At 40.4% G+C, this 69,611-nt stretch overlaps 1 protein-coding gene across 1 annotated transcript; it reads left to right on the top strand.

Moving 5' to 3' along the window:
- Positions 1 to 15,995: 15,995 nt before the first annotated feature.
- Positions 15,996 to 57,033, top strand: LOC124547051. Its single transcript, XM_047125081.1, has 4 exons — positions 15,996 to 16,227; positions 22,154 to 22,310; positions 40,277 to 40,455; positions 56,403 to 57,033. The coding sequence occupies exons 2-4, from the start codon at positions 22,199 to 22,201 to the stop codon at positions 56,670 to 56,672; spliced, it is 561 nt and encodes a 186-aa protein (XP_046981037.1). The 5' UTR covers positions 15,996 to 16,227; positions 22,154 to 22,198; the 3' UTR covers positions 56,673 to 57,033.
- The last annotated feature ends 12,578 nt before the right edge of the window (positions 57,034 to 69,611 follow it).

The raw sequence follows: 69,611 nt of genomic DNA, 5'->3' as shown, positions 1-69,611 counted from the left end.
TCTTTTACTTGCAGTTTCTCCTGTATGCGAAACATATTCTTCGCCTAAATTACTCCTCTTCTGTTTAATTTTGCGCTGAGAATCGAACCTCAGCCTTTTCTGAGATTACCTCTTCTCTTAGAGCGCCCCTTCCTGACTTGTTAGTGCAGCAGCAATACACTGTTCATTGTTTTTTGGGAATACGATATGATTCGCTATTAACCTGTATAACAACAAAAATTACTATTATTGTTATCATTAATATTATTACAAGTAATAATGTACATGAGAAGTATGTATACACACATCACTTAATCAAAAGAATTAATGATTCATTTGCTTCAGGAACATAATGGTATGTATTAAACGCACAAGCAAAGTTGACACTCGGCGCGTTGGCTGATGGGAGCGACTGTAAATGGAAAATGCCTTTACGGACGCTCCCATCAGCCAACGCGCCGAGTGTCAACTCTGCGCGTGTCACACATGCACTTACCATTATGTTGGTTAAACGTACTAAATACAATGTATTTACAAATTAACATACCTCTGAGTCATCTGAGTCGTAATGTACTCTGGATCCTTCTCGGAAATATCAATATCACTGGAAGTGTACTCGTCATCTTCTGTTATGTTCAATCTTGCCATAATCTCAGAAGAAGTACACGAGTTGTTTTTACTAGACGCCAGTTTTTCTGTCGTTTACCATTATGTTTCCTCAACAGACGGATACTGGTGCTTACCAATAAGTTCGCCCTGTCATCTCTTGAGTGAATTTAGAACTACTAATAAGTGTATTGCATTGAGCACCTAACAGGTGGCATCAGTAGCCGTTTATCGCAAAATACACGGCGATGGCGCGTACTATTGTGCTCCCCCGAGCCGCTCAATTCATAGTGGTCAAATTAAAGAGAATATGAAATTCAGACTGGCATTAGCTACACTGAAGCGCCAAAGGAACTGGTATAGGTACGCGTATTCAAATAGAGAAACATGTAAACAGGCAGAACACGGTGCTGTGCCCGGCAACGCCTATGTATGACAACAAGTGTTTGACGCAATTGTTATATCCGTTACTTTAGCTAAAATGGTAGGTTATCAAGATTTAAGTGAGTTTGAACGTAGTGTCATAGTCGGCGAACGAGCGATGGGGCACAGTGATGAAGTGGGGATATTCCCGTAGGACCATTTCACGAGTGTACCGTGAGTATCAGGAATCCGGTAAAACATCAAATCTCCGACAATGCTGCGGCCGGAAAAAGAACTTGCAAGAACGGGAGCAACGAAAACTTAAGAGAATCGTTCAACGTGACCGAAGTGCAACCCTTTCGCAAATTCCTGTAGATTTCAATGCTGGACCATCAACAAGTGTCATCGTGCGAACCATTCAACGAAACATCATCGACATGGGCTTTCGGAGCCGAACGCCAACTCCTATACCATTGATTACTACACGACACATAGCTTTAGGCCTCGCCTGGGCCCGTGAACAGCAACATGTTGCCTGGTCGGACGAGTCTCGTTTCAAATTGTATCGAGTGAATGGACGTGTACGGGTATGGAAACAACCTCATGAATCCATGGACTCTACATGTCAGCAGGGGACTGTCCAAGCTGGTGGAGGGTGTGTGCAGTTGGAGTGATATGGGGCCCCTGATACATCTACTCTGACAGGTGACTCGTACGTAATCGTCCTGTCTGATCACCTGCATCCATTCATGTCCATTGTGCATTCCGACGGACTTGGTCTATTCCAGCACGACAATGCGACACTCCACACGTCCAGAATTGGTACAGAGTGGCTCTAGGAACACTCTTCCGAGTTTAAACACTCCCGCTGGCCACCCAGCTCCCCAGACACGAACATTATTGAGCATGTCTGGGATGCCTTGCAACGTACTGTTCAGATGAGATCTCCACCCCCTTGTACTCTTATCGATTTATGGGCAGCCTAACAGGATTCATGGTGTCTGTTCGCTCCAGCACTACTTCAGACATTAGTCAAGTCCATGCCACGTCGGCGTTGTGGCACTTCTGCATGCTCGCGGAAGCCCTACACGATATTAGGCAGGTGTTCCAGTTTCTTTGCTCTTCAGTGTATAAAAACGTTTCTCAAAAAGAAAAGACCTGGTAACATGGAATATAAACTTAAATGTTAGAAAGTCTTTTCTGGTGATATTTATCTGGAGTGGGATTGTAGCCTTTTATGGGAGTGAAACGTGACAACAAACAGTTCAGATCAGAAGAAGATAGACGCTTTTGCAATGTGGTGTTACAGAAGACTGCTGAAGATCAGATAGATAGAAGGAGTAATTAATGAAGAGTTACTAAATCGAAAAGTTGGTTAAAATAAGGGATCTGCTGATAGAAAACATCTTAAGCATCAAGGAACGGACGGAAGCGTGGTGCGTAAAAACAGTAGAGGGAGACCGAGGGACGTACGTTCCACGGACGCGCCGCACTCTTAACTTTGAAGAGAGCGTGGGAGAGAAACCGATGACGAGTGCTCGAAACAGTGTCCATGCCATGGGGTGCTGTAGGGCATATGCAAAAGACTATTCCTGTCGAGCGCACAGGGTGGAGTGCACCGTCTTCGCCGTGTGCGTACCGTGACGCGGGATATGGAATCATCCGATCTTCCAACGTGTTTTGCATCCAACCAGTACATTTCTGGACACGGGCTCCTTACCAAAACTATTTACTAAGTCTCCTCGACAAGCCCTAGAAGCCTTTAATACGAATTTTCAAACGCCCTGTATAACATGTAAGTTTTCCGGGTACACCACCGTGTCATATTCTGAGATAACTTATCACTGAAAAAAACAGACGTTTCGGTCATAGTTGCAGTGGCCTTAGTTTGGGTCTAGGTTCATTGTCGTCAAACTGCGACCCGCGGGCCGCACGCAGCCGTAATCAAATGTTCGTTCGACCCCCGGTTGTCAGCCGTATTTTACAATTTGTGCCTCTAGAAACTAACAGCCGAATCCAAAAATTCCAGCTAACGTTAAGAGCTAGTTAAGAGTGTCGTTTTCTTGCCAGTATCAAACAAAAACACTCGTAGTGGCAGTAATATCTTAATATTTGTTCGATTTTAAATGACTTTCATAAATTCGTCCGTGAGCTATATTAAGTTCACTGCTAATCTCAGGGGCAGAGGGGTAAGTGACGCCCCCAGTATGGAATGAGCGGTCGTGATATGGCGAACCTTTTAGTTTGAATGAAGAGGTCCGCACTGCCTGTAAAGCATTTTCATAAAAAGTCACGATTGGTTTCGCGGCAATTGAAGACGCTTCCTCAGATGACCTGTGCAAAAATTCATAAAGATCTTTTTACAAAGATTTGTCAGCAATGGTGTGAAGGATAAACGGTTACTGACGAGTAGTGTAATACAGCAGTACCTGCAGAGTACGCACGGAGATACTTTTTAACGACTCGTAGCGGAAAGGTAAGTGCCTTTGAGCCACTCCCCACTCTTCACATCAAATTACAAACACACAGCGCGCTAAAAGCGGTAGTCCATAGTTAAAATGATGGGGATAGCAAAACATATACGAGGGTTGGAACTTAAATAGTGGCAACTATTTATTCACAACTGATACAAAAGGGTTACGTGTTTGCACCTGTGTCTGTGCTTCAAAGTAGTCACCAGCGTTGTGAAGATCCCGTTGCCAGCGATGTGGAAGGCGTAGTATACCGTTAGCAGAGCCTGTTCTGTTAATGGTGCGAATGGAGCGGTCTACTGCCTGTCGAATCTCTGGAACAGTTCTGCTTCATCTTCGGAATCAAATCAAAGTCACACGGACTCAAATCCGGGGAGTATAGTGGATGGTACAATACTTCCCAATCCCATCGACCGAACAGAGCAGCCACAGCTTGCGCTGTATGCGCCCGCACATTGTCGTGCAAAATAATGGGTGAATTGCGCATAAAGTGTCGCCGCTTCTTTTGCAAAGCTGGTCGCAGGTGATGCTCCAAAACCGAACGATAATACTGTGCATTGACAGTCTACCTGGAGGAACGTAATTTGTTAGGAAAACACCATTACAGTCGTACACGGGAATCACCATAACTTTGGACTGCTCCATTCGCACCATCAACAGAACAGGCTCTGCTAACGGTAGACTACGCTTTCCTTATCGCTGCCAAGGGATTCTACATAACGCTAATGGCTACTTTGAAGGACAGTAACAGGTGAAAATATGTAACTCTTTTGTATCGGTTGTGAATAAATAGTTGCCACTATTTAAGTTCAAACACTCGTAGAAATAAAACTTGGATATGAACCAAAAATAACATGCTGAAGAATAGTTCATTGCTTACCTCCCAGCGCTGGCAACTCAGAGGCATATGTGCCTTGTTCCGATCAACGGGGATTATATAAATTTCAGACGGTAGTAACATGGATTCGTGATTGTACTTATAAGCACCAAATCTTCAAATTCGGTACATATTTGTGGCAAGCAATTTTAAATTAAATTAAGTCTATTTTAATACAATGCAAGGAGTAGAAGAAAAATTACATTCGGAACTTTTGGTTAACGTTTGTCATAGTGCCTCATATTGCATAACGTATTTTAATATAAGTACAGTTAATATTACTAATCAATTACTCATCCGCTCACACAGACACAAAAACACTTCTTCAGGTAATTACAGTGTCACAGCTCTGGAGTCGCTGAGGGAGGCAGCAATCTGAAATAGAGAACAGTCGCCACGATGTGTTCTGAATGGTGCGCACGCTTAACGGTCAGTACTTGGTCGGTGGGGGCCAACTTTTGCACCCTTACATACTAGTTTATGTAGGGTGTCATTCAATAATAAAATCGGTACCTATGCTCCACGACATGCCTCCCTACACTGATGTAGTATGTGCTACTTTGTCGAGGATCCACTTGTATTCCGTCATGATTCATCTACCAGCCACGACTTCTGGCACAATTTTCAAAACATTTGATATCGTTGGTTTGCAACACTATGGGTGGGAAATTTTGTTACACTGTCTTGCTTTGATGGAAGCAGTGGTCGAAACAGCGTTTTTATTCGGTGAAAATTATTTTACGATATTTACACCCAGGAAACTTTTATGATAAATGACTACCAGAGGAATTCTACGCACTTGTATCCTGTAAATATTTATTTAAGGAAGTCAGTAATGGTTAAGCGTTCCTTGCTCCACAAAGATGAATATGGTTGCTGTTATGATAAAAAGAATTCTGATGGATACTATTCGTTTAGTGAAATAACTTCTTCAATGAACTCCTTAACAAGTAAATAACCCCCGCCACATCATACTCCCTAACATGCAAAGAAAAAAAATGGAGAAAAATAGTTATGTTTGATACTTGAACTTCATTCTGTTTGTTGAACGTTTACGCCACATATTATCATGTAGAACTTGCCTGATGAACCACGCAGCTTGGTCGCCCTCGACTTTCGTGAACTATTCCAGGCAGCGATGGAAAGTTTGCGGCAAATGATAGTCTACAAAAGAGCTGGTAAATTTTTCTGTTAGTAACATTTGTATCTTCATTTATTCATCCACCGAGGTACTGAACCAAGTTATTTCTTTCTTTTTTTGTAATGGAACGGGATACTACTTTCAACGGCATTCGGAACCTTTGGAAAGAAGAGTTCAGTGCTCAAGCGTTTGTTAAGGCTTCCAGCGAAATTTTCAAGACAAAGCTAGGTAGTTTCTACATACAAGTGCAGAGGAACTTTCTTACTTTAATTCTTCTATAAAAACATCTCTAAAACCTGCTTAATAGGTTAGAAAAGTAAGCTTAGCACTTAACTGGAGAATACCAATTACGATTTCGAAAAACGAGATCACGTGCAGACTAGATTCTGAACTTAAAAGCCATCCTGCAGTTTTGCTAAAGTGTACAAATAGAAATCATATTTGGTCATTTTGAAAAATCTATATGATTCTGTGGGTAGACGGACACTGTTTAACGTACTAGAGAATTCTAGAGAATTCTAAATCAACAAACGAAGGAACTAAGCAAACTAACGCTGGCGAACACAACATCAAAAATTAAATTTTTTAGAGAATTTTCTGAAATCAAACCAGGGGTCTGACAAGGGAGTGGATTATGCAGATTACTGTTCAACTTAGCTCTGGAAAAGTGATCAGAAAATGGAGAAATGAATCTTGAGATTCACATTTGACAGAAATCTCCGAAATAAAATTTGCCTTCATTGTCTAGTATTTGTTGATGCCATTTCGATATGCTACAGTAACAGACCAAAAGTAAGCCATTCTGTGGAGAAACTATGAAACATCGGCAAAAGCCGTTCTCCAAGTTCCATGCGTGACAACGCAATATACAGACAAAGATTTAATAATCAACCTTTAATCAACGCTTCAATAAAATTCTTCAGGGTATCAGACCGCATCGTCATAATTTAAAATGCGCCAACGTTTCGGCCAGCGTTGCAGCTAGCCTTCATCAGGGCCTTACGTTAACTGCTAAACGCTGACCGAAACGTTGGCGCATTTTAAATTATGACGATGCGGTCTGATACCCTGAAGAATTTTATTGAAGAAGACAACGGCCGCGGAAGCCTACGCTTACACTTTAATCAACGCATTTGGAAAACTCTCCCAAGTAGACAATGTCAAGCATTTAGAAGGAATTGAGAAACTAACAAAGAAAAAAGCAGACACAACAAAAACTCTGTAAAGGGAACATTGCGCCATTATAACATAATTGTTAAAACAGAACCTATTTATGCATCCGGAACCACGGTTGTTGGTGGCAGATCCCAAATAAAAATCATTGAAAAACAAGAAAGGAAAATTCGATGAAAAATCTTAGGAACAAAATACAAAAACTCGATTTGGATGAAAAATAACCAAGTAATGAATGAGAATATGTCGTCTGCATCAACGAAGATATAGATACAGTGGATCTTTTGTAACTCGTAAACGTTGAGTGGCGAAGAAGTTATTGGGTATATGCGTTGTGATTGGAAAACGGGAAGAAATGTGGAATATTCGACGTAATGAAAGAACTGAACGCATATCTCAAACGTTTCCATCATTTTTACAGAATGCTTCAAAAACGTTTCTCTGTTGCGTTACACAAAGTGAAGGAAAGCAATAAGAAAAAAAGCAATGAAACTGGAATGTTTTGATCACAATTCCTATTTTCCATATGATTTTCGTTTGAACGTAAGCCTAAACATTGCTGATTCTGTGATATTTATTAATAATATTACGACACTTTTCCAAAATCTGATCATCCGTAAATATTTCACTGCTGTAGACCAGAAATTCCTCGTTACAGGACATAGTTTCCTATCATATGAGAGCTTAAAAATTTTACCCTTGTGGAGAGGAACATAATGTCCTTTCACTCAGAACACCGGTTTCCATTCACTGCCAAAGCCATGGACAACGGACTCTTGTACAAGATGGAACCAGATGGTTTCAGGCATCTTAGTGCACTAGACCACAGGTTGCACAGAGCGTCATTCAAAAAAGCTAAGTATGTCTGGCTACATATTTCATCTGACGACCCTGCTACACTAAGGGAAAGAAAAAGTAGTAACGTCTAGCAACCGTGGATTTGTCAAAGCACTACAAAGAAGCCGAGACGTGCTGGGAAAAGAAATCTGCTGCTCGATAACATTACAGTCTTCCCTATCTTGAGTAATAAAATTGTGCCACTTGAAAGTGTCAAGAAGGAAGCCTTACTTGACATGTGCAATATAGTCCAGCTGAAGAAGAGATTTTCTATGGGCCAGTATTAAGTGAACTGTGGATCTGCACATATTCCTGGCAAAACCCATTGACTGTGCACAGGAAATGTTTAGTGTAATTGCAACAGAAATAGTGTTACATTTTTCCGTATCTTCTAGTGCTGCTTCTGAAGATCTGTATTGCAGTAAACATTATGTGTTTTGAACTGTGTTGTTGTACTACCTCAAAATAAGATTTATATTTCTGCAAAAACTAACTCAGAAAAACCAGTGTTTCATCAGTATAACGTTATAACTGTACAGGTTCGACGTTGTCCGTCCAGAAAAATAAAAATGATAGTTGTATTTTTTTTAAAATAAGTATTTGCGTAATAACTACACTACTGGCCATTAAAACTACTACACCAAGGAGAAATGCAGATGATAAACGGGTATTCATTGGACAAATATATTATACTAGAACTGACATGTGATTACATTTTGAAGCAATTTGAGTGCACAGATCCTGAGAAATCAGTACCCAGAACAACCACCTTTGGCCGTATTAACGGCCTTGATACGCCTGGGCATTGAGTCAAACAGAGCTTGGATGGCGTGTACAGGTACAGTTGCCCATGCAGCTTCAACACGATACCACAGTTCATCCATCAAGAGTAGTGACTGGCGTATTATGACGAGCCAGTTGCTCAGCCACCATTGGCCAGACGTTTTCAGTTGGTGAGAGATCTGGAGAATGTGCTGGCCAGGGCAGCAGTCGAACATTTTCTGTATGCAGAAAGGCCCGTACAGGACCTGCAACATGCGGTCGTGCATTATCCCGCTGAAATGTAGGGCTTCGCAGGGATCGAATGAAGGGTAGGGCCACGGGTCGTAACACATCTGAAATGTAACGTCCACTGTTCAAAGTGCCGTCAACGCGAGCAAGAGGTGACCGAGACGTGTAACCAATGGCACCTCATACCATCACGCCGGGTGATACGCCAGTATGGCGATGACGAATACACGCTTCCAATGTGCGTTCACCGCGATGTCGCCAAACACGGATGCGACCATCATGATGCTGTAAACAGAACCTGAATTCATCCGAAAAAATGACGTTTTGCCGTTCTTGCACCCAGGTTCGTAGTTGAGTAGACCATCGTAGGCGCTCCTGTCTGTGATGCAGCGTCAAGGGTAAGCGCAGCCATGGTCACCGAGCTGATAGTCCATGCTGCTGCAAACGTCGTCGAACTGTTCGTGCAGATGGTTGTTGTCTTGCAAAAGTCCCCATCTGTTGACTCAGGGATCGAGAAGTGACTGCACGATCCGTTACAGCCATGCGGATAAGATGCCTGTCATCTCGACTGTTAGTGATACGAGGCCGTTGGGATCCAGCACGGCAATCCGTATTACCCTCCTGAACCCACCGATTCCATATTCTGCTAACAGTCAGTGGATCTCGACCAACTCGAGCAGCAATGTCGCGATACGATAAACTGCAATCTCGATAGGCTACAATCCGACCTTCATCAAAGTCGGAAACGTGATGGTACGCATTTCTCCTCCTTTCACGAGGCATCACAACAACGTTTCACCAGGAAACGCCGGTCAACTGCTGTTTGTGTATGAGAAATCGGTTGTAAACTTTCCTCATGTCAGCACGTTGTAGGTGTCGCCACCGGCACCAACCTTGTGTGAATGCTCTGAAAAGCTGACCATTTGCATATCACAGCATCTTCTTCCTGTCGGTTAAATTTCGCGTCTATAGCACGTCATCTTCGTGGTATAGCAATTTTAATGGCCAGGAGTGTATTACAAAAATATACAAAACAGCATTTTACCTCATACCACTGAGGTCAAAGATGTCATGGGATGCCTCCTAATGTCGTGTTAGACCTTCTGCCTGGCGTAGTGCAGCAAATCTATTTGTCATGGACTCTTACAAGTCCCTGGAAGCGCCCTACAGAGAGATTGAGCCATGTTGCCTCCATAGCCGTCCGTAATTGCGAAAATGTTGCCAGTACAGGATTTCGTGCACGAACCGACCTCTCGATTATGTCCCATAAATGTTCGATGGGATTCATATCGAGCGAACATTTTGGCCCGGTGACATTGTGCTATGTCATCCATAATAATTCCCTCGTTGTTTGGAACATGAAATCCATTAATGGCTACAAATGATCTCCAAGTAGCCGAACATAACCGTTTCCAGTTAATGATCGGTTCAGTAGGACCTGAGGACCCAGTGCATTCCATGGAAACATCATGAAGACACCATCAGCTTGACGAGTTGGGTCCATGGCTTCATGGAGTCTGAGCCTCACTCGAACCCTACTCTCACCTCTGACCAACTGAAATCGGTACTCATCTGCCAGAGCACGGTTTTCCAGTCGCCTAGTGTCCAACCGATACTGTCACGAGCCCAGAAGAGGTGTTGCATGCCATGTGCTGTTAGCAGAGGCCTCGCGTCGGTCGTCTGTTGCCGTAGCCCATTACCGCCAGATTTCTGAGGAATGTCCTAACGGCTACGTTCGTCGTACGTCCCACATTGATTTTTGCGGTTATTTCACGCCATGTTGCTTATCTGTTACCACTGACAACACTACGCAAATGCCTCTGCTCTCCGTCGTTAAGTGATGGCCGTCGGCCACTGCGTTGTCCGCAGTGAGAGGTTGTTGTTGTTGTTGTTGTGGTCTTCAGTCCAGAGACTGGTTTGATGCAGCTCTCCATGCTACTCTATCCTGTGCAAGCTTCTTCATCTCCCAGTACCTATTGCAACCTACATCCTTCTGCATCTGCTTAGTGTATTCATCTCTTGGTCTCCCTCTACGATTTTTACCCTCCACGCTGCCCTCCAATACTAAATTGGTGATCCCTTGATGCCTCAGAATATGCCCGACCAACTGATCCCTTCTTTTAGTCAAGTTGTGCCACAAATTTCTCTTCTCCCCAACTCTATTCAATACCTCCTCATTAGTTATGTGATCTACCCATCTAATCTTCAGCATTCTTCTGTAGCACCACATTTCGAAAGCTTCTATTCTCTTCTTGTCTAAACTATTTATCGTCCACGCTTCACTTCCATACATGGCAACACTCCATACAAATTCTTTCAGAAACGACTTCCTGACACTTAAATCTGTACTCGGCGTTGACAAATTTCTCTTCTGCAGAAACGCTTTCCTTACCATTGCCAGTCTACATTTTATATCCTCTCTACTTCGACCATCATCAGTTATTTTGCTCCCCAAATAGCAAAACTCATTTAATGCCTGAAATTTGTTATTCTCGGCAAACTCTTGACACTGTGTATCACGGAATACTGGATTCCCTAACGATTTCCGAAATGGAATGCACCATATGCGTCTAGCTCCAGCTACCATTCTTCTTTCAAAGTCTGTTAACTGCCGTCGCGCGACCATAATGGGGACCTTTTCTCATAATTCATCTGAGTGCAAATGACAGTTCCACCAATACACCGTCCATGCTATTCTACCGCCAAATGTATATGAGCATATCGCTACCCCATGACATTTGTCACCTCAGTGTACACTCCCTGTATCAAGAAGCCCAAATACATAAACATAGAATAGGTAAGCAAACAGGTAAACATAAAACATCCAGAACACAGAATATATTAGTCACATCGATGGCAAAATTCCATTTCTCACGCGCTGCTTGCTCGAACACACACCAATTGTTCGACAATAAGTGAAAATAATAGTTATTGAATGTTCCGTGAATGGAGCTGTCAGTGTAGACAAGAAAAATTAAGGTATACAACAGATACAGTTAACTCTGCTGCTAGATATGCAGCTATGTACCTCTAGTTTCAAACTGAAAGTAACTCTTAATGCAACATTAAGTTAAAATGTGATTGTAAATGGCTTCACAATGTACATACGAAAGACAAACATGAGCCACAATTCAGCTTAGTGCGCTGCCATTATGACGAGTGTTGCGCGTCGCAGCTCGTCGTGGACAAACGTCCAAATATATCACTTTTTTACTCATGCCTGAAAAGAGGTATTGCTCTCCTTTCAATGTTAAAAACAACTTCAATATGTTAGCCATATTTTATGAGCAGAAAACTGTCCTAAAACCAGCCCAATGTTAACAGGCTAGAGGCTACCTTCTTTTCTGCAGACGTTTCGAAATACGTCCAGTGGTTTGCTTATTTGGGAAGTATCACGATAACTTTAGGCAGTAACGAAAATAAAACCATTTCACTATCAAGCTGTGATATCAGCCCATATAAGATGTCGAAAAATCATTTTTTTCTCCGAATAGTTTCCTCAAAATCGAATAAGAAAGACTACATTGCACACGCACGATTCCCAAAGAGTGGCTTTTAACTTTTTACGCGGAACGTAAAAGTTTTTCTGAGAAACCATCTACATAGACGGATGTAGCTCTGCTTCAACTACATAAAATATGTATAACATTTTAGGCACATCGGACGACTTCAAATTAATGAAAACACCAGAGCGGCAGTTGCGCGTCTCCGCCGAAACGTCCCTTTGCTGCCCCACTCGTGGCGACAAACTGACGTGGCGTGGACAACGAAGGAACGCGACCGCGCCACATCTGTGTGTGAACTGATCCTTTTGTTAACACTGCGGTGACGCGAAAACAGCGCCACGTCCACGACAAGTCATTTCTGCGTGAATTGGACCTGTGATGGAAAACCAAGCCGATGTATGGGGTGGTGGTTGTGGATTATTGTTGGCGTTCACATCTGGCATTATTTGACGTTTGTCGTTCTACCTAGTCTTCACTACTTGTGTGTTTTTCGTGCGAAATTATACTTGCTCTGACCTTTATATGTATTAAATAAAATTAAATACAGTGCATTAAAATTTCCAAATTTCATGCTTTGTTCACATAATATATGTATCTTAGAATGTTGCCTTTTAATTAGAGCTGTTTGTGTTAAAAATAAACCATCTTCATTTTCCGGACATTATTTGCTGGAACTCCCCCACGCGTGCATTCATTTAGAGTTATGCTTTCTAGCCCAGTTGTCGACCAAATGTCCTCTGTATTATAAGAGTCTCTTTCAGTGATGCAATTGTGTAAAACACCACAAGCCTTAGCAATATTAATCCCAAAGTCGGGATCCAACTTTATTTCTCTGTGGAAAAACCTCCATTTATTGCTCATTATTCCAACTGTACATTCTACATACCTTCGAGTGGCCATTGTTATAAATCCTCTTTGCAATCGTCAGCTGACGTCCAGGAGCCGGTCGGAGAGGATGCCCGAACACTTCAGCAGCAACAAAAAAAAAATGTTCAAATGTGTGTGAAATCTTATGGGACTTAACTGCTAAGGTCATCAGTCCCTAAGCTTACACACTACTTAACCTAAATTATCCGATGGACAAACACACACACCCATGCCCGAGGGAAGACTCGAACCTCTGCCGGGACCAGCCGCACAGTCCATGACTGCAGCGCCCTAGACCGCTCGCCTAATCCCGCGCGGCAACAACAAAAAACTTCGGTACCTTGTTACTTTTTGCGCTAGGATTAATAATTCAGGCGGAAATCCCTTGCAGTTCTGACAGGTACAATGAACTATTCGGATAGACAATGCGAAGATGTTTTCCTTGGCAGCTAGTACGCAGTGAGGGAAATCGGCTCTTTGTTCAAATTTTTCAGAAATTTCCTTCCGGTGATCTGATTTGGGAACCGAGAGACACTTGTGCCGTACAGACAAGACCACTTGATATACGGTACATCTGTGACTTTTTTTTATACCTGGTATTCACAGTCATGTAGAACTTTATAAAAGACATGGTATTTACGCCAGTGACTGTAACACTTTCTTTATTTCACTATTGCAATTTCGGCCTTAGGCCATTATCAGCTCATTTTAGGTTGACATGGCCTAATAGCCATAACATCTTCACTTGATAATGGCCTAAGGCCGAAATTGCAATCGTGAAATAAAGAAAGTGTTACAGACACTGGAGTAAATATGATGTCTTTTATAAACAACTGTGACAGTTTTGCTGAAAGTGGAATTGTCGAGTCTGTAGCTGTGTTGAAGATCTTTCACTGTAGAACCGCTGGCCATACATCTGAAACAAACGCTCCAAATCCATGAGAGAAGATTTTTTTCTAACTTTGTCACTCATGTAACGTACAGTTCCTGTGTAGTAATATTATTGCAAATTACCTTTGAATTAAAAAAGTTATTATCGCCACTGTCACGAGGATGCCTAATAACGAGTAACTTTTTCACAGGATAAGCTGTCATGAAGAAGTAGGTGAATATTCGCAACTCACTTCAAAAGAGTGAAAGGTAGCAAAGGACTGCAAACAGATAGAATTTTCGGAAAAGAATAAAAAGAAACTATTGACCACCGTCCTACTGAAGACATACCCCAGATGATTCTCCGCTACCTACCGCACATTCTGAAAAAGATAGCGAAGAAATACACCATCCTACTTCAAGCAAGAAGTTGAAACATTTAGAAAATCGACACTACTTGAACAAATAAAGGAAACCAAACCCATATGAACAAATTAGTACCTTGAAACAAAAGCAAGATCGGCATAAGCCATTTTTCAATGGGATAATTGCGTCTTTAGTGGAAATCCTGCTGAGAGCGTTACAAAACGTTTCTGAAATTAAAAACAACAAAAAAGTATCAGTAAACGCTATAAATGCTAGTGTAGCGCTTGATCGTAGCACGCACCATGGATATCATTCGGCACAGTGTAACTAGTACGGTACTGTACAGTCCCATTGGCAAGACTTCACAGGAACGTCTTGCACATCCACCGCTATCTCAGACCACTCCGAAACCGCATCAGTCGGTTCATTCAATTTATAAATTAAATATTTAAAGTTTTTTTCTTAAATATCGTTTTTCATTTGAGATTTTTCTATTACAAGTTTTTTTTTTTTTTACTATATATGTCTTTCGTTTTTAACTCTCTCTCAGATACATAATATTACTGAAGTCCTTTGAAACAGGAATAAAAATTTAACACGTTTCTTTTTTTCATTTGCCTGATGATGACTGCCAACATGTGCACATGTTGGAAACATTCTCTGAAGGATATGTTGCAGCGTTGGATTGAATCCTTTATTCCTACATGAAGATCGCCAAACGTTTGCATACTCATCTACTCATCCTAAAATAAGACTTCACAGGAACGTTTTGCACATCCACGTCTATCTCATACCTCTCCGAAACTGCATCACTCGATTCATTCAATTTATAAATTAAATATTTAAATTTTTTTCTTAAATGTTGTTTTGCATTTGAGATCGTAAAAAGTTTGTATGCTCATCCTAAAATAACTGAAAATTTTATCACCATCATTTCTCAAGTCCTCAAAGACTATAAAAAGTGCCCCAACATCGTGTCTTCTCATGTTGATTGTATGAAACCATTCAATCCTGTTTCTTCTTATTTTCTTCGGGCGTCTATTGCGATTCATTCGCTTAATTCCATGTCAAGCTGTGGAAATTGCCGCGCATGGTATCCACGCTGTCTTGGGCGCCTTGTCACGGTCCGCGCGGCTCTCCCCGTTGGAGGTTCGAGTCCTTCTTCGGGTATGGGTGTGTGTGTGTGTCGTCCTTAGCGTCAGTTAGTTTAAATTGGATTAAGTAGTGTGTAAGCTTAAGGACCGATGACCTCAGCAGTTTGGTCCCATAAGACCTTACCACAAATTTCCTAATTTTCTTTTGGAAATTTGTGGTAAGTTCCTGTGGGACCAAACAGCTGAGGTCTTCGGTCCCTAGGCTTATACTCTACTTTAATGTGACTTTAATGTGACTTTCTTGTGCTAAGGACAACACACACACACCTATGTCCGAGGGAGGACTCGAATCTCCGACGGGTAGAGCCGTGCTGACCGTGTCTAGGCGCCAAAGACCGATCGGCTACCCCGCGCGGCTGTCAAACTTTACTAATATATGTACAAGTACGAATATCTGACACGCTACCGTCGCTACAGCCCGTCAGATACTGTCGCCACAAGTTACAGCGCTGTTTACACGGTAGCTGGACAAGTGTGAAACGATGCTCATTTAATTCTTACTGTGTTTCTGTTATGTGCAGGAAAATAAAATGTTGAAACTTCGTTACCGACATGAACTTGCTGTCCGTCTCTGGTATAAGCAAACCGACTTCTCAGGTTAACGATTTCTGTATTCTGTTTCGTGTGACCTACGGCGCTGCTGTGTCGTTGTAACGAGAGTGTTGTACATACTATGTGTGCCTCGATTATTGGCCACGTTACTCACTTGTAACACACGGTAATACGGCAGCGCTGTTCAGCGGATGCCTGCTACAATAGCGTCAGAGAAACAAGAGCGGCGCGCCAGCTGCCGAGCGATCAATAATGTCAGACCATGTGAGTGAAGGGATGTTTGTCTTCGACGCACGGTATCAAACCACGTCTGCAATCGTGAAAGGCATTCAGTTTTGATTTTGAACACGCATTTAAGTCGTTTTAGTTCCAACTAGAATCAGTGCAAGCAGAGTGCCGATTGTCGTACCGGTATACATGTCGCATTGCTGACGTAAAGTCTAGGTGTACCAAGGTAGGTGCCTGGTGCAGATCAGACGAGAACAATATTTAACACGGCAGGTACATTGTTTGTGTTTAATGACTTGCTTTTCTCGACGTTGGCAGAAATCCAAGGAGCAAAAGTCAGTTTAGTTTTAAGTGTTGTTGGCAAAGAACCGTAAGCCTATCCGTAGCACATAACCTTTTGCCGTTACTTCGTTTTAAGTCTGGCGTCAGTATTTACTGTTCGCCCATCAAAGAAATTCCTTACGAAATGCAATTAAACTTCGTATGTAAACCAGAACTATCTCCCATTCCTGTTTTCCTTTGTCGCAAATTCACATAAACTGGAAATTCTATATCTTCATAATAAAACCGCTAGACAGTTCTGTATTGGTAACACGTTTATTGTAGCAAAAGAGAGAAAAAATTCAACAGTATAAATATGCTAAAACCCTATACGTACACACTACTTTTAATAAGTGACTACAAAGGTTTATACAGCTACACTTCCACTGCAAACTGATCTCATTTAAGTGGCATTGGAATAATATGTAAGTTGTATCAAACTTACTGTAATGAAGAACTTTTTATTTATTTATATTGTTCATGAATTTGTACATTGTTCAAAACACAGCTATCCACATAGGCCTATTATAAATAAACGGCATGGAGCACTTTAAACAGATGGATTGGCAGCACTGATTATAAACCTGTTTGCAATTAAGTACTAGAAAATAATTGAGATTAAGAACGATTCACTCATTGAATTGTTATTTTTGAAATGAACCATGTTCTTGAGAAAATAGAAATTAATCTTACTTAATTTTCGTGGTCATTGTAATGCATTGAGCACTGCAGAACAGTCTATTACCACATCAAAGATTTACCGGGGCAAACTGCCACATTCTAACTGGGGTTCACACATCACAATAATTTCATCAAAAAAAAAAAAAAATATATATATATATATATTAATGCAGCATTCATTTATGGCAGCACCGTCCATTTTCTGCTGTCATAATATGTGATCCATATTCATCATTGGAAAAAGTGAGTCCATTGGACAAATGTGGTGGTTTGGTGTGTTAAGTCTGAGGATTTATCACAGTTGGCATTTGGAACATTTTCCTCTGTTGATGTGAATGATATTACAAGGTTTGCAATTAACTGTGATCAGTCTTCAGTACAATGGTGTCACTGTTGGAGATGAAAGAGTGAAGGTACTTTATTGCATTATGCTAATTTTCAAGGTTGCAGGGAAAGGGAAATTCACTCATCATTTTGTTGCTGCTGTTTTCATGTCAGAAGTCTAGTGTAATGCTGCTCTTTCCTGTTCAAGCCTCTACATCTAATAACTACTGCAATTTACATGCTGTTGAACCTGCTTACTGTATTCATCTCTTGGGCTACCTCTATGATTTTTACACCCTGTACTTCCCTCCAGTACTAAATAGTTTCCTCTTTGATGTCTAATAATGTGTCCCATCAACCAATCGCTTCTTTTAGTCAGGTTGCCACAAATTTCTTTTCTCACCAGTTCTATACAGTACGTCCTCATGGTTACGTTTCCAATCTTCAGCATTTTTATGTAGCACCACATTTCAGAAGCTTCTATTCTCTTCGTGTCCGAACCATTTACTGTCCATGTTTCGCCTCCGTACAAGGCCACACACGAGGCAAATACCTTCAGAAAAAACTTCCTAACACTTAAATCTAAATTGAGTCTTAACAAATTTCTCTTCTTCAAAAACGTTTTCCTTGCCACTGCCAGTCTGCATTTTATATCCTTTCTACTTCGGCCTCAAATAATAAAACTTATCTGTTGCTCTTAGTGTCTTGTTTCCTAATTCCCTCAGCAGTGCCTAATTTAATTTGACTTCATTCCATTACCCTTGTTTTGCTTTTGCTAATGTTCAACTTAAAGTTCATTTCATTCCATTTGTCTTTCAAGCACTTTGCTGTTTCTGATAGAATTACAGCAAGGAATTTATGGTATTTTTTCATTAGGCATGTGATAGTTAAAAGTTAAACTTACCATTGCTCCTGCTGCTTAATAGTTGTCATGTAGGCCTATCTTTTGATCTGAAGAAACATGATAACAACCAGCACAGTTAGAATAACCATAAATTACAAGTTAGAATTTAATTTTTGTGTGTAAAGTAAATTAGTTTACATCTTCTAGGCATGTGTCAGAATAGACATGGAGAAAAATCATTTTGGTGATATGAGAGAATATTCTGAAGATTTGTTACAAATTTGATGTTTAACATTTTACTCGTAGCTATAACCTTTCACTATGATTCCATAGTAATGTAACTTTATTTCTATCACTTGTTGTACATTACTATACGTCCTAATGTATGTTAGGTGTGTAACACTTTGCCCATAGGAAATTTAATTCCCGTAGATATTAAAAATTATTAAAATATACCACAAGAACACTATAGAACAAGAGTGAAGCTTATTTATTCTATGAATTCATTTTATCCACCCTTCACAAAAAGATGCCAAAGTGAGGTCCACAATTACTCTATAAAGCTACATTCATAAACACACATTAAATACCAAACAAGGCAACAATGTACTTAAGGCTGTGTTCATAAACAGACAATAAATATCAACCAAAGCTTCAGTATACTTATATCAACTACTTAACACATTGTATTCAGAAAAAACAACAGCAAGAATCTGTTCGTCCCTGTTGTCAGGTGCTGGTTCAGACAAAAGAAGGATCCTTTATTGTATGATTATATGATAGCGGAACAAACACTGGTAGCAGTTACTTCTGTAAAATATCTGGGAGTATGCGTGCGAAACGATTTGAAGTGGAATGATCATATAAAATTAATTGTTGGTAAGGCGGGTACCAGGTTGAGATTCATTGGGAGAGTCCTTAGAAAATGTAGTCCATCAACAAAGGAGGTGGCTTACAAAACACTCGTTCGACCTATACTTAAGTTTTGCTCATCAGTGTGGGATCCGTACCAGATCAGGTTGACGGAGGAGATAGAGAAGATCCAAAGAAGAGCGGCGCGTTTTGTCACAGGGTTATTTGGTTACCGTGATAGCATTACGGACATGTTTAACAAACTCAAGTGGCAGACTCTGCGAGAGAGGCGCTCTGCATTGCGGTGTAGCTTGCTTGCCAGGTTTCGAGAGGGTGCGTTTCTGGATGAGGTATCGAATACATTGCTTCCCCCTACTTATACCTCCCGAGGAGATCACGAATGTAAAATTAGAGAGATTAGAGTGCGCACGGAGGCTTTCAGACAGTCGTTCTTCCCGCGAACCATACGCGACTGGAACAGGAAAGGGAGGTAATGACGTAAAGTGCCCTCTGCCACATACCGTTGGGTGACTTGCGGAGTATAAATGTAGAATGTAGATGTAGAAGAGATACTATGTCGATATCATCAATCACATCTTGATCATTGTTCGTCATCTGGCCACACAAAGACGACCTTGTTAGTGTCTACAGAATCAGTCTCCTCAATCTCTTCATGTACCATAAAGTGGGGTGACCTTAAACATTTTAAATTCATTTTTGTAAATTAAACAGAAACTCCTGAAGACATTGACATTGACGATATTGACATGAAACTTTTTGGAAAGTTGCAAGAGGTGTTGCTGAATACGATAAAGCAGATTATACATTTTTATCCCCCACACCTAGGTTTTTTTTTTTTTTTTTTTTTTCGCCCCATGGGTCGGGGTCACTTTGAACATGGAAACATTTGCCTATTCTGTGAGAGTCATGTCAATTACTGTTAAATGGCACCCCTATCATATGAAACAGCATGATATTTTGTATATAAATATAGTTTTGAAAGTAACTTATTTAGAAAAATTTTAGTATTTTTTATGAGTTCATATGATTATGGCATAATTTTGCTAATAATGTAAATGGGTGCTGAGCTAGTTATGAAATACGAAAATTATTTAAAAACAGAACTTTTCAAAACAGTCTGTATGACTTTAATAAAAGAAATGAAAAAAAAGTTATCAAATTTTAAAGAATTACATCTGTAAACACTCTACAGGAAAGGAAGTTGCCACGAAAGAATGTCCACTCTAGCAGATGTCATAGACATCAAATTTAAACTCAAAATAAAGCCTTCCCTGTCTGTCTACTGTAGAATCAGATAGAATCCTAAAAATGCCATCTTTCTCAAATCAGACACATTGGGAACATTAGGCCACACAAAAAAGTCATGTGATTCCATCTTGGAATGCCATTTCCTCAGAAGTGAAATTTCATCATCAGTGATAACGTGTCCAACACTATTTCACACTTTTCTTTGAAGGAAACTTCACTAAAACATGTTTTCCATGGAGCTGATGTGTCAAATAATATGGAAGGCGCTGTTCAGAGTCACCCCTTGAAAGACAAGCCTTCATATTTTACTTTTATTACACCACCAAAGAATAAATTTAACATTTTATGCTTTCTGTAAATGTTCATTCAAGTGTTAACATTGCTCATAAAAACTCGTTTCAAATTCTAAACTCAAAAATGCTTCTAATAATAGGCAAATGTTTTTGCAGTTGTGAAGGAACTTACATTTCCAGAAAATTATTTTATTGTCTGACATTGGTATACAATGTTATTTCACATTGACTGTCATATCATCTGAAAGAATCAATTATTGGCAATATTTAACAACTTTGTTCTTAGTTCCATATTTACACACTAGAGTGCAACATTTATTTTAAAAAGACACTAAACTGCTGTTCAAAGTCGCCTCACCATTCAAAGTCACCCTGCTTTATGGTACATTTGGAATAACAACTGAGTTGTCATGTAGGCCTATATCACACAGAATTGATAATTACTGATGTGCTGTACATTGAAAGCCTTAATCACATTACAGATATTGTGTACAATATACAGTCTATCCTTACATGATACGTCACCAACAACTATTCATTCTCTTTTTTTTTTGTGACAGTTTGCAGTAAATTTGCTGTAGTATTGTTGCCTGTTTATTAGGTGACTACATTGCCCAGTGCTTGAGGAGAAATTTTATGAACATCTGTGTCCTGTTGCTGCTTTTTTTGTACTTGCTTTTGCTGACAATGCTTGCTTTCTCTAGTCCTTTTGCACTGCTCTTCATTTTCTGCCAGTGTTGCACTACTTCTCTTCTTTTGGTGATATTCTCTCTCTCTCTCTCTCTCTCTCTCTCTCTCTCTCTCTCTCTCTCTCTCTCTCTTACTTCTTAATTTTTCAATGTGTTTCTTCTTCACCTGCTAGCTTCATACTCCAGTTTTGCCAAATTACTCTCCCAGGTGTATCAGACATGGCCACTAGATTTAGTGGTTTTTGGAGTAACAACAGACTGTCACGTGCCTAACAAAATGAAACTTACAAAATGCAACTCCTCATCTTTGTAAAACAAACATTAGTAGATGAAAATTGATTCTTTAAGTTGACTTACGTGATGATGAAATTAGAGCATAGAAGTTCTCTCTGCACAGAGAAATTAGCTTACATCATTACACATGTTGTGAGAACTGCATGTCTAAACCTATTGTTGGCAACCATTTTCAATAATTTTGGCAATATTGCTGGATAAGAGTCACAGATGCTAGGTGCAACTATCAATCATACCAACTTTGGAAAATACTTTCCTCTTACTCTGGAAATAAAAAAAGGTAATGTCACATGTCTAACAAGAATTTTAAAATTTTCATCTTTGACAAGAATTTTAAAATTTTCGTATTTGCTGTTACACCAGTCTTGGTAGTATATGAATTTCTGGTGGCTAATTTTGTTGTATGCGGCAAATACATATAATCATCTGCCATTTCTTATTTCACATTCATTAGCTTCTTGAATAGTGAAATACACATATCTTGTCCAGAATATTGTGAAATGCCCCTACAATGTCATTTACAAACTGCAAAGTTGTTGTTGTAACTACTATGCATTTTTTATAACTTGTTTCTTTCGGATGCAGGCATTGCTGGTACTTCAAGAACTGAGACTCTTGTAGAATGTTGTCATGGATACATCAACGATTCAAGAGTTCACTTACTGTCACAGATTTGGACCAATGTTTTGGATTGCATTGCATATTGCTCTCCTGTTACTGTTCAATAATGTGCTGACAAAAGGTAGGTTTGTTACAAACTGCAGTATGCATCATATATTCATTAATATGCTTATGAGAAACTGAATCAGACACACTTACCTATTGGTGTGTGGGAAGTCTTCAGACTCGTAATGGTGGCATTGTGTTATGATATGGTCTCAACAAGACAGTGACTAAAGCATTAGTGAGCAGTCCTGATTTACGACTACTCAGCTGCTGATCACAAGACATAATATTGATCATTACTGGGTGTCACCCAATACCCTCATATTTGTGGAGTGTTCCTCAAACTATTTTGACATAATGTGGGAGTGATGGGTTGGTAATGCATCTTGCCAAAGGTACAGATCACACATAGAGTATCACAAACAGGATCACACGACCAGACATTAATTTTCTACAAATCAATCGCCATTGTGAAATGATGGCAGGAGTATTAGGGACCTGTTTCATGCCACATAAATGCCCCCAAATAAGAATACATCCAGAACCTGCCTAATGTTGCTCTGTTGGGATACATCACCTCATGGTTTTCTGTGAAATCATACCTTACCTCTGGTTTCAGTAACATGTTTGGCAATTTGTCAGTACTGGTAATTTTTACTTATTCATTGAGTGCCCAATGCCAGTATGACACATGGTAATTGTATGAGGGTGTTATTTACTGTTGAATTAAGTGCATCATGTATTCATTGTTGCAATCTGCAGTTGTCATTACCAGCCACTACATCAACATGCTGTCATGTTTAGCACATTACACAGTGGTGCATAAAAAGCTCAGTTCTGTTACAGGCCTGGAGATATAGTATATCATGCACCGAACACCAGGGAACTGACTGTGGGAAAATGCACTGGCATTTTTCATCTTATTCTTCCCTGTACTATTTATGCTGATGACTATTATGATATCTGAAAACACCCCACTCGCTTGAGTGCCATAGTCTTTCATTTGTCATGATGTCTGGAAGCCACTCTTATGCAACCAGAGATCAACCTTTAGACCTTCAAATGGCCCTAATCTTATACTGTGGTCAAGAAACATGTTTCTTCTTCAAGATAGGCTAACTCAGCTGTCAAACTTTCAGGGTCTGAGATGACATGGGTCCTATGACCCAGTGTACAAATTACCCCTTGTTCCAGCAGCTCCATACTGAAATGAATGTTCAGATGGATTGGATATATATATATATATATATATATATATATAAAAACAAGACACACAAACAAACACAAACTATATATATATATATATATATATATATATATATATATATATATATATATATAGGGAAATATTCCACGTGGGAAAAATATATCTAAAAACAAAGATGATGTGACTTACCAAACGAAAGTGCTGGCAGGTTGATAGACACACAAACATACACACAAAATTCTAGCTTTCGCAACCACCGGTTGCTTCGTCAGGAAAGAGGGAAGGAGAGGGAAAGACGAAAAGATGTGGGTTTTAAGAGAGAGGGTAAGGAGTCATTCCAATCCCGGGAGTGGAAAGACTTACCTTAGGGGGAAAAAAGGACGGGTATACACTCGCACACACACACATATCCATCCACACATATACAGACACAAGCAGACATATTTAAAGACAAAGAGTTTGGGCAGAGATGTCAGTCGAGGCGGAAGTGCAGAGGCAAAGATGTTGTTGAATGACAGGTGAGGTATGAGTGGCGGCAACTTGAAATTAGCGGAGATTGAGGCCTGGTGGGTAACGGGAAGAGAGGATATATTGAAGAGCAAGTTCCCATCTCCGGAGTTCGAATAGGTTGGTGTTGGTGGGAAGCATCCAGATAACCCGGACGGTGTAACACTGTGCCAAGATGTGCTGGCCGTGCACCAAGGCATGTTTAGCCACAGGGTGATCCTCATTACCAACAAACACTGTGTGCCTGTGTCCATTCATGTGAATCGACAGTTTGTTGCTGGTCATTCCCACATAGAATGCATCACAGTGTAGGCAGGTCAGTTGGTAAATAACATGGTAAATAACATGGGTGCTTTCACACGTGGCTCTGCCTTTGATCGTGTACACCTTCCGGGTTACAGGACTGGAGTAGGTGGTGGTGGGAGGGTGCATGGGACATGTTTTACACTGGGGGCGGTTACAAGGATAGGAGCCAGAGGGTAGGGAAGGTGGTTTGGGGATTTAATAGGGATGAACTAACAGGTTACGAAGGTTAGGTGGACGGCGGAAAGACACTCTTAGTGGAGTGGGGAGGATTTCGTGAAGGATGGATCTCATTTCAGGGCAGGATTTGAGGAAGATATATATTTGGAAAAGCTATTTGTGTTCTCTCTTCCATGAGACTAAACAACAAAAATGTAGACTACGTGTCTAAAAAAGCCATATATATATATATATATATATATATATCGCAACTCCATATGTGTCTCTTCATAGAACTGGTCATTGAATAAAAAGTAAGTGGAAGTCAACAAATGTCAAAATTGTCTAATTCAGCACCAAACCTAATGTCAGTTAACTGTAACAAATCAGGCAGAGGAGTGCAAGAGAAGAAAGAGACCATATCAAAACTTGCTAAAAATCAGTCATGCAAATGCTGGAGGCTATCTAACCCACGACAAGGGCAGTTCTACTGTTAGATTGGACAAGCAGGTTTATTTAAAAAGATGCAGTGTTTGCTGTCTGATCCAGCATATCGCAGACTCAATGCTAACCTGACAAAAAGAGTTGATGAGAAGACTTAAACTATCTGAAAAACAGTTCATTGTCACAACAGACTATCAAGAGACTCCATATAAGAGTAGCACTTGCTATCTACATCCTCACTTATTTGCTGGATGTATTCCATCTCTGTCTTCCTCTAGAGTTTTTACTCTCTACAGCTCCCTCTAGTACCCTAGAAGTTATTCCCTGGTGTCTTAACAGACATCCTATCATCCTGTCCCTTCTCCTTGTCAGTGTTTTCCACATATTCCTTGCAGCACCTTCTCATTCCTTACCCTATCAGTCCACCTAATTTTCAACATTCTTCTGTAACACCACATCTCAAACGCTTCAGTTCTCTTATGTTCTAGATGTCCCACAGTCCATGTTTCGTTTTATACTAATAGACTTCTCCTGGCCAGGAATGCCTTTTTGGCACTGATAGTCTGCTTTTGATGTTCGCATTGCTCCATCCATCACTAGTTATTTTGCTACCTAGGCAGCAGAATTCCTTAATTTTATCTGCTTCATGACCATAAATCCTCATGTTAATGTTCTTGCTGTTTTCATTTTTGGTACTTCTTACAGCTATTGTCTTTCTTTGATTTACTCTCAGTCCATGTTCTGTACTCGTTAGACTGTTCATTCCATTCAGCAGGTCTTGTAATTCTTCTTCACTTTCACTGAGAAGAGCAGCGTCATCAGCAAATTGTATCATTGATATTCTTTCACCTCAAATTTTAATTCCACTCCTGAACCTTTCTTTTATGCCCATCATTGCTTCTTCTGTGTATAGATAGAACAGTAGTGGCAAAAGACTACATCCCTGTCTTACATACTTTTTAATCCGAGCACCTCGTTCTTGGTCTCCCACACTTATTATTCCTTCTTGGCTCTTTTACACGTATATTACCCATCTCTCCCTATAGCTTACCCCTATTTTCCTCATAATTTTGAACATCTTGCACCATTTGACATTGTCAAATGGTTTTCCATGTCAACAAATCTGATGATGTCTTGATTTTTCTTTATTCTTCTTCCAGAGCCACAGTGTATTTTGGTGTCGTATTGTAACCCACACCAATAATAATAATAATAATAAATTATTTATTTGTCCATAACAACTTTTATGGTCATGGTCATAGTCGGTTTATAAACATATGAATATTAATAAGAGTTTAGAAATAAAGATAAATTATACACAACAACATTAAAAATCTTTGATGATGTACAAACATTTATCAATTAGCATTTGCTGTAATTTTTTCTTAAATATGTTTTCATTTAATAATTTTATGTTATTTGGCAGTTTGTTACAAAAATGTCTTCCAACAGAAAATGGACTATGATCTGTTGTTCTTTTATTACTACATTTTATGTGGGAATCCTCTCTTTTTGTTGTATTATGATGATGGATTTCACAATTGATTATACTATGCTCTATATTTTCTTTTAAAACAATGTAGTCCTGAGGACATATGATGAATATGCTGTTAATATTTTATATGTAATGAAGTATTCTCCACAGGACTGATGTTTACTAATATTAGCTATTACCCAGATTGCTCTTTTCTGAGGTCTGGAAGTCCTATCCATGTATACCATTGGTGCTCCATCCCAAATATTAATACCATATTATAGGTGGGAGTGTATGATACCAAAATAGATTTGTCTTAAGATGGGTCCCACTATTATGCTAGAAAGGCATTTTAAAAGGTAGATGTTACAGGAGATTTTTTTTTACACATGTAACTAATGTGCTGCTTCCATATAAGATGTTCATCCACTATAATACCCAGGAATTTATATTAATCAATTGTTTCAACAGGTGACTCTGGTTGAGCATCCAGTTTTCTTGATTTATAATTTAGCAGGAATTCCATCAGAATTGTAGTGTCCTTATCTAGTGCCAATTTGTTTTTTGTGAGATATTCTGTGGTGAGGCTAATGGTCTCTGTATTATTGTGCACTGCTGACTGTTTTGTAGAGCCCAAACTTATGAAGGAGGTATTGGCGGCATAATTTACTTTGTTTAAATTTTGTGGAATTATTGTATCATTTTGCTGTACTCAATAAACAAAAAAGGCCCAATAATGCTTCTCTGAGGGACTCCATGGTTAAGAATTTTGTAAGACAGTTTTACTGTGTGCATGCATCCCCCAGTTGCATGATACAGCTTAACACATTGTCTCCTGTCAAGCATGGTAGGCTCTTAACAAATCTAATGGCACTCCTCTGATTCCATAAGTTTCTAATTTATATAGAAGAATACAATGATTTACAGAGTCAAAAGCCTTGGATAGGTCTAAAAAGCTGCCAATAACTATGTTTCCATCATCAAGTTTATTAAATACTACTTGAAAAAATGTAGCTAGAGCTATTATTGTAGACTTACCCTTCCTGAAACCATGCTAACAGCTTTTTAATAGATTGTACCTGCAGAAAAATGATTCAAATTGATCATGAAGCAGCCTTTCCAACAACTTACTAAGTATTGATGTTTTAGGTGTATAATTTTGTATACCAGTAGTTATTCCCTTTCTATGCACCAGTCTCATTTCAGTGAAGTTAGGAACTGACCACTGACTGAAAGATCTGTTTATTAAATGATGTAGTGATCTGTTTATTAAATGATGTAGTGGCCTTATTAATTCATTACTGCATTCTTTCAGAAATTTGGCTGAGATGTCATCCCAGCCAATGGGCGTATTTGCTTTTAAGTTGCAAATGGTTTTCAGTATTTCCAATTCTAGAACATACCTCAGGAAAAATGAATTACTGACATTATTAGGATTTAGCATGTGTGGTGGGTTGATCGCATCCTCCCTACTCATCTTTCTAATTTGCCTACGAACCACTCACATTCTTCCATTGGGTCACTCAGCAGGTTTTCATTGCCTCTTATTATTATGTTATTGCACACTGCATTGTTGCTCCCCCTGCTTTCCTTATTTACTATACTCCATGCTGTTCAACTAACATTACTGGAGTGCCTCATCTGTTCTGCATACATCTGTGCTTTTAATGGCTTGAGTGGTTCCCTGTACATTTTTCTACAGGCTTTGTATTTATATTGAAGGTACTGCAGTTTGGTGCCTCCAAAAAAGAATATATAAATCCTTTATATATTCCTTTACCTTTATCACATTAGGGGGAAGTTAAGGATTCTTGGAACTGTCAGTTTTCCTTAGTATTTTGACCACTGGGCATGCTTGATTAAGACAATGGGCTAATGTTGTACAAAATTTGTCCAACTTTTCATTAATATCTTTTGTTTTGTATAGGCCTACCTGATGCCAGTTTATGTGTGGCAGGGTTTTCTTTAAAGTATGATAGGCTAGCTTTCTTTCATAGATAAATAGGTCCCCATGATATACTATTTCTTTGTCTGTATGAAGCTTAGGGCTAATGCACTATGGTCTGAAATATGGTTCTCAGCAGTTCTAACTACAAGGTCTTTCTTGCTTAAGTTTGTAATAACATGGTCAATACATGTCTGAGAGTCCCATGTCATTCTTATTGGTGTTGAGTTCAGAAGGGTTTAATTATAGAACTTTAACACATAAATATATCTAAGGTAATTTATACTTTTAGTTAAGAAGTCAATGTTCACATCCCCTAATATTATAATCTGTTTTGTTATGAGGTGAGATTTTATCAACAAGTTCCTCTTGATGAAAAAAAATTTCTTCCATGTTACTGTTGAGGGATCTGTACAGACTAGCTATTGTTAACCTACTATTTCTTAGCTTTATTCTTATTGCAACATACCAATATACGTCAAGAGCTCCTTGTGACAATGGCTGGTATCCATCCCTGAATGTGAGTGAGTGAGCAAATCAAGCTGACAATCCCCACTGAGTATTGCTGATGTAATGGTGGCACTAAGTTGTGTACTGAGCAGGTAGAGAATGGTGTGCAGTTGGTTTTCATGGAGACTTATGATACAGCACTGCCCGTTGAATGAGGTTGACTCATAAATACTGAGGTAGAGCATCAGCTCTGCTTGTACTGACACTTTCTCCCCATCCATGTACAACTGGCTGTTGAAAATCCACTCTTTCCTCATGGCCTTGCCATGCAGAATGGAATGATGTCACCAGGAGGTATTCCACACAGTTCTCTAAGCTGGACTGATTATTGAATAGCATTAAGAGTCATTATCTCTTCCTAAGTCAAGGAAGTCCCATGATTGTGAAACTTTTCATGAGTGCTTAAATTGTCACTTCGGCAGTTGTTATGTTTAAGTTCATTACACTGCAGAGGCTGTGGGTAAGCTCTGATGGAGGATAGTGGAACGGGATGAGGCCTAAGCTGCTAGGAGGTCGCAGAATCCCTTTATTAATTTATTACTAGCTCAAACCCTCATCTGGCTGTGGCTGAAAGTTGAGCTTCGATCCACGCATCCCATGGCAGTGAAGCACTGCAGTAGGATAGCAGGTACTGCAGTGCTAAGTGTAGACAAGGCATGGCATGGTTTTACATCACAGAAAGTTCCGGTCAGTGGACAAACTGTGTCAGAGCTGACGCAGCTGGCTCACACTGCCTGCTGAGTGTAGGATGCTCAGTCCCGGCTGGCCATGTCAAGTGATGTGTGCAGACATCCAGGGAGTGAGGACTGAACCAGTGGCTTCCTGGTAGTGACTGGATGGCTTAGAGGGTCCCAGTTTGAATCTCAGCCCATCGGGCTGCAGTAGGCCCCCTCGGCAAGTGCTGATGTCAGGGTGATGGCAGAGTGACGACAACCTAATGGTGGTGGCATGAACTAAGACAGTTGATGACTCGATGATTCACTGTTTTGATCCATCCCCAGGCTGCCTAGATGGCCGATATTTATTTGTGGAAAAACAGGTTTATTGTGGTGTTGCATCGACATAAGTTACATATTCTGTATGCCAAAGTGCCCTTGGTTACACTAATCATCCAGGTACTGCCCGGCAGGTAGATGATGCTGCCTGTTGACACTGTGGCACAACACTGGGACAATGTATTGCCATAAGTTGTCTGCTTTATGACATAGAGCCGATCTACATTGTTCATGGGAAGGAGATGGCAAAGCTCACATGTATGTATTCCCACAGGTGTGTGGAGATTGGTGGTGGGGTGAATTCCTTTGGTGATGTGGTCAAGTGCTTAACATTGTCACTACAAATGTTGACTATTGCCATGCTGTCCTTGTCTCTTGTATCCAATAGTCACAGTGTAGTAACACGATTCACGTTTCCATCGCACTTCACCTAGTGTAGACCGGGAACTGTCTGCTAGACCTGCCCGATGTGAACTGACTGGGCCCGGCCCGTGCTGCCGGAGTTGTTGTTGTTGTTGTTGTTGTTGTTATTGTTATGCCAGCAGAGGTCGCGTCCGAATTCTCGCGTGCCCTCTGGTGGACAGGACTCTACTTGCAGCAACTACCGTCCGTGACGCGCCGTGCCAATGTGCGCCTCCCGCGATCTTTCTGGTGGCTACAGCACTCCTCCTCCTTCGGGGGGTGCAGCCACTGTGATCCACTGCGTCAGAAGGTGGAGTGTCGGGCCGGAGCAATGACCTCCACATCCATTGGATGGCCGGAGTCGAGGGGATCTGCCAACCCTCGAGCCAGAACCTTCGAATACGGCTGGAAGTGACCCACACGAAGGGGCCCCCGTCGTCCCACAACCGGAGCCCAGGACAGAACGGGCGACAAGCTGTCGAACGCTGGTCCTGTTCCACCTCGGGAGGGTCAAGACCCAGCGGCGGGGACGAAGGGGAAGGGACGACCCCAGGTGAACCAGCCTCCTGAGAAACCGGGCCAGCTAGGGGGGCCGGCTCTCACTGTGGCATCTCGAACGATGGTGATGCCAGTGCTGGAGCTACTGGAGGCTGCCAAGGCTGAGAACCATCGCAGTGCGGCAGAGTCACAGCGGGGAGAGGAGGTAACGTCCCCTGTGAAACCAACACAGGTGCCGGCAATGGGGAAGCCGGTGTCCGAGAGGTCGGAGGGTGGGTGCCCGAACATGGATGTAGCTGATTTTGGTGACGACGTACCACCCGGTCCCCCGCCTGCAAGGTATAGAGCCGGCGGCCATGTCGGCGCAGGACCACCGCCGGTATCCAACGTGGATTGCGACCAAACCCACAGGCCCAGACTGACGTACCCAGTGGAAAGCCAGGCACTCCGTTTTGTGAAGACTGGCGAGGACCAGGCCGGAGGAGGTGCAGCAGAGTCCGAGGTTGACGCCCATGGAGGAGCTCTGCGGGGCTGCGTTCTCCCATTGGTGTGGTCCGGTATGCTGTCAAGAAAAACATCAATGCTTCCCCTGCAGGAAATTCGTGCACATACTTTTTCATCTGCGTCTTAAATGTGCGCACCATGCGCTTGGCTTCCCCATTCGATTGTGGATGGAAGGGGGGAGAGCAAACGAGCCGAATAACGAAGCGCCTACAAAAATCCTGGAAGGTCTGCGAAATAAACTGCGGTCCATTGTCCGAGACCAGGGTGATTGGCAGACCTTCCACAGAAAAGATTTTTGCTAGTGCCTGGATTGCAACTTCTGAAGTGGTTGAGGAGCAGCGAACCACATATGGGAATCGGGAATAAGCATCAATGACAATGAGCCAAAAGCCATTGAGAAACGGGCCCGCAAAATCAATGTGAACACGTTCCCATGCTTGGGTTGCCGGTGGCCATGAAGAGAACGCTGCCCTGGGAGATGCTTGTTGGCTCGCACACTGGGAACAGGCGGCCATCAAGTGCTCAATTTCTCTGTCAATACCGGGCCAATACACATGTCTGCGAGCCAAGGTTTTAGTACGGGAAACACCCCAGTGCCCCGCATGTAATAACGTGAGGACCTCCCTTCGTAAACCTGCAGGAACAACCACGCGAGGAGCTGTATCATCGGTAGCCAGAAGGAGAACTCCTTCCAAGACCGAGAGGCGGTCTCGTAGAAGAAAATAATTACGAAGAGGGTCCGAGGCCTGGCCCGGAGGGCAGGAAGACCACCCCTGCTGAATGAGGCGAACTACTTGCCGGAGAACCGGGTCAGCCGCCGTTTCCCTGGCGACTCGAGAACTAGTGATCGGGAAGCCATCAACCGCTTGGCGGGACGCCACATCCAAATGAAAACACATAATCTCCTCTCGATCGAACGTAGGATCTGGGCCCACCGGAAGACGGGAAAGAGCGTTGGCGTTGGCATGCTGTCCTGTAGGGCGAAAATGAATGTCATAATGGTACTTAGGGAGCAACAAGGCCCAGCGCTGTAGTCTGTGGGCCGCCCTATCCAGAATCTGAGAGGCGGGGCCAAATAACGATATTAACGGCTTATGGTCAGTGATTAACTGAAACTTCGTGCCATACAAGAAAGGGTGAAACTTGGTAATAATGTAAACAATGGCCAAAGCCTCCTTTTCCACCTGGGAGTAATGGGCCTGCGCGGGACTATGCATTTTAGACGCAAACGCCAGTGGTTGCTCGGAACCATCTGCGTTGCGATGGGCCAGGACCGCCCCCACCCCATACTGCGAAGCGTCTGTAGCCAGGACCAATGGCTTATGGGGGTCAAAAGTAGCCAAACAAGGGGCTGACGTGAGGAGGCCCTTCAACGAGGTGAACTCTTGCTCGCATGCAGGCGACCAATCAAAAGGAACACCCTTGTGCAGAAGGCAGTACAGGGGGTGGGCTATAGTGGAAGCCCTGGGAATGAACCGGTGGTAATAGGCTATCTTGCCTAAAAAAGCTTGTAACTCTTTCAGCGAAGCGGGCCGAGGAAGGTTGACGATACCTTGGACCAAACTTCCTAGTGGCTGGATGCCGTGCCGAGATATGGTGTAGCCCACATACTCAATGGACGGTTGGAAGAAGGTTGACTTATGCAGGTTGCAATGCAAGCCCACAGACCTGAATTTGAGAAAGAGGGTGCGAAGGTTGTGCAAGTGTTCCTTCGTGCTGCGGCCTGTGACAATTATGTCATCCAGATAATTAATACAATGAGGGATTGTCGACGTGACATGCTCAAGATAATGCTGGAATATCGCCGGGGCACTGGATATTCCAAAGGCCAACCGCTGGCATTGGTAAAGGCCAAACGGAGTGTTGACAACCGCCAGCCGTTTGGAGTCCTCATCAAGTGGTATCTGATGATAAGCCTCCGACAGATCGATTTTCGAAAAATATTGGCCTCCTGCTTCATCAGCACGAGGCAAAGGATAGGTGTCCACCACCAATTGTGAATTAATGGTGGCCTTGAAATCGCCACAAAGACGTAATTTTCCAGAGGGCTTCCTGACAATAACGAGGGGCGAAGCCCACTCACTGGAAGAAATGGGAAGAACGACCCCTAGGGCTGTCAGCCGGTTTAGCTCTTCCTTGACTTGAGGGCGGAGAGCCAAGGGGATCTGCCTCGCGCGTAGAAAACGCGGGCGAGCCGACGCCTTCAACGTTAAGTGAGCTTCAAAATCTGAAACACGCCCCAGGCCCTCCTCAAAAATATCTGGAAAGTCTGAGATCAAAGATTCCAATGATTGATAGGGAACGTCTTCGGAGACCAACTGTATGGTGTCAGTGATAGAAAAACCGAAAGCTTGAAAGGCATCCAGGCCAAAAAGGTTAGCGGAGCTCGCATCACTGATAACAATAAAAGTAATAGGCCGAGTGACTGATTTGTAAGTCACGTCGGTAGTGAATTGACCCAACAGGGGAATGAACTGTTTACCATAACCATGTAGACGCCGGTAAACTGGCGCCAGTGGGGGCGATCCAAGGTCGGAATAAATTTGTGCATTGAACAATGAAACTGCCGCGCCCGTATCTACTTGCAGTTGTAACCGGTGTGACCGAACCGACACCTCAATAAAGAGTTTGCATGCCGATGCGTCTGGAGCCTGGCCCAATGAAACTTCCTGAATGTCAACGTCCATGTCCGCTGTACCTGCTTCCTTCGATTCTTTTGAGGCTGAGCGGCAAACTTTAGCAATGTGACCTTTTTTATTACATTTGCGACAAACGGCCCAACGCTGGGGGCACTCTGACCGATCATGATATATATAGCACGACGCACAGGACGGCAACAGGGGCCGGTGGCCGGAATTTTGTTTACGCGCCATGCGGGAGCGGCCGTAACGGCCGAACTGTACCGCTCGCACGTCGGCGACCCTGGACACAGTGGACGCGGCCGCGCCGCCCTGAACCTCCGCGACGTCGCACCACGCTTCCAGCTGTTGACCTGCAGCGTGAGAGACTTCATACGATTGAGCAATGGACAGGACTTCCTCGAGGGAAGGGTCTTCTAACTGCAGAGCCCATTGCCGGACCTCCCTGTCAGGGGCCGAATGAACAATGACGTCGCGTACCATAACGTGGGCATACGACTCTCGCGACTGCTCCGTGACGAAATGACACTTGCGACTAAGACCGTGCAGGGTAGCTGTCCATGCCCGGTAAGACTGATGGGGCTGTTTCTTGCATTGATAGAACTCGACCCTAGCCGCCACAACATGCGTGCAGCGGAGATAATATGAAGACTGCAAGGAACACAATGCGTCAAAAGACAAGGGCGAGGGTTCCTGCAACGGCGCTAGCTGCCGCAAAACGTGATACAGCGAGGGAGATATCCAAGACAAGAAGAGAGCACGACATACCTCCGCATCGGCAACATGAAACGCCTGGAAATGCTGCTGAAGGCGATGTTCATGTGCGTCCCAATCTTCCGCCGTCTCGTCATACGGGGGAAAGGGAGGAGGGAACTGCGCCGGAGCTGACGGCATGGAGAGCAACGCCGGAAGCCCTTGTTTCATGGTGGCCATGAGCTCCGTCTGCTGTGCAACCAAAACCCGCACCAAATCCTCCATGCCGTGGAGAAGCTGCGAAACCGGAACAACGACGCAACATGCGAAAGAACGACCCTACTCGTCGCCAATTGTGTAGTAACACGATTCACATTTCCGTCGCAGTTCACCTAGTGTAGACCGGGAACTGTCTGCTAGACCTGCCCGATGTGAACTGACTGGGCCCGGCCCATGCTGCCGGAGTTGTTGTTCTTGTTGTTGTTGTTGTTGTTATGCCGGCAGAGGTCGCGTCCCAATTCTCGCGTGCCCTCTGGTGGACGGGACTCTACTTGCAGCAACTACCGTCTGTGACGCGCCGTGCCAATGTGCGCCTCCCGCGATCTTTCTGGTGGCTACAGCACACAGTGTATAGCAAGTTCCTTCATTATTATCATTCCATGGTTCTAGGTGTGATGGGTAGAGGTCATAGTGTTTGAGGGATGACCGTGTGTTAAACTTCCTTATTATACTCATGCATCTGCATGGTTCTAACAATGAGTTAAGGAAGTGTGAATAGCTGTGGGAAGATTGCACAGGCAGTCAGTTTGGCCTGTTACAATATAACCACTGCAAGCCTTGAAGTATTAGGTCCGCAGCTATAATGCTATGACTGTAAAATGTGTTATTGCCTTTATCATAGCATTTTTCATCTAAAAACATACTCCGATTTTGCTGTCTCCTGTCCCCTCCATGAGCAGCCTGACAATATGTACATGTTATTACATTGTAATGTGGCTTGGTAATGAATCAGGTAAACAGTAGTGCCCAGTCTTATTGACCAGAGCTTCATATACAATCATGAATAAATGGCTCAATAAATGTTTCTGAGTGGTACATGATGTTTGTTAAATTCCTGTGTTCCTCTTTTATAATAGCACCACATGGTGATACACCTATTGCTAACACTATCGGGCAACCAGGTGTGAAGTTTGTTAAAATGGGACCAACTTTGAGACAATGTATTAAGTTGTTAATTGTTGTTTCACAGCAAGACATCTTTCCTTTATTTGACTTTTATGTTTTAGTTTGGTTAACAGGTATACAGGGGACACTGCCTGGGATGTTGATGTGGTGTAATAGTGCTTGAATGACTTCAAAGACCGCAGGGGCAGCAGTTTGTCAATTGCTACCACTTTCAGTTCCACACTTGCATTGCAATTCAACATTTTGAAGTTTTGGAAAGAGTGTTCCTAAATTTTTCAGATGCTGTCGGTGGTTAGCTCCAGAAATAATAACATCATTAAAGTAGTTACTTTAGGAAGATTTAAAAATTGTTAGTATGCTGGCTTTTATAAACTTGTGCCTCATGTAACACAAAAGAATGTGAGCAATTCATGAATAGCATGTGAGGTAAAGAAGAAAGAAAAATAACGGATACCTAGATCATTATAGTTATATTCTAGTTATTATACTTAATATATTTCTTTCTTTCTTTGCTGTCTGAGAATAAAAAGAATTTTTTTTTTTTGGTCATCAGTCTACTGACTGGTTTCTTGCGGCCCGCCACGAATTCCTTTCCTGTGCTAACCTCTTCATCTCAGAGTAGCACTTGCAACCTACGTCCTCAATTATTTGCTTGACATATTCCAATCTCTGTCTTCCTCTACAGTTTTTGCCCTCTACAGCTCCCTCTAGTACCATGGAAGTCATTCCCTCATGTCTTAGCTGATGTCCTATCATCCTGTCCCTTCTCCTTATCAGTGTTTTCCACATATTCCTTTCCTCTCCGATTCTGCCTAGAACCTCCTCAATTCCTTACCTTATCAGTCCACCTAATTTTCAACATTCGTCTATAGCACCACATCTCAAATGCTTCGATTCTCTTCTGTTCCGGTTTTCCCACAGTCCAATGTTTCACTACCTGTACTCCAGACGTACATCCTCAGAAATTTCTTCCTCAAATTAAGGCCGGTATTTGATATTAGTAGACTTCTCTTAGCCAGAAATGCCTTTTTTGCCATAGCGAGTCTGCTTTTGATGTCCTCCTTGCTCCGTCCGTCATTGGTTATTTTACTGCCTAGGTAGCAGAATTCCTTAACTTCATTGACTTCGTGACCATCAATCCTGATGTTAAGTTTCTCGCTGTTCTCATTTCTACTACTTCTCATTACCTTCGTCTTTCTCCGATTTACTCTCAAACCATACTGTGTACTCATTAGACTGTTCATTCCATTCAGCAGATCATTTAATTCTTCTTCACTTTCACACAGGATAGCAATGTCATCAGCAAATCTTATCATTGATATCCTTTCACCTTGTATTTTAATTCCACTCCTGAACCTTTCTTTTATTTCCATCATTGCTTCCTCAATGTACAGATTGAAGAGTAGGGGCGAAAGGCTACAGCCTTGTCTTACACCCTTCTTAATACGAGCACTTCATTCTTGATCATCCACTCTTATTATTCCCTCTTGATTGTTGTACATATTGTATATGACCCGTTTCTCCCTATAGCTTACCCCTACTTTTTTCAGAATCTCGAACAGCTTGCACCATTTTATATTGTCGAACGCTTTTTCCAGGTCGACAAATCCTATGAAAGTATCCTGATTTTTCTTTAGCCTTGCTTCCATTATTAGCCGTAATGTCAGAATTGCCTCTCTCGTCCCTTTACTTATCCTAAAGCCAAACTGATCGTCACCTAGCGCATTCTCAATTTTCTTTTCCATTCTTCTGTATATTATTCTTGTAAGCAGCTTCGATGCATGAGCTGTTAAGTTGATTGTGCGATAATTCTCGCACTTGTCAGCTCTTGCCGTCTTCGGAATTGTGTGGATGATGCTTTTCCGAAAGTCAGATGGTATGTCACCAGACTCATATATTCTACACACCAACGTGAATAGTCATTTTGTTGCCACTTCCCCCAATGATTTTAGAAATTCTGATGGAATGTTATCTATCCCTTCTGCCTTATTTGACCGTAGGTCCTCCAAAGCTCTTTTAAATTCCGATTCTAATACTGGATCCCCCATCTCTTCTAAATCAACTCCTGTTTCTTCTCCTATCACATCAGACAAATCTTCACCCTCATAGAGGCTTTCAATGTATTCTTTCCACCTATCTGCTCTCTCTTCTGCATTTAACAGTGGAATTCCCGTTGCACTCTTAATGTTACCACCGTTGCTTTTAATGTCACCGAAGGTTGTTTTGACTTTCCAGTATGCTGAGTCTGTCCTTCCGACAATCATATCTTTTTTGATGTCTTCACATTTTTCCTGCAGCCATTTCGTCTTAGCTTCCCTGCACTTCCTATTTATTTCATTCCTCAGCGACTTGTATTTCTGTATTCCTGATTTTCCCAGAACATGTTTGTACTTCCTCCTTTCATCAATCAACTGAAGTATTTCTTCTGTTATCCATGGAATAAGAAGACGCATATATATGTGGACTTCAGAAAATAAGTTAGATATACTGAGGTGAGAAAAGCCGTGGGATAGTGATATGCACATATACATATGGCCATAGTATCATATACACAAGGTATAAAAGGGGAAGTGCATTGGTAGAGCTCTTATTTGTAGTCATGTGATTCATGTCAAAAGGTGTCCAATGTGATTGCATGATTGTTGCTGCGCTACAGGAATTAACAGACTGTGAATATGAAGTGGTTGTTGGAGCTAGATGCATGGGACATTCCATTTTGGAAATTGTGTGGGAATTCAGTATTCTGAGACCATTAATGTCAAGAGTGTGCCAAGAATACCAAATTTCAGGCATTACCTCTCACCACGGACAATGAAGTGGGCAACAGCCTTCATTTAATGTAACTGCATAAATATATGTGGGATTAACACTGAATGCATCCATTAGGACGGTGTGGCTTAATTTGGCATTAATGGGGCTATGGCAGCAGACAACTGACTCAATGAGTGGCTTTGCTAAACGGCATAACATCAGCTGCAGCACCTCCTGGGCTTGTGACCATATATGTTGGACCCTAGACAATTGCAAAACTGTGGCCTGGTCAGATGAGTCTGAGTTTTATTTTATAAGACCCGATGGTAGGGTTCTTGTGTGGCACGACCTCCTCAAGCCATGGACCCAAATTGCAAGAAGACACTGTGCAAGCTGGTGACTCCATAACAGTGTGGGCTGTGGTTACATGCAATGGACTGGATCCTCTGGGCCAACTGAACCAATCTTGACTCTAAATGGTTATATTCAGCAACATGGAGACCATTTGCAGCCATTCATGGATTTCATGTTCCCAAACAATGGTGGAATTTTTATGGATGAAAATGCCACAGTTATTCGAAATTGGTTTGAAGAACAGTTTAGACAGTTTGAGCAAATGATTTGGCCTCCCAGATCACCCAATATGAATTTCACTGAATATTTAGGGCACATAATCAAGAGGTTAGTTTTTGCACAAAATCCTGCACTGAATTATGGATGGCTGTAGAGGTAGCATGGCTCAGTATTTCTACAGGTGACTGCTGACAATTTATCGAGTCCATGTCATGTTGAGTTGCTGCACTATGTATGGCAAAAGGTGGCTTAACATGATATTGGTAGCCCATGACTTTTGTCATTTAGTGTATGTTGTCCCATGCCAAGGCCATTGCACAACAAGAGTGGTGCATTGTCAGAAGTGAGTGTGTCTTCTGGGTTCCTTGCAGACACAATTCTCCTGCAATACTGGTAACGGGCGCATCACATTGTGCTATCAAAACACTCCAAATTTGAAGTATGTGTGACATTACAGTTCTTGTGGGCAAAATGTCAAAAATGTACACATAATCACTGTGAAAATTCTGGCAGTGTATGCACCAATTGCAATGACATGTCCATCCGTAATGAAATAGTGCCAATTGTTTGACCAAGGATGCACAGATGTGGATGATGCTGATTGGGAAGGAAGGAATATCTTGCACTATGCAATTTCCATCTGTTTGACAAGCTGAAAGAACATCTTGGGACAAAATGATTTTTGTAACGAATGGCCTTGTCACCAAAGAACAGATTTCTATCACTGAGAAACTGAATGACTAGTAGAACATTCTAATTATTGTTTATAGAGATTTTGTGACTATGTTGAAAAATAGTGTCATGTATTTGTGTCACTTGAAAGTGTAGTGCAACATTCAATAAAAGTTACTTGGCTTACCATAATAATGTGTAATGTATTTTTGGGAAGTCTCCTTTTATAATGCATTTCACTTTAAATGGAAGAAAAGGCAGAAAAGGGCAAGGAGGAAAACATACTTTGATTTAACAATAAGATGTAAGGTAATCCAGCATGGATTTTGCAAATAAATTATCATAATATTTACTTCGAGTGATTTAGGGAATCATAGTATAAGACTTGTGTACTTAGCATATTTACTTGTCAAAACCGTGAGTAAATTTTTCATCTCTGTTGTTCTTATATATTCTTAAAGAATAAAGCAGATTTTTCTCAATGTTTTTATGTGTAGGAGTCAAAATGTAACTCAATTTTTGTACCTGGTACTGACCATTAGCCTAAATGTGTATTTTTCTCTCTCTCTCTCTCTCTCCAGCTGAGCCACAATTTCTTTCTGGAAAGGAACATGTGACAACCAAAGCAGCGGAGCAGTTGCCACCAATCTGGTGCTATCAGTGTGAATCCATGGAGCCTACAGGCCCTTGTGTCAACCTTTCAATTAATGCATCCCATGACTTGGGTACAAAATGTCCGAAAGAACGTCGAATGTGCATGGTGAGATTTTTTTCTGTGTTTGTATAGCATGTGTAATATTCAAATTGTTTATGGAGAAATTGCAACAGTGTTCAGTGCTGCTTGCATAAATCATTAGAAACTATCACACACATCATTAACTGTTTGTTTTGTGTGCAAGGACAACTATACGAAAGTTTGTGTCGATGTGGGGCCCTAGACCAGGGTGTGTGGAGTATTTTTAATATTTTGGAAGATGAATGCTGACTTGTGAGTAACCATTACAAAGTTCCAGTTAAAAACCTAGGCAATACTGACGTTTAAATCATTTTCTTGGAAGAAAAACATCCAACTATACCATATTTTTTCCTCTTCCTGAAATTGGGCGTTGTTTTTGTGGTAGTGAAACAGGCACAGTGAAATAGCATTCCTATTCATTGTGCCTGTCTGTGACTCAGTTCCTTCTCTATATGGTGAATAGCAATCTGCTGTTAAAGGAAACTTTTAGTCAGTTTCTTTCTCCCCCCCAACCCTTCCCTCCTCCAATGTGCCACTGCATTGCCCTATAAACACTATGTTTCCTAATTAGTATTTCAGCGATACTTGATTGTGAAAATTCATGTAGATGTTCTCATAGAAGCACAAGTCCTATTGATTTTTGTCTTCTGTTCTCATGCTTTCTTTGAGTACCTTCCTTCAGTTTTGATTTTTCTTTGTAATTTATCATTCTGTCCTTTCCCTTCCTTCATCTACCTCTTTGTTATATGTTCCTGTACATCCCATCTGCTCCTTGAATTTTTTATTCTAATCCTCATCCCATAAATTGCTCTGTAATTTGAATCCTTGCTGGCATGAGCAGTTATGCCATTCCACCCAATGTGGTCTAATTTCAGAAAAGAGTTCCCACATGAGCATAACAGATTTTGCTGAACTTTTGTGTAAACATTCGTACATACTCCCAATGGACATTGGTAAAGTTTTACTTTTGCCAATTTAATACTTGCAGAGATATAGCCAGTTTCTTGACCCCATGTCACAGTTATCAACATTGCACCCCTGAGTTTTCAACAATTTTTAGACATATCTCCAGCAATATTTTTTTGAAAGAAACAAACCCAGGTTATCTTGTACAACATTTTGTGCACTCTTAAGTGAAATAATAATAATAATAAGAGATTTCTTGACCAATTTACTTATGAATAATTTGAAACAAAGACATTCGAAAAAATATATATGCTCGAAAAAAATGTGAAGTTTAGTATTTTACATATCCAGAAGTAATTGTGGGATCCACCGGAAACTTTGCGCATAATAACTTACCAACACAAGATCATAGAATATAAAAATTATTTCTCCTATTGCTTTCCAGTAGCTTACAAATTGAGGGCAAATTTGAAGATTTTTCTAAACATCTAAAAATGGCAATTTTTGGCCAACTTTTACGAAAAAGGGCGCACTGAAAACTCTTTTAAACCTATTTCATTAGAAAGACCATGCCCTAATCCATGTAAAAAACTGAATTTTTTTTTTTTTTTAAGTGAAGTTTAGCAGTTTATCCCTTTGAAAGTAACTGCCAGACACACCTGTAACTTTTCGCTAATAACATATGAATACAGGGTCTTATATTATAACATTTTATTCTCCCACTGCTTTCCAGTTGTTAACAGATTCAGGACAAAAATGAAAATTTTTCAAAAAGTGCCAAAAATGGCTATGTTAGGTCCACATTTACAAAAAAAAAAAAAAAAGAGTCTTCTGCAAACTCATTTAACCTGCTTTCATTAGAAAGACCATGTTCTAAACCACTTACAAAACTGTCTTTGGTTTTTCTGTGAGCACGTGAGGCCCTAAAAATGAACTACAAGGTGGAGATGAATTGAAAATGGGTACTGAAACTAAATCTGACATCTTCCATTACATTCTTTAATTGTTTATTATTCTCTGTGGAAGATAATAGCAAAAGTCCTGATGACTAGGAAATGAGCTTGAGTCAGGAAAACTGCAAGTAAGTAATCTTTTTCTTCTTCATCGTCATCTTCTTCTTCTCTCTCTCTGTCTTTTTCTTTCTTTTTTTTTTTTTTTAACGACATCTGTACATTATTCTGCTCTCCAAAATTATTTTTATAAAAAATGAAATGGAGTAAGCAATCCAATAAAAAGAATAGTTTTCTCTTCTTTTTGCTGTAATAATAATTTGAAGTAATCACATCTGAAAATTGTAACTATTTGAGTTCAGTGTTATCAAAATTTCTTCCCAAACAATGTCATCATTGACACCATCTGACCAGCAGTATAGTCTTCTTTATAACATTCTACAGCAAATTAATGAAACCTGTAAACAATTCAAGTAGCTTGAAGTAAACATAAGCTTAGGATCCTGAGAGAGACGTCGTCTTGGTTTGGTCTCTGACACTTATAGATATATATTATCAGCTAGGGATCCAGTCTAAAGAAACGTTTTCGGGCTTGGAAACCTATGGTGAAGAAACCCACATGTGGCTATTGTTGCTAAGCTATTTGGTGTGGATCCTATGGCAATGGGGAGGCTGGTTTTCTTACTTTAAAAGAAACCAGCAGTGGTTAAGCCACCATGGACAGTACTAAAACATTTATACTATTTTTCATGTGCACACTAATGTTCCACATTAACCACAAACTACGCCAACACAAAGTATGCTACACTTTAAACCAGAATTAAACTAGCACATTAGTAGCATCGTACAATAAAAAGACATACAAATAATTTTCTATAGCATGAATCCATTCCAAAAAATGTCAGAAGTTTATAACCAGTTGATTCTGTAATTATAGCAGGAAAATGAACTGAAATATATTATGATGAGTCGTGACAGAAGACACCCCTTTTTTAAAGTTTTTCAAGTTTTTTGGACTTAATGTCACTTTCCAGTCATCACGAATTTAGATATTGCCTTCCCGAGAGAGTACTAAACAACTGTAGAAAATAGTAAAAGATGTCAGATTTAATTTGAGTACCAACAGAATGTGAGCCCATTTTGAATGCACCTCCATCTCATCACTGCTTTTATGGCCTTATATGCTTGCATTTGAAAACCAATTATAGTTTTTAAATGGTTTATAACATGGTCTTTCCAATGAAAATGGTTTAAAAGAGTTTGCAGAAGACTCTTTTTGTTGTAAAATAGGGCCAAAAACATTCACATTTTTGGCCTTTTGTAGAAAAATTGTCAACTTTGCCCTCAGTTTGTAAACTACTGGGAATCGGTAGGAGAATGGTTCATTTCTTCATTGTTCTCTATTTCTTCATTTGAATTCCATTCAACTTCTGTGTGATCCGACTCAAAATCACTGAAATCTGAAAATTCATTGTCTAAGTTGAAAGAATTTCTGACTCGTTCAAGCTTCTATAACTCGTTTTTTAAATCTTGCTCACAAGAAATATGTTTGCTCTACTGTGACAAACTGCTAATAATAATGGTTCATCTATAAATCAACAATGAAAATGAAACTCGTCACTTAGACACTCAATACATATATGTACAGTATTTAACAATCATTTTCTGAGCATTGCTGATGAATGAAATAAAAATTTAGTTTCTGAGGGAATCATATAACTCTCTGGGCAAATACCTTTCTGAGATTGATGTCTGAAATACTCCTCTGTGATACAAACAAGGGGGAGATTGAGTCAATAATTAAATCACTGAAGACTAAGGACTCCCATGGATATGATGGAGTGCCTATCAGAATATTAAAGTACTGTGCTGCACATGTTAGCCCTGTATTTAGCCATTTTTGTAATTTTTTCTTTAGGAATCATCAGTTTCCTGAAAGATTAAAGTACTCAGTAGTAAACTCGCTTTATAAAAAGGGAGAAAGGGATAATGTAGATAATTTTAGACTTGTTATCTATGCCATCAGTGTTTGCGAAAGTTATTGAAAAGTCTGTGTATGTAAGGATAATTTATCATTTTATATCACACAATTTGCGATCAAATATACAGTTCGGCTTTAGAAGCCATTTAACAGCTGAAAATGCTATATTGTCTTTTGTCCGGAATATGGGGAGTAGCTCACAATTAGTTCACTTCTTACTTTAGCAACAGACAGAAAAAGGTCAGTATTCACAGTGTTGAGAATGGCTGTGATGTGGATTCTGAGTGGAGTATGGTCAGATGGGGTGTGGCCCAGGGATCAGTGTTGGAGTCACTCCTGTTCCTTATTTATATAAATGATATGCCCTATAGTATTATGGGTAACTCTAAAATATTTCTGTTTGCTGATGACACTAGCTTGATAGTAAAGGATGTCGTGTGCAACACTGGCTCAGTTTCAAATAGTGCAGTTCATGACATAAGTTCATGGCTTGTAGAAAATAAACTAACACTAAGTCACAGTAATACTCAGTTTTTACAGTTTCTAACACACAATTCAACAAAATCCAACATTTTAAGTTTACAGAAAAGGCATATGATTAGTGAAACTGAACAGTTCAAATTTCTAGGTGTTCAGATAGATAGTAAACTGTCATGGAAAGCACACATTCAGGATCATGTTCAAAGACTTAATGCTGCCATTTTTATTATTTGAATGGTATCTGAAGTAAGTGATCATTCAACACAAAAATTAGTGTAGTTTGCTTATTTTCATTCCCTTATGCCATACCGCATTTTGGGGTAACTCTTCTAATTCTAAAAGGATATTTTTGACTCAGAAATGGGCGGTTCAGGCAATAAGTGGTGTAAGTTCACGAACCTCTTGTTGGCCCCTGTTCACGAGTGAGTATTTTGACATTGGGCTCTCAATATATATATTCCTTACTCTCATTTGTTGTTAACAATATTAGCTTATTCCCAAAAATAAGCAGCTTTCACTCAGTTGATACTTGGCAGAAATCAAACCTGTTTTTGTTTTGGACTTCCTTAAATCTTGTGCAGAAAGGTGTGCAGTATACTGCTGCATCCATTTTCAATAAGCTACCACAAGAATTCAAAAATCTTAGCAGTAATCCACGTGCTTTCCTCATGGGTCACTCCTTCTATTCTGTCGAGAAGTTCCTTGAAAAATTAAGCTGATTCTTGTTGTATTATTGATTGCATTTACTTAAACTTATGGCTTGACATTTTATATATTAATAAACATTTTATTTTTATATGTTATTACTTTTACATTGTAATTTCATGTACTGACACATTCCACGGACCTTGGAGATTTGCTCCTCAATTCGGTCTTACACAATTTGACGTGTAAATAAAATAAATAAAAGAATAAGGGACCATAAAATAAAAATGTACAGACAATTTTTGTCCATGCTTGATGGCTGTAGGGAAGACATTAGGAATTACAGCCACAGGTAGTAGACCAACCTAGGGCAAAATATGCCCTGGAGAATGTAAGTTAAACATAGAAGGACATTAGTTATGATTTTCTAATAGAAGGAAACTGTACAGGCAATTTTTGCCCTGCTTGGTGGTTGTAGGGTTAATGTAAATATTGACTTGTTCCACATCCCCTGGGGTTTCCCTTCTTACTGGGATCTGTTTAATGCAATGTATGAATGCTACACTGAGTGTCATATACAAAGCTATTGTTTTTGCACCCATATCCTACACTCAGCTACATAAGCATGAATGATCATTCTGTACACACTGTAAGGCAGGTTTCAGATACCATTTTAGAAGCTAGGAAGTTTGATTGTGACATAACAGTGAGAACATTTGAAAAATATTCCATAGAAGGAATTTGATTTTTCATGTGAAACTATAAAATTTTATGAGAGACGCTAGAGGCATGCTTACTTATTGACAGTTTAGGCAGGAACAGTCAGTATCCGTCTGAAAACAACAGAAGTGGGACAACCGAAATTAAATCCCATATATGTTCACAATTATAATCTATTTTTTGTGTGGAGGTAAGGAAGGGAAGAAAGAATGGTCTGTAAGGTAGAACTGGACCAATAATAGAGGGACATTGTAAGCTAACTGAGGCTGAAGGTAGAGATGTAAGAAGTAGGAAATAACGAACTTATTGCCAAATTTTTACTTGCATCTTGTGCCTCTTGAGACAAAGTGCCTGCTTTTTTTCTATTTCTGATTCTCCATCTTTGCTCCACTTGTTCCCATATTTATCTCTTCCATCCCACATAGTTTTAAGGTCCAAGTCATACAGTCTGAACTCAAAATAGCTTAAGTAAGTTTCATAGTTTGCAGTTGCATATAAAATAGTTGTACACAAAAATTTATACTTTTAAGTTCCACCTGTTACCATATTATTTTCGCACATAACAAGTGAACTGATTATGCATTTCTGTATTTGGCTCATTTGTGCGATTTCACTAGTGTTGTTTTAAAATGGCATGTACATATGCAATGATAGGCTAGAACATCTTGACCATCACCTAGTTGCACATTGAGTTACATCTACGTTTATAATTTACAAGCATCTCTGTAGTCCATGGAGGAAGATTGTTCTTGCCAATATTAGTGACTTTTGCTCCAGTTCTGTTTCTGTGTGAACCACAGGATTAAATATGTGCCTATATACTGAGCATTGTGCCCTAAGGTGTCTTATCTCACTCTCGTGGTTCCTGTATCATCATCAAATACAGACTTGCTAAATTTAAATTACTGGGTTTACTGGAAGAATGTCACCTTTATACAATTGTTCTTTCTTCTTTTATTCCAATTTAAGTTCCCTGGGCATCTCTAGTCCATTTTTTGTGGGCTTCAGTGACCAGGCATTCTACCAGTACTTTCATGAATATGTTGAATGTCATCTGTCATGCTCACTTGACAATAAATGCTGAAGTAGTAATTTAGATAGGGTCACATACTGACTTGTACTCAATATTCCTTACATGTTTGCCAATTTCCTTTAATCCTCCAGATAAATCAGTCTTTTTCTTTGCCTTCTCTGCAAATAATGCAAATATATTTCCCATTTCTTATCACCTTCTAGTCCTAGGTATTCAAATGATATGATGGGTTTGTGAAGTTTACCATTGATCCTGTAATTGGATACTATCAGGTTGTATTATTGTAAATTTATCCACATTTAAAGAGTGCTGCCACTCTGTACATGAAGTCCAAATACTATCTTCTTTGTTCTACATTTCCATACAGTCTTTCAGCAATGCTACATTGATGTAGACAACAGCTCATCAGTCAAAAATCAGAGTGTGATGCTGATGTCATTTGAGAATCACAGGTGGAAAATATCCCAAGTAAATCACTAAAAATCTTGTTCTTCACACATCTACAATGTATTCAGTCACATATATAAAAGGTGACAGGACAATAATGTACAGAGATACAGTCAGTGCCATGAAATTTGGAACCAGATTCTACATTCATAAATCAATAAATGGTTCAATAAAGAAATTCAAAAATGTTAATAATCATATATCGTACATCACAATCCAGACTCACTGGTTAGATTTACATTTCTAAATGCACATGCACCCATAGAAGATAAGGAGGATGTGAAAGAAGAATTCTGCAGTCAACTAGAACACATGTACAACTCAATAAGTAGGCCTAATGTAAAAATAGTGTTAGGAGATATTAATGCCAAAGTAGGAAAGGAGGAATTTCACGAACTAACCACTGACAATTTCAGCTTACTTGGGGAAAATTCATATAATGGGGTTTGCCTTAAAAACTTTGCAATGACATATAGTCTCACACTAAGCAGCACAAAATTTGAATCCAAACACATTCATTTAGGGACTTCAGTATCACCAGATGGGGGACTAGTGAATGAAACTGACCACGTAGCTATCCAAAATAAGATTCCAAAACAGTGTTAAAGATATTAGAAGCTTTAGGGGTGCAGATTGTGACATAGGCCATATGTTAATCATCCAAAAATTAAAATGAAACTCAAAAGAAAACTAAATAGACATAGAATGGAAAATACTAGACACAACATAGGAAACCTGGCAGAAGAAAATACAACAAAAAAAAACTTACAAAAGAAATTGGAAGTAACCTCACAAAAGTTATACTGGTCAGTAGGGAACAATAAGATGTCAAAAGCAGATTGAGACATCTGAAAACAATACTCAAGAGGTAACTTTTAAAGTTATAGGAGAAAGAAAGTGACCTAACAAAATTTAGTTTAACATAAAGTACCACGAAAAAGAGTTCGAGAAAGAAATGTGAGGAAAATGTAGATTCAAAAAAGTAAAATAGAGAGACACTATAAATCCTGTAAGAAACACAACAAACCCTAAGACAAGAGGAAAGGGAATGCTATAAAAGTATGATAAGAGAAGTACAGGATGATTTCAAGCATCACAGAGCAAGGCAGATTGATCAAAATAAAATAAAAAACAATATTTCGATAAATTTTCTAAATTGGAGCAGCTTACCAACAGGCAGCTGGGGAAAATACTGACCAACAAGAGTTACATACAATAAAAAATGGAAGACATACTTTTCACAAATACTCAACTTCTGTGATCCACAGTCTTGATTTAAATTTAAAGAACCTGGTACAGCTGATGTATAAATCATCACCTCATCAGTAAATGGAATACAGCAAGCAATAGAGAATTAAAGAATAAAAGGCATATAGAGAAGACTAGACATACACTGAGTTATTATAGAATGGAGGACTGCAGCTGGAAATAGAACTACCATCTTTAATAGAACAATTTGGATGACAAAAACCATACCTACAGACTGGAAAACTGCAATTATGTGCTCAGTATTTAAGAAGAATGACACCTTTGTGTGCAATAACTACAGAGGAATTGCTGTACTGGATATCACTTATAAAACCCTATCAGAGTGCCTATTAAACAGACTGACCCTAATAACTGAAGAACTAGTTGGTGATGACCAATGCGGTTTTTGAAGAAATAGATTCACATTTAATCATTTATTCACTTATGATAATGTACACTGACAGACACTCCTAAATATAATGAGGAAATCTGAAACACCATCAAAGCTAATTAGATTAGTTGAAATCTGTATAGCTGAAACTACATTATATAAAGACAGCATAGGAGAAATTCGAGATGTTCACTGGATTGAGACAAGAGTATGCCATTTCATCTATTTTATTTAACCTCATCTTACAGAAGATTGGTAGATGACTTAATAAAACTAATCCACAAGGATCCAAATGCAGGAGGTGAACATTACAAGAATTGCTTATGCAGATGAATAAGTAGTTCCAAAATAGAATTACTCAGAATGATACAAAATTATTATAAAATTGTGAGAAAACAGGATTACATGTCAGTGGGAAAAAAAAAAACCATAATATTCGGTTACACGTAAGAAAATCCAAAGTGATGTGCCTTTGGCAGCAGATTGATTCACATTCAAGACAGCTGACCACTTCAAGTACTTAGGGAGCCATTTTAGGAAACCAATAGAATAGAAATAGAAATAGGTGCCCATCTAACAACACCAAATGAAACATTTTTTTGTTTTGTCAAAGTATTAAAGAAAATAATGCTTAGTAGTAACTACAAAATCTGCTTGTATCAGTCAACTGTTATACCAGTAACATTATACAGGATTGAAGCACTAGAATTCAGTTAGAAATCTGAAGAAAAACTGTTAATATTCAAAAGAAAAAAAATTAAGGAAACATTTTGGACCAGATAAGGAAAAAAAGGAGAATTTAGAGAGCTATACAAACACCATAACATCATCCAAAGTGTTACAGAAGAGAATATTGAACTGGGCAGGCCATGTGCCACGAATAACCAAAAACAGACAACCTAAAGTAGCATTCGGCAGTACAGTAGATGGAACAAGAGGGAAACACAGAATTAGGTGATGAGTAACATCTGGAAGGATACAACTGGGCTGAAGTCAACCCCAGTTGGATGAACAGTGCACTCAACAGAAAGAAATGGAAGAGGCTCAGAGAACTGGCATATGGTTGATTAAGCACATGCTACATGCAAAGTGAAGTACATAATATATCACTTTCACAATTATTATTTCCATGCAGACTGAAAAATACCACTGTAATTTACAAGAAAGGTAGTAAGAAAGAAATTAATAATTACTCCCCAGTCACACTTCTTGCTTCTCCCATGAAGTTACTGGAAAAGCTTATGTATGCAAGAACAGTAACACACCTACCCCAAAATAAGGCACTTAGTTTCAATTTTGGTTTTATATGGGTCTCTCCACAGAACATACCATTTCTCAATTCATGAGTCACGTTATACTAAACTGAAATAACAAAATATTGGCAACTCATATTTTCTGTGACTTTTCAAAAACATTCAGTTATGCAGCTCACAGTAGCATTGGTATCCAGTGAATTTAGTAACCAGTACATTGACCATAATTCAAAATCATGTTCAACAAACTACTATAGTATACCATTACAACATTGACAGCTGTCCTGCTAAGTAATGCTATGTCTGGTAGACAATGCAGTGAAACAATGCAAGTGCCCAACAAAAAAGTAGAGCAGTTCATTACTTTAATGCTACCTTATGAACATCTACAGATATTAGAAAGATCCAAATGGATAGCCCTGTTTTTCTTTCTTGCCTGCTGATTTAAAACTGACTTGGTTTTCAGGTCAGTATTGGTGCACTTACAGGTCATGTGCAGTCCTTTTTAAATTACTTGTGGTAAATGCTGGGCTCTTGAAACACTAGCACCTCACTAGCATTGTATATTACTGTTATTTCTGTCATAAATTGCTTCCTGTTAGATCTTATGGAGCAGGCAAGTCCACGGTTAGGAATGTAGCTTGGATGTCAAAGGGCTTGTTTTTTATGAAAGTAGGTAGCATTTTAATTCAAAACAAATACTTTGGCAGCACCCCCTTTACATCCAATTTTCCTTCCTATCTCCTGGGTCATTACAGTCTACCATTTGACAAAATGAATCAAATCTGTAATTTTTCCCAGTCCCATTGATAAAGTTTTATATCCTCAACAATTGTCTTTCGTATTGCATCAGAGGGTCTGCACATTGTTATACTAATCATGCACTCCAGAAAGACATTTTGTGCCATGGCTGATCATCAAAAGTTGTGAGACGGTGTACAAATTTTGATTTATATTCATTCGTTCAGGATTGCTGTCAACATTAGCCCACCATTTGACACAGTGTACAATGGCATTGTTGTTGCAAGTCCATGTTGTTTTCGGTGTGTTGAGATTCATTTCATGTTTCAATAACTACACGCATTACATCTGATAATACTCATTCCCACACAAAAGGGATGGTCATATGTTCCACATGATCAGTGTTGCTTTAGTAGCAGTTCTTAACACTTTTGTTAAGTACATTCTCATATTATATTAACAGTAAACCCATACATATTGCTTTACTTATTTCTGACCAAGCCTCATCTCAACATATATGATAATCTCCAAATAATTCATGTGAGTAACTTTTCAGTTTAATTTGTCACAGTTTTTTCATACAGTTTTTAATTCCATAAGCCTATCCTTTGATGCTGTGTAGCCAGCACATCTGCGCAACACAAGATGTTTTTCTAGACAAATTTTTACTTACTGTTGGAGTGTTCACTGATGTTGATCTGACTAAGTCATTAAAACTCTCATCAGAAACCAGAACACAATTACAGTCATTTCTCTTAGAGGTGATGATAGTGTAGCACTACAGGAAACACTCTTTGGAGTTAGAAACTTTAGGAGAAAAGCACTGGCAAATATAAACTGATAGTCAGGGTGTGGAATGTCTTCAGATTACACAGTTGTTATAATGACAGTATTATGAAAAGTGTAGAATGCTACTCACATTATACAGGATATGCTTAATCACAGATAAGCACAACAAAAAGACTGTGAAACAAAAGCTTTTGCTCTCTCTCTCTCTCACTCTCTCTCAAGCAAACACAACTCACACAACATGACCACCATCTCTGCCTGCCAAGGCCAAACTGCAGTTATTCCATTGTTTGGTAGTTTTTCTAAAGTTGCCCATAACAGGCGAAGATGCCACTTCATGTCAGGGCAAAGAGCAGTTAGTCCATGTGCCTTACTTTAGTATTATATAGGATAGATAATTAAATTAACTGGCAACTTTGTAAACTTAAATTAAGAGTATTTTCAGTCCATTATTTTGTGAACATTTATTCAATTATGAAGTATTAGACCACATCCCATGTAAGAGTCAGAAGCTGGCAACAGCGAGCGACTTCTGGATATGTGACACTCCAGCAACAAGAGGCAGCATCAGGCAATGCACTCTGGTTTCCTGCTTGCAAACAGCAATCTCTTGCTACAAAATGGCTACTAGATCTGACCAGCTGTTTCTGTAAAATGGCGCCCCTGAACAGAGAATACAGTAGCTCAGGAGTAAGGCAGCAAAATTATCTTTACTTAGTAAAATAAGGCGATAAAGGAGCACTGTGCATGAAATTCACAAAGAGAAGAACCTTCATAGAGAATTTCAAAATGTATATCATCAACTACAAAGTTCAACAGACAAATTCTTCGAATATATGTGGATGAGCAGAGAGAGATGATCAATTATCTCATCAATAAATTAACTATGAATGTCTGTTTTAAATTAACTATGAATGTTTGTTACATGACCAAGAACTGTCAACAGCCAATAAGTGTGGAAGAATTAATGACTACTGTAAATGTGGAAGAATGAGTACTGTTGCACAAGATGTGTCCATGGTGTAATGGTAGCGTATTAGGCCAGCAATGCAAGGCGTTGTTTTGTCCCGGGTTTGGGTCTGGATATTTCTTATATTTTACCTGAGTATTTTTATACTGTTTACACTGCATCTCAAAGTATATTTTTAAGGTTGGCCAAAGTACTTGATACTTAAATGTATACGCACCTATCCCAATGTATCACATATTTTAAATTCCTAATAAACTTGATGAACAACCATGAAATTTCACTGATAGTTAATTCATCAGCAATCAGTGTTAATGCCAAGTGTTTCAATTAATCTAAATAATCTTCATACGTAAATCATAAATTTTTTTTTAAAGGAAAGTCAAATTATGAACTCTGTGCAGTTTGCTAAAGAAGGCAGACTAGGATGACAGTGAGGGAAAGCTGTTACTGCTTGCCAAGTACCTTTGACTTGTATCAATTCAGCTAGCTCCCATTAATCACTATGCCAAGTGTCTTCAAGGAGTGTGGGAATAATACTCATTCCCATATGAAAGGGATGGTCATACATTACACATGACCAATGTTGAATAAAACATACTAGATAAACATTTGATGCTCCTAATTTTCTGTAAATGATTTCAAGCATCATTCAGAATCACATCAAATGTTTCTCCGATCTACATGGTGGTCCATAAAAATGTAGACACTCATTGATAGTCAATATTAATGGAACAAAATGACATACTATTACAATTTTTGCATGAGGGAAGGTTATTTTACTTTTCAAAGTTACCCCCATTAGCACCCAAATAATGCCAGTGCTGCTGAACTGTTGCGCAAACTATAGCTATCAGTGTTGCTTGTGTGACAGCCACACAGGACATCTCTATGGTTTCTCATAGCTCTTTTAGTGTAGCTGGCTTCTGATGACAAACTTCGTTGTTCAAGGTCCCCCATAGGTGGAAGTCAAGAGATGTAAGGTCTGGAGATCATGGTGGGTACTCAACAGTTCTTCTTTGACCTGTCCATCGTTAAGGTAGATTTTCATCCAAGTAGGCTGTGGCATGTCTGTGGTAGTGATTCAGAGCATCATGTTGTTGCAGGTAAAATCTTTCATTTCCAAACACCTCTCAGATTGATGTTTGCAGCATATGAAAATACACCTTACCAGTTACGGTACCTTCAAAGAAGAATGGGTCAATCAAACCGTGCAATGACGGACCACAGCCCACATGAACACCTGATAGATTAACATGTTTGTCCTCATGAGTATGAGGATTTGCAGGAGCCCAGTACACACAGTTGGGGTGGTTTACAGTATCATTCAAATTGAATAGCACCTCACCAGATCAGATAACCATCCCTAAAAATTGTTCATCCTTGCAAAGAATGCCTTCAAACCACTTGCAGCACTCCATCCTTCGATCGAGATCATCCTCATTCATAGCGTGCAGTGATCTCAGAATGTATATTTTCCATTTCCAGCCTTCAGAATTTGTCTTATCCTTGATCGTCTTACCCCACTTTCACATGCACCATGCATCACAGTTTTGAGGTGATCTAGAAAAATGTTGCAACACAGCAGTGCTGGAAGCTGGACTTGTTGACCTTTTTGGTCAACCAGACCTATCCTTGTGCACAGTCTGAACAGTACCATCGGCTTCAAATTTATCCCGACAGTGATAAATTGTAGTACGGGTCAGTGGCTGAGTTCCGTACACATTACATGATTTTCTTTGTATCTCCATTGTGTTTTCACACTTCCAGTACCACCTCAATATGGCTTTGCATTGCCCAAATGACACTATTACTTCATTCATTGGTACACTGTCATCTGCTGGAAAATGTGCACCAAGAGCTGTTGAGAAAACACTGGACTACCACACAAAATTGCAATGATATGTCATTTTGTTCCAAAGATAATAACTATCAAAGTGTGTCTACATTTTTATAGACTCCACTGTATTTTATTTCTTTCGGACAAACCATTTCACAACATATTTGACCGATTTCTTTCATTCTTTTGTTTTCAAGTTTTATTCTTCTGTTCTCGAAATTCTTAAAGTTCGTACTTATTCGAAGGAAGCCTTTTTCACAGTTAAATATCACACCAATGTATCTTTGTATGCACAAGGTAGCTAAGCCTTGAAGAGATGAACTTTTTAACACTTCATTTATATAGCTAGCAGCAGCTGTTCGTGAAATATTTCAGTTTTTCCTCAAATCACTAATTACATTTTCCTTAATTACCCTGATTGCTTTCATGCTATTAAATATTTTCATGCAAAACTAAACCTCATGCTGGTCAGTTTGATATCCCATCTGCCCATTTCTCACTCTTCGTTTGGCTATGAAAATTCAGACAAAAACTCATTGTGTAATTTATAAGGAGTCTTGTTTTCGCTCCACTCAAACATTTGACATAACGTGTCGAATGTTAGTCATATGACAAAATATGTTCTTTTTGCATGCCATCATTTCCAAAAAGCTGCCTCATTTCAGTATATTGAATTGTTTACGAAATATGATGATTTTTACAACTACTTGATTCCCAATGTGCAGGGATTCCAGTGCACTGTGAGGGACCCATCTGCAAATATAACAATAATATCTCAAGAATGAAAAGAGATATCAATCTGCTCTCAACTTTAAATACAATTTCGATATACTGGATTGATTTAATATGGAATAATGTAATGCCTAAAATGAACTATGTTTATGCACCTCTGCAAACGCTTAAAAATTTCATGCAGTCATTCACTTAGTTTCATGCAGCAGAGTAACTATGATGAATAATGAAAATAAATCCAGTCCTTCATCAGGTGAAGATATCAATCTTTAAGATGCAGAAGAATCAATTTTCTTTCATTAAATAGTTTTCTTAGAACTGGATGACAAGTATTTCATAGCTTCTGTGGTGTCCTCTCCAATGCTTTGCCGAGAAAACTTGTAGCTGTCTCTCTCACTGCCATGCATGCTGCAGCAACAAGATTCAGACATGTTTGAATTGAGACATTGCAAATTGTAACAGAGGACAGGCAGCGCCATGAACATCACTCACCTAGGACATTTCCGTAACTATACTGGCAGTTGTGTTATACTCTATGAAGCTGTCACGTGCTGTCAGTTGCTTCTGTCACTTACATAGGATGCAGCCTTAGTGAGTTCTTTCCTAGTAAAGAGTTATGTACCTGATCTTTGACATCCAATATAATAAACAATATAATCTGAGCACTAATTTTAAAATGCCGTTGTAGATTAGTAACATTTAATGTATTTTCAAATGAATGAACACCTACATTGATTTTTGAAGACTTTAGAATTAGTAATGGAATAGTAACATTAACAGAAAATTACTTACTTCAATAAAAACTATTCTTTGAAGTTGTCACTAACCATGTGGGTATTGTTAAATAGGTGAGACGTTACTCCTACACAACAAGCACTGAGAATTCAACATCTAGTCCACGGATGTGGGCCCTGGAACGCAACTGTACTGAGAGGTGTGATGCAGGGTGTATTATTATTGGTGAAAGAACCAAACTTTATGCATGCACCTCTTGCTGTTCTACATCATTCTGCAATGTAGGATCAGTGGCAAGTGCCCGTATACCTGATGTCAGAAATATTCTTACAATGGCTGTGCTACAGGGAACTGCATATGTATTGGCAATAAACAGGTTTTAATACTAGAAACATATTTGTTTTCATTGTATACAATGGACTTTTGTCTGGTGCACTCATGAGAAAGAAAGTATGAGAAAAATTAGTGCATCATTTTTTGAAACTGATAATAGTTTTGCTGACTAAGGTTTGTATATGACTTCCTGCCCTCTAACTACTCTGTAACTCTCATGTAAAACAGTGACATACTCTGGTATGAAGCTCAAGTGTAAAGTCTTGTTGTTGTGAAACACTCACTTTTGACAAATAATTCATTATTTTGTGAAAATATGGTAGAGAAGTGATGTTAAACCATATCATTATGATGTTGTATCTACAATCAAATGTTGAAGTTTTGTACAAAATATAAATATATTTTACTGTGTCTTTATTTTTTTGGCCAATAATCCTTTTACCATAACTGAAAATGGGTTTTGGATAGCTATTTATAAAAATTATGGTACAGTCTTTCATTACCAACATGAATTTTATTATTCCTTTGTATCTGTGTCAATGATCTACATTTATGCTTTGTTAAATATCATAAATTGTGTGACTGTGGGGGAAAATATATTTTCATCTGTGGATTACTTTTATAATGATATTGGATGGGTCAGGCATACATACAAGGGGCATTGGAAAAGTCCGTGCAAAAATAAAAACTACTTACGTGTTTGGGGTAAACCTTTTTTATTTTTCGACATAGTCTCTTTTGTTCACCGCTGTTCTAATGTGTTGATCCCTTCTGAATAATAGGAATTGTCCAAGTGTGCAAAATAGCTATTAGTTGCTGCAATCACCTCTTTGTTTGAATAAAATCTTTGTCCCGCCAGCCATTTCTTCAAATTGACAAAGAAATAGTAGTCCGACGGAGCCAAGTCTGGAGAGTAGAGGGGATGTGAAACAAGTTGGAATCCTAGTTCCATTAATTTTGCGTCCAAAACTGCTGAGGTGTATGCTGGTGCACTGTTGTGACGGAAGAGTGCTTTTTTGCGGACCAATCACCGGCGTTTTTCTTGCAGCTCGGTTTTCAAGTGGTCCAAAAATGATGAATAATATGCAACTGTAATAGTTTTACCCTTTTCCAGATAGTTGATGAGGATTATCCCTTGCGAATCCCAAAAGACAGTCACCATAACCTTTCCGGCCGAAGGAATGGTCTTCGCCTTTTTTGGTGCAGATTCTCCCTCGGTAATCCATTGTTTAGATTGTTGTTTGGTCTCAGGGGTATAGTAATGTAATCATGTTTTATCCACAGCAATGAAACAGTGCTCAAGTCCTGCGGATTCTTCCTGAATAGCTGCAAACCATCCTTGAAACACTTCACACGATTCCGTTTTTGGTCAAGCATGAGCAATCGCGGAATCCATCTTGCGAATAGCTTTCCCATTCATTCGAGATGCCCACAGCACTAGCAATGTCACGCACCTTAACTCTTCCGTCATCCATCACCATATCATGGATTTTATCAAAGATTTCTGGAGTCGTAACCTCCACAGGGCGTCCAGAACGTTCAGCATCACTTGTGCCCAAATGGCCACTCCAAAAATTTTGGAACCACTTATAAACTGTTATAATCGAAGGTGCAGAGTCACCGTAATGTTTATCAAGCTTCTCTTTAGTCTCCTGAGGCGTTTTGCCTTTCATGAAGTAATGTTTAATTACCATACGAAATTCTTTTTCGTCCATTTTTTGACAATCACCCGACTTCCTTGATTGACACGAATGCCAAACCCAAAGAAATAGACCAATATGGCTGAAACTTGGTGTGTGTTCTTTCCAGAGATGCTACTAACTAAACATGACCTCGATACACGCTGGTAGTGCCATCTCTTAGACTTTGCACAGACTTTTCAAACACCCCTTGTATATGATTTACAAAAACAGTTAATATTTGTATAAACATAATTTTAATGTACCCATACTCTGATTAAATTATGTTTAATGTATTCTTTGAAAATTTGTTCATATTTCAGTTTATTATTATTATTATTATATTAATTAGAAATTGCTATTATTATTCCAGTGAAATTGTCTATGTGTGATGTAATATTGCTTCAACTGATAAAACAGTAAAAATAATTCAGCAATGCTATGCAAATTCTGAGCCACATACAATTGATATCTTACAAACAGATTAAAACACAACAAAATGCAACTTGATAATTATTCGTGAAAACAAATATGCTTTTAGCTGTCACTTTCATTTTCAATGTTCTAAGTCGAATATAGATGTAGTAGAGGCCAGGGTCTAGTTCCACATAATACCTTACAATGACTGGCAAGCTCATCATTAAACTGCCTGTGTCTGATTCCCAACTTTGCTAGAAGAAAATTCGTAAATAATCGTCGCTGATAGTAATCCACCTGTAAAACATTAATGTAAATTTTAAATGTGCCACATAATGGTGGCAGACTGCAGTCTGCAGCGATACTGCTTTCTCTCTGCTGGAAAATGCTACAATTCTGAAAACGTATTATTTGCCATAGGTTTAACACTTCTACAAATGAAACACAACTCACACTTTAGCTTATTATCTGTTTAACATTACTTCAGTAAATTACACTACACTACATTACAGACCTGGATAAGCAGTGTACATAATAATGCTTCAAAAGACAATGACAGAGAGAGTGAGAGAGAACCTTTACATAAATAAATTGGTTGAAGACCGCAGCTGAACACTTACCAGTACAATGATATTGTTTATTTTTTAGATACGTGATTGTTTTCTTTGTTTTTTAAACTATTATTTTGTAATTGTTCACGTAAACACTGTCTTTATACATTTCATGGTCACATGAGTTTTTCCCATAGTTGTTCTATATCTCACTTTATTTGCAAAAAATGTTATTGCTACTTATTGGTACATGGATGCTATATAATTTATTATGTCGAGAATGTACAACAAAAACAAGGTAATGATTTAAAATTTATTTTCTTTATTTACACAAGTTTCAGATTAAGTTCACAGTACACAGCTGTACACATGAATAGACCTTCTTTTCCATGGTAAGTAAAATTCTGGAGTAAAGAAGACCATTCACTGAGTAGTAGAAGTGATGTGTCATTGACAGGCACACAAAAAAGGGTGAAAACTTGCTAGCTTTTAGAAAAATCCTTTAACGAACTAGAAAATGCACACTGAGGTTTAGTATGGCTAGTGGACTGGGGTGAGGGGTTGTGTCATGTGGGGTGGGAAGAAGGAGGTGTGGTTGGGGAGGGGCAGGCTGTGTCTTCTACATCTACATCTACATCTATACTCCGCGAGCCACCTTACGGTGTGTGGCGGAGGGTACTTATTGTACCACTATCTGATCCCCCCTTCCCTGTTCCATTCACGAATTGTGCGTGGGAAGAACGACTGCTTGTAAGTCTCCGTATTTGCTCTAATTTCTCGGATCTTTTCGTTGTGATCATTACGCGAGATATATGTGGGCGGTTGTAATATGTTGCCCATCTCTTCCCGGAATGTGCTCTCTCGTAATTTCGATAATAAACCTCTCCGTATTGCGTAACGCCTTTCTTGAAGTGTCCGCCACTGGAGCTTGTTCAGCATCTCCGTAACGCTCTCGCGCTGACTAAATGTCCCCATGACGAATCGCGCTGCTTTTCGTTGGATCATGTCTATCTCTTCTATTAATCCAACCTGGTAAGGGTCCCATACTGATGAGCAATACTCAAGAATCGGACGAACAAGCGTTTTGTAAGCTACTTCTTTCGTCGATGAGTCACATTTTCTTAGAATTCTTCCTATGAACCTCAACCTGGCGCCTGCTTTTCCCACTATTTGTTTTATGTGATCATTCCACTTCAGATCGCTCCGGATAGTAACTCCTAAGTATTTTACGGTCGTTACCGCTTCCAATGATTTACCACCTATGGCATAATCGTACTGGAATGGATTTCTGCCCCTATGTATGCGCATTATATTACATTTATCTACGTTTAGGGAAAGCTGCCAACTGTCGCACCATGCATTAATCCTCTGCAGGTCCTCCTGGAGTACGTACGAGTCTTCTGATGTTGCTACTTTCTTGTAGACAACCGTGTCATCTGCAAATAGCCTCACGGAGCTACCGATGTTGTCAACTAAGTCATTTATGTATATTGTAAACAATAAAGGTCCTATCACGCTTCCCTGCGGTACTCCCGAAATTACCTCTACATCTGCAGATTTTGAACCGTTAAGAATGACATGTTGTGTTCTTTCTTCTAGGAAATCCTGAATCCAATCACAAACCTGGTCCGATATTCCGTAAGCTCGTATTTTTTTCACTAAACGTAAGTGCGGAACCGTATCAAATGCCTTCCTGAAGTCCAGGAATACGGCATCAATCTGCTCGCCAGTGTCTACGGGGAGGCAGCTGGTATGCAGAATAGGAATGCAGGTCGTGGTCAGCAGATGTACGGACACCAGATATGGTGAGTTCGTGCAGGACACAATGATAACAATGTGAAGGTGTGGAATGGGTGGAGCTGACAGGACAGAGGAAGGCAAGACTGTTGGATAAGATGTGTCGACATAGTGGCTTAGTGGAGATTGAGGCCATGAAGATAACGGGAGTAAAGTTGTTGCAAGGATAACTCCCACTCGCATAGCTCAGAAAAACTAGTGCTTTGGGGAAGGTTGGAGAAGGCACAGGTTGTGATGTAGCCATGAAGCTCTAGCATGTGGCACCCAGGTGTGTATTGCATCACTAGGCGGTCAAACCTATTCTTGGCCACAGTTTGGTTGTGAGCATGCATTCTGGTGGACCACTGATTGGTAGTCATGCTCACATAAAATGCTATGCAGAAATTGCAGCAGAACTGGTAGTTGACATGGCCCCATTCACAGGTGGCCCTGCCACATACATGGTACAATAAGTCTGTGACAGGGCTGCATTATGATGTTCTGGGTGGTTGAATTGGTTAGGCATTGCTCCTGGGGCTTCCACTGGAATATAACCACTGAGGGAGTGGTATAGGGATGGACCAAGATTTTGTGTAGGTTGGATGGGCAGTGGAATACCGCTTTAGGAGGGGTGATGAGGATGGTGGGTAGGATGTCCGTAATTTCTGGGCATGTTGATAGTCAAAGGCCTGGCAAAGGACATGTTTCAGATGATCCAGTATGGAGGGATATTGGACAATGAGGGGGACACTGTGTTGCAGCATGTTCTTGGAGGTGGTGGGAGAATTAGAGATGTTTGAGGATATGGTACTGGAAATCTGTTTGCAAACTATGTTTGGGGGTAGTGTCTTTCCATGTAGGCCTCTGTGAGACCTTCAGCATACTGAGCAAGAGACTTCTCTCGTCACTGAAGATACACTGTCCACAGGTGAGCAAGTTAAATGGGGGCTAGTTTTTGGTGTGGAAGGAGTGACAGTTGTCAAAGTGCAAGTATTGTTGGTTGTTAGTGGGTATGATGTGGACAGAGGTATGAATGGATGCATCAGAGAAGCGATGAGCCACCCATGGAGGTGGTAAATTGGGCTGAGAACAATCAGGTGAAAGGGATGGGGTTAAGGTTTTGGAGATATAAGGAGGGTCCCGAAGATATCATCAACCAGCCTCAACCAGAAAAAAGGGCTTGGGATCTTGAGAGGCTAGAAAAGGTTTACCTATTTGGCTCATAAACACAATGGGATAAGATGGTGCCATTGGGTGTCCTTGGCTGTGGCCTCAGATTTGTTTGTGCATCTGACCCTCAAAGAAGAACTAGTTGTGTGTGAGGATATAATTGATAAAATCAAACATGGGGAAGTCCAGATTGGGATATCATTATGAAAATGATAGATTGCTACTCACAATAAAGGTGACACATTGAGTTGCAGACAGGCACAATGAAAAGGCTGTTTAAAATTTGAGATTTCTCTCAGAATGTGCTTCAACAATGAAAACACAAACATTTTCATACAAGAAACCACACCTCACATACAAATGTTCCAGCCAAATGCCACTATGATATATCGAATGAAAGAAGAAATCTGGGGTCGAAAGTTAAAGGGGGAGGATTTGCAGGGAAACTATAGGGGAAGAGAAGTCAGTGCAGCCTGGCAGAGTGTGCTGGGGATAGATAGGGGGTGGCAGGATAAGAATGCCAGGACCAGTGTCAGAAGGCTTTGGGGAAGAGAGGATGGGAACCATAAAGGAGGGTAGCAGAGAAGTGGAAGAGACTAGTGGGTGTGTTGACAGAGAGCGGTGCATAGTGAGAGGGAAGGGGACATGAATTTGGAGAAGGCGATAGGACAGAGGGGTTAGAAACTGTTGGATGGAGGATGTGGGTACATTAGTTTATGTTAAGTCGTATTGGGGTGATTTCAGGAGCAGAGACTGTGGTGTAAGAATAATTCCCATCTGTGCAAGTCAGTAAAGCTGATGGCAGAAGAGAAGAATCCAGATGGCCCGGGTTCTGAAGCAGCCATTTAAATCAAGCTTGTTATGTTGAGCTGCATATTGCGTTACAGGTTGGTCCACTTTGTTCTTGGCCACAGTTTGGCGGTGATCAATCATCCTGGTGGACAGCTGGTTGGTAATCATAACAACATAAAAAGCTGTGCAGTGATTTCAGTATAGCTGGTATATGACATGACTGCTTCCCCACAGGTGGCCCAGCCTCTGAGGGGGTAGAATAAGTCTGTGACAGGACTGGAGTGGAAAGAGCTCAGTGGGTGGATTGGGCAGGTCTTGCACTTGGGTCTTTGTCAGTGGTGTGACGGTGGCGGAGGATGGGTAGGCAATTGAACACCACTTGATGTGGAGTGGGACAGATCAGGGGTAGGATGTCCCTCAGTTCAGGGCATGATGATAGATAATCAAAGCCCTGATGAAGGATGTGGTATTGTTTGACAAAGGGGGTACTCCTTCGTAGCTGGTTCTTGGGGATGGAGGGAGGATTGAGGGTGGGTAGGGATATGGCACAGGAAATCTATTTGCCGGATGGGTGTGTGGGATATTGCCTGTATGTTAAAGCCTTTGTGAAACCTTCAGCATTCTGGACAATGGAATTCTTGTCACTGCTGATACCCTGTCCCCCAGTGGCCAGGCTGTATTGGAGGTACTTTTTGGTGTGGAATGGGCGACAGTTGTCAAAGTGCAGGTACTATTGGTTGTTGGTGGGTTTACTGTGGTAAGGCTTCCTTGTCATCCCATACAATAAGTCTTCCCTGACCCATAGTCCTGGGTGACTTTCCCAAAATCTACCCCTTTTCCTAGACCTCTCCAGTCCTTTTACTTTAGCCTTCTTCCTTCCCCTTCAACCTTTCTGCCTGAAGATGGAGCCACTGGCTCCGAAAGATTGCCAGTTACAACAGTCTTTTGTGTGTTATGCCACCACTTGTTGAGTAGATTTTTTATCTATCTGATTGAATAAAAATATATCTAAAAACAAAGATGATGTGACTTACCTAACGAAAGTGCTGCAGGTCAATACACACACAAACATACACGCAAAATTAAAGCTTTCGAAACAAACTGTTGCCTCATCAGGAAAGAGGGAAGGAGAGGGAAAGACGAAAGGATGTGGGTTTTAAGGGAGAGGGTAAGGAGTCATTCCAATCCCAGGAGCAGAAAGACTTACCTTAGGGGGAAAAAAGGACGGGTATACACTCGCACACACACACATGCCCATCCACACAGCTTGTGTCTGTATATGTGTGGATGGACATGTGTGTGTGTGCTAGTGTATACCCGTCCTTTTTTCCCCCTAAGGTAAGTCTTTCCGCTCCCAGGATTGGAATGACTCCTTACCCTCTCCCTTAAAACCCACATCCTTTCGTCTTTCCCTCTCCTTCCCTCTTTCCTGATGAGGCAACAGTTTGTTGCGAAAGCTTCAATTTTGTGTGTATGTTTGTGTTTGTTTGTGTGTCTATCGACCTGCCAGTGCTTTCGTTTGGTAAGTCACATCATCTTTGTTTTTAGATATATTTTTCCCACGTGGAATGTTTCCCTCTATTATATTGATTGAATAAAAAAGTTAGTATGATGTATGAGGAACAACGTAGTGGGTTCAGAGTGTGAAGGACATTGCGACAGGTAGTGTTCAGTAGCTTCAAGATCACGGGTGTGAGGGATGTTGATGTATAGGGAATTGGCATCAACAGTGATGAATAGGGATTCAGGAGGTAAAGGGGTGTGGATGGTGAAGAGCTGGTGAAAGAAATGCTTGGTGTCTTTGATGGGAATGCTAGATTTTGGGCAATTGGTTGGAGGTGTTGCTCAATAGGGCAAAAATTCTTACAGTAGGAGCACAATAACCATCTACAATGGGGTGCTCAGGATTGTTGGGGTTTTGGATTTTGGGGAGCATGCAGAAGGTGGGTGTGCAGGATGTTGTTGGAGTGAGGAGGGAAATGGATTCAAGGGGAGAGGTCCTGGAAGGGCTTAAGGCTTTTTTAGGTTATGTTGTATTTCTGGGATGGGATCACTATGGCAGCATTTATAGGTGTGTGAGTCCGACAATTTGTGGTGGCCTTCCACCAGGAAGTCACTTCATTTCATAATGACAATGACTGTCCTTTCTTCTGCTGAAAGGTCTTCTTAGAAAGGAACCTGAAGAAGGAGGTAAGGAATTTCTGGAAGGTGACTAGGGAGTGGTTAGGTGGGAGGAGCTGAGGATGGAGGTTGGATGGTGGTATGAACTGGGAGAGGCAGGGTGAGATGTTGATATTAAATTGGCTTTGTTTGATAGGAATTGTCGACAAAGAAAAGTTCCCATTGCAGGAATTGGGAGAAGAAAAGCAGATATTTGACAAGTCCAGCATGACTAAATTTGGGTGTAGCACAAAAGGTGAGGCCTTTGGATAGGACTGAAAGTTCTATGGAGCTGAGGAGTTTGGTTAAAAAGTTATCAACAGTGTTCTAGTATTGTTTTGGCTCTGGATTTTGTGGAGTGTTGGTAAGCCGTTTTAGGGTATGTGGCAAGTTGTAATGGTAAGCTAGGCAAGGTCTAGGTGCTATAAGTGGTAGCCCAAGGCGGCAGTAAATGTCAGGAGGCTGGATAACCTATGCAGATGGTGTCTGGAATGTTCTTCCAGGTGCTGGCATGCAAGGAATTGAATTTCAGACATGTGATGTGTGTATTAGGGATGGAACAGTAACAGTATCCATCAGAGGTGGTTCTGGGATGCAAGTGCTATGGAGATGTGGTTAAGCAGTACCATTTTTGTGAGGCACAGGAATTGGCAGAATCTTAAAAAGTGAAGGTCATTGTAAAATGAGAGTTATACCCAGAGAAAGGAATTTTTATTGTTAGGCGATTGGGAAGGGGGCATTTCGTGGTTTAGGCAGCATTTAAGGAACGGGATGTGGGTTGAGTTGTAACCAGGTAGAGGGACAGTTTTCTGAATCAGTGCAGAAAGATGAAGCAGGGTCCATTGTGGCAGGAATGGCATTGGAAACAGGAAGTAACATAGGAAATGGGCAAATGAAGGTATTTTGTGGGTGTGAGGAGAGCAGGATAACAGAAAAAGATGCATAAAAATATGCACAGGGATTTAAAAATATAAGCAAATACATACAAAACCATGGGGAAAAGGACAGAATGGATGAGGTATGGGAGTAGGCATGTGCTGGGATAAGTTAAGAGAGAATGGGAGGGGGAACTAGTTAGGTCCAGGTTCAAAAGTTCATATGGCACAGGCAGGTGTGGAAAATATGTGAGGATGGGGGAGGGAATGTGACCAATAGGGATAATTATAATTATTTGTGGGAAGAATTTAGGGTCTAATATGCTGCACCAATAATTTGTGCAGTCAGGTAGCCATGTTCTGTTTGCAACTGAGACCAATGATATATGTGGCTCAGATGTCAGAGTAAGTGTGATTTGGAAGCTGATGAAAAACAGGAAAGAAGAGAGAGGACAGACACTGAGTAGAGTAATGCTGGCAGAGAGCAGTGCACAGTAAGGATGAGGGGACATGAACTGGGAGGAAGTGACAGGACAGAGAGGCCCAGTTGGGTGGGGAGGGGGTTGCAGGAGGGGGGGACATTTTGTTACCATAGGTTGAGGTTGGGGTGATTTTGGGAATGGACAATGTGTTGTCAGGATAACTCCCACCTGCGCACTTCAGAAAAGCTGGTGGTGGAAGGGAGGGTCCAGATGCCCAGAATTGTGAAGCTTACATTGAAATCAAGTATGTTATGTTCAGCCGCATATTGTGCCACAGGGAGGTCGTCTTTCCTCTTGTCCACTGGTTGTCGGTGGCCTTGTCCTGATAGACAGCTAGTTGGTAGTCACATCAATATAAAAACTTGTGCAATGATTGCAGCAGAGCTGGTATATCATATAAAATATATCTTATGGATGTAACTGATAACGTGTATAAAGAAAGAGGCAGTAGGTTCAGAGTCTGAAGGATGTTTGGAGAGGTAGTGTTCGAAAGTAGTAAGCATGTTTGTGTGTAGGGAGGTGGCACCAACAGTGCCGAGTAGAGATCCAGATGGTAGTGTGATGGCAATGGTCCAGAGTTCATGGAGGAAGATGTTTGTATCTTTGTTGTGAGAAACTGGTTGGAGGTGTAGGTCAACAAGAGTGGAGGTTCTTTCAGTGGGAGCACAGTAACCAGCTATAGTGGGACATCCAGGATTGTTGGGTTTATGGATATTAGAAGTATGTAGAAGGTGGGTGTGCAGAGGTCATTGAGATGAGGACAGAATGGGATTCAAGGGAGAGATTCTGGGATGGGCTTAAGGAATTGAGAAGAGATTGGAGGTTATGTTGGACTTCTGGTATGAGATCACTATGGCAAAGCTTGTTGGTGGAGGAGTTACAGCTGATGGAAGCTTTCTGTCAGGTAGTCTCTGTGATTTGCTTCTTTGTTGGTAGGGAGAATGATTAAAATCTGTCGCTGTCTTGAGATTGTTAATGGCTGTTCTTTCTTCTCTTGAGAGGTTTTTCTTCTTGGAAATGTACCTGGAGAAGGATGGTAAGCCAAATGGGAGATAGGAATTCCTGGAAGGTGAACAGGGGGCCATTTGGTGGTGGTGGGGGGGGGGGGGGGGGGGGAGGAGGTCACGGTTCAGTAGCATACGAATGGGACAAACAAGGTTCAGCATTGCGATTAGATTGGGAACAAAGAAGTGCTTCCACTGTAGGGATCGGGAGATCTTTGATGAGTTCAGCATAGTTGACATTACGTGTGGGGCTGAAGTTGCAGGTTGTGGGTAAATGAGTTTCCTTAGATTCTGGGTTTGGTGGAATGTTGGAAGGGATTTTTGGGGGATGTGGTAAACGGAAAAGACCTGCAATGTGGGGTCTGGGTGCTATGAGGAGGAGTTGATTGGGGAGGACTTCACTGGGGTTAGGATATTTCTTGATGGGTATTGATGCTCCAAGGCAGGAGTAGGATGCCAATAAATTAAATCATTTATGGAGATGATGTCAGGAGTCCTCTTCAGAGGTGTTGGAGGGCAAGGGTCTCAGTTTGGGAGATGTAGTGTGATGTGATGTAGGTACTTGGGATTAAAGAATAACAAAATCTTCTGGAGAGAATACACATATTCAGTGAAAACTGTAACATTGAGATTTGTTTCTGTAGCACCAGATTTGTGAGGGATAGGCATTAGCATAATCTCAAAAAATGGAGGTCATTGTAAAAGGATGGGATCCAGAGGAAGGAACTTTGTTAGTAAGCCCACTGGCTCACACAGAATAAAAGAAACAGGATGTGGGACTAGCTTTTAACTGGAATGATGTAGACAGGAGGAGTAGGGTTCCATTTGGGTTGGGACATCACTACAAAAACATGAAATAGATGGGAAAAATGGATGGATGAAAGCATTACATGGTTGTAAATGGAATTATGGAGAATAGATAATGGGTTTAGAGAGTGAAAAGGGCAGAAGAAATTGTGCTGAGGGCATTGTAGTATAGTCCTGTGATGTGAAGATATTGTATCATGTGTAAGCTATCATCACACGAAGAAAACAGATGCAAAATTATGACAGGAGTAGTGTTTGGAGAAGGATGGGTCAATTCAGAGATGAAATGCAGTAATTCTTGAGCGGATGGTGTTGGATTGTGATTAACCTGCTGGGTTCAGAATGAGATTTTCACTCTGCAGCGGAGTGTGCGCTGATATGAAACTTCCTGGCAGATTAAAACTGTGTGCCAGACCGAGACTCGAACTTGGGACCTTTGCCTTTCGCGGGCAAGTGCTCTACCAACTGAGCTACCCAAGCACGACTCACGCCCTGTCTTCACAGCTTCACTTCTGCCAGTACCTCGTCTCCCACCTTCCAAACTTAACAGAAGCTCTCCTGCGAACCTTACAGAACTAGCACTCCTAAAAGAAAGGATATTGCGGAGACATGGCTTAGCCACAGCCTGGGGAATGTTTCCAGAATGAGATTTTCACTCTGTAGTGGAGTGTGTGCTGATATGAAACTTCCTGGCAGATTAAAGCTGTGAGGATGGGGCATGAGTCATGTTTGGGTAGCTCAGAGGGTAGAGCACTTGCCTGCGAAAGGCAAAGGTCCCGAGTTTGAGTCTCGGTCTGGCACACAGTTTTAATCTGCCAGGAAGTTTCATATCAGTGCACACTCCACTGCAGAGTGAAAATCTCATTCTGGAAACATCCCCCAGGCTGTGGCTAAGCCATGTCTCCACAATATCCTTTCTTTCAGGAGTGCTAGTTCTGCAAGGTTCGCAGGAGAGCTTCTGTTAAGTTTGGAAGGTAGGAGACGAGGTACTGGCAGAAGTGAAGCTGTGAGGACGGGGCGTGAGTCATGCTTGGGTAGCTCAGTTGGTAGAGCACTTGCCCGCGAAAGGCAAAGGTCCCGAGTTCAAGTCTCGGTCCGGCACACAGTTTTAATCTGCCAGGAAGTTTCAACCTGCTGGGTGTTTTGTAGGCTATCATGTGATACAGTACATGCAAGGATACCATTAATATTATATCATTTTAATTTGCCAAACCTAATTAAATGGCTTACACAGCCAAGAGCATTGCAGGGATCACAGAAGTGTCACAGTGATTTT

Source organism: Schistocerca americana, chromosome 1 (genome assembly GCF_021461395.2).
Source record: "Schistocerca americana isolate TAMUIC-IGC-003095 chromosome 1, iqSchAmer2.1, whole genome shotgun sequence".
Classification (NCBI taxonomy): Eukaryota; Metazoa; Arthropoda; class Insecta; order Orthoptera; family Acrididae; genus Schistocerca; species Schistocerca americana.
This window is presented reverse-complemented; position numbering and strand designations above follow the sequence as displayed.

Bases quoted from the DNA above. Each gene is read 5' to 3' on its own strand.
- LOC124547051 (XM_047125081.1), top strand. From the start codon at position 22,199: ATGGATACATCAACGATTCAAGAGTTCACTTACTGTCACAGATTTGGA. The intron at 22,311-40,276 runs GTAGGTTTGTTA...CTCTCTCTCCAG, and splicing joins CAATAATGTGCTGACAAAAG to CTGAGCCACAATTTCTTTCT. The intron at 40,456-56,402 runs GTGAGATTTTTT...ATTGTTAAATAG, and splicing joins AAGAACGTCGAATGTGCATG to GTGAGACGTTACTCCTACAC.